This window comes from Lygodium microphyllum, chromosome 18 (genome assembly GCF_053477565.2).
Source record: "Lygodium microphyllum isolate KBCC chromosome 18, Lygodium_microphyllum_v1.1.10, whole genome shotgun sequence".
Classification (NCBI taxonomy): Eukaryota; Viridiplantae; Streptophyta; class Polypodiopsida; order Schizaeales; family Lygodiaceae; genus Lygodium; species Lygodium microphyllum.
The window spans coordinates 14,046,426-14,118,514 of NC_141152.1; the positions used below are offsets into that span (position 1 = coordinate 14,046,426).

The following is a 72,089-nucleotide window of genomic DNA, read 5'->3' on the forward strand; positions in this document are numbered from 1 at the left end:
TGAACCATCAACTTGTAAACTCGGTGATAACTAATTAGCAATTTTAGAGCTACTAAGAAAATAACATAACATATATGCAAAACTTTATAAACCATAACATGGTTGACAAAGTCATGAGATAGTTTAATAATGACAAATATGTCTAAATAGATCCATAAAGTGTTAAATAACAATGGTGCATAATGATGTATTATATGAAGAATCCTCTTGAGCTATCAATACTATTCTAGGTAGGTTTCACTTGTTTAAGAATTCAAATCGCATCTTTGAGGTATTTAGTCCTTTTATTACACCAACACACTTATGTGTAAAGCTATGTAATGACACACACAATAAATGTAACTATTCTAGTTTGTGCAAAATCAAATGAGGAAGAGGTTTTGTGATCTAGAATTGGCTTATGCATGATAAAAATAATTGCAATTAATAGGTTGAAGTATGGTTCATGATTTATCTATAACATGTTGGTTACTACCCAATATTTGCTTTTATGTTTACTACTAGTTGAGAAAAATGATCAATTGCATCTATACATTTGAGCAAAGCCACAACAAGAAATAACCACAATTGTGTGCTCCTCATACTATATGACTTCAAGAATTAGATGCTTCATGTGCAGAAGGCAAGGTATGCCTTACATGAAGAGAAACTTACATAATCAAATTCCACAATAGTTAAAAATATGTTCTCATTGGCTCAAATCATGAGTCATTTCACATGCCTTGCAAGTGCAACAATGTAGCTCGAGGCACAAGATTTGCATGAAGTACAAGTACACTCCAATGTAAGTGTTGGAAAACTCAAGTGTTAAAACGTTAGATGTAATCAATCTTTTTCAATTGTTCAACTTTATCAAGTATGATATATTATTTTTTAATCAAACTTTATATCATTTACTACATTTTGTCCTTGCATTGATGTTCTCAAAGAGCATGCCAATTTGCTATTTAAGTAAGGATGTTTCTAAATCATCTTCTAGATTGATACCATAAATATTATGTGGCTACACCTAGGGCATATGTGATTAACTCGAGCTTCATTATGAACAAATCCCATATGATTAAGGTATCACAAGATAATAAACATGACATTTCGACATGGTCATAAAACTTTAAAATTAATTTGTAGGTGATATTTTTGCCGAGTTGAGCAAGCTATTGATAACATCATTTTTCCAAAGTTTTCTCATGACTTTATTTAGGAAGATCACATTGTAGATTGAATGTTTAATGCAATATTGGGAAACTTGGATAATAAATTTGGCATAATGGAAGTTTCTCAGCTGGTAGAAATCATGGGTGCCATGGGAGGCTTCACCCAACATGTCATCTCCTTTATTGTGCCTCATCGTGTCTCTGTGGAGTTGTGCTAATTATCCTCATGCAAAGCAAAGAGCTTGATCTATTGCATCATCATGGAAACAATGACTTTATTTGCTTCAGCTCTTCTTGTAGGATTGCTCGGAAATGGAAGGACAAAACCCTTTCTTTCGTCCCCATGCCTTTGCTCTGTTTTGCCCCCTACTTCCTATGACGTCTAGACCGCTCCCTGGTGCAAGCATGTCAAATGGTATGACAAGCAATGGGACCCAATAGTCTAGCTCATGCTTTGGCAATGATATTGTGGAGAGCACCCATGCATCTTGTAGCAGAGTGTTGCCATTTGGCTCGACCTTCTAGACCCTGATGCATGAGGCACTATTAGGGCAACCTCCTTCTTCCCCTTCTTCTATGCATCCCATGGGTGGTGCAAGCCGCTCCATCGCCCAAAGAGCACTCTCACCCTTACCATGAAGCCCCATGCAGCCCATGGCATCACAAGCTCCCACTACTAGGGCTGTGGAAGCGACCCCTCTTGCTCCCATAGCTGGTGCAACGCAAGTGGCAACATCTAAGGTAGGTATAGCTCGAAGGAGAAAAAGCATAGAAATTTGGACACCAGCCCTTGTCTAGGTTCTGTTTGATCTATATGAGGACAAGTGATTTTCCCTAAACAGGGGTAACTTCAAGGCTAAACACTGGCCTTGCATGAGATCTCAATTCCAGGTGCATTTCCATAGCTTCTTCTTGTATTGTTGTTTTGCTTACATCATAATGGACCCTACTAAAGTATGTATGATGTTCGCATGGGAGGTGCGACACAGAATTCTTAGATAGTCAATGCAAATACAAGTGGGAAAATCTAAAGAAAACATTTATGAAAGAAAAGCAAAAAGAGACGCGGTCAAGAGCAGAGCCTTCCAAGTGGGAGTTCTTTAGCAGGATGGAAGAACTTCTTGGAGGCACGATGAAGGTGAGAAGTATGAATGATGGCTTCTCGGGCCAAGACTACATCCCTCCCGAAGTGGTTTCTCTTATTGTGGATGAGGACAATGCAAAGGAGATGAAGATGTTGCTATGCCTCCCCCTCTAGTTGAGGGCATTGATGAGGACCAGGATGCACCAATGGCAGACAACAACAACAATGAGCTAGTTTTAGGGCCAATTGTCACACACATGGTAAGGGGCCAGATGACAAAGAAGCAGAAGACAACACTAGCATTGGATGGTTTGGGAATGTCCATGGAGCGTTCTGTTGGTGCTTTGGCATTGGCTTTGGAGTGAGTTGAGTTTCAATGCATTGAATTGGAGGAGAAAAGGTTGGAGATGCAATTTAGGATGGCAGAACTCCTGGCTCATTGTCATCCATCCACATCAAGTGATCAACACAAGTAGATAGAGGATGCACCTTAGGGTGGAAATAAGCACACCTATTGTGCAACCTATTTGTGTTTCCCAGACTTAATTTTTGTCACTTCATTGTGCCTTACTAAAAGATGGTATTTGTAGATGTTGAATTGATTAAATGTTTGCTAACTATACGTGATTGCTAGTATCATTGTTCATTACCTTGAGCGTTTGTTGTATCGATCATGAATGAATGTAGAGATGGTTATAAGCAAAGCCACTTATGGAATTACGACAATCAAGTTACACCATGAGAAAAAAAATGAAATAGCTACACTTCTACTATTCCATAAAAAAAGAATGCAATAGCAAATGACAACTGCTTCAGAATGTAGGTTGGAACAACAAATGCGAGGATGTTAAATTTGTTGTATTGTAAGGCCATGCAAGGAGTCAAGATATTTGCATGCACTGGGTCCACTCTTGGTACATAGCTTGCCACAAGGCTTAACCCTGAGCATGCTCAGACCTTGTGACATTGCACACAAATCCACCATCATTCAAACGAGGATTGAAGTTATCCTCTCGATGCTCATCTCGCATGTCATTCATAAGACGATTGTGAAGAACGCAACAAGCAACAATGTACTTGGGGATACGATTCAGGTCCACATTAATGTCCTTAAGGATGCACCATCGATTTTTAAGCATTCCAAATACATGCTCAATTGGCACTCGTCCCTTTGACAAGTGGCAATTGAACTGTTTCCAATCTCTAGTGGTTGGAGGGTGCCCCTCCCTAAAGGGATTGATGAGGTATGCACATGCCCCATACGCAGAATCAGCCAAGAGGTAAGGGCGCACACAAACACCATGAAGTAGCATGGCTAGCTCTTGCAAGACTTCATTGTTTTTGAAACACTTGTAAATGGCTAATGCTTTCTAATGTGCTGCGTCGTTGGTACCACTAGGAGCCAATACACAAACATCCCATATGCGCTTTTGCACATCGCAAATGGCCTGCAAAAGAATAGAATGGAAATGATGTCTGCACCAATATTGTGCCGGTATGTCCTCTATGTTAGGCAACTTGGCAAGTTTGATGTGTGAGCCATCAATAGCACCACAAACATTGGGTAACAATGTGAGTGTCTGGAAGTTTGCAATGATTCTCCACAATTGTGCCCCAGACGGAATGGAGATGATGCTTGCCTGAATCTTTGTGGCAAGAATAGTGACCACAATGTGACAATATTTGCGCACTGTGGACTCACCCATGCCAAAGATATCAACAATATGATGTGTGGAGTCGTTGTGTGCAAGTCGAAGAAGTGCATAGCTGAGAGCTCGCTCTGGAAGGAGGCATAATCAAATCTGAGCTACTTGCAAAAGAGTTGGTCATGTGCATCCAATTCATGGATCCAAACAGATTGTTGAACCTCGAGCCAAAATGTGTGTTGTCTTGAGAAGACCCACCAGCTTCGAAAATATGCTGCTGATTGATGCACAACTCCTGTAACTACTAGGAACAACACAAACGAGCACCAATATATACAAAGTAAGAATGTGAAAGGTGCAGAGGTGTCCTTGAGTTCAATTGTGTTTAGGAATGTGAGCATTCGGTACATGTCGAGGGTTTGATCCATGTGTACGATTGCTTAGGATGGTCTGCTTAATGGCAAGAGGAATGCAGAGAGGGAATTGAGGTGGGCCTCTGGATGAAAAATGATTTGAGGCAAAATAAGAGTATACTGTGGAAAACTGGATGGGACTAGACTGGCACGCGTTGCTGTAGTCGAGCAGAACAAGGTCTAGTCTTCCGAGAGGAGGAGGAAAGCCCGTGTGGGGATGTGGGGATGGGACTAGATTGCCGGTCGTTGTTGTAGAGGAAGAGGTGTAACGCAACTGTGCCGCGCTACAACTCTTGGCCTGCAAAACCAGCTTTTTGTAATTGTTTTCTGCTTCCCTTAATCTGCGATACCACTAACTGTGGAGTCTAACCAACGAACTTGTGTGCAGGTGCATAAATCTAGTAAAACTGCACTTTTCATGGACCAACTGCGGTCGACCAACTGTGGTTGCGATATGAGCAGAGGTTGAGCGTTCCGTCATCTGGTGTGTAACCAACTTTGGGATCATTGCACTTTCTAGGCTAGCAAGTAGATTTTGGACAACTGGAAAGGTGGATACTCCATGCGCCTGCTGCTAACATTAGTCTTCGTCAATGACGTTGGCATGCAGATAAGGCTTTGGCCATCCCCGTCACAGCAGCTTAACTCGATCTTTACCCTCTGTGCGCGTGTCTCTCTCTCTCTCGCCCCCCGTCTCTGTCCGTGTGTCTGGACCTGTGATAATGGAGAGCTCCGGACTAGGTTTCTGCGAGCTCGGGCGTACCGGCCTTCGGATCAGCAGGCTTGGCTTCGGTGGCTCGCCCCTTGGCAACGTCTTCGGGACTGTGAAGGAGGAAGATGCCATCGCTTCTGTCCATGAAGCTGCGCACCTTGGCATCAACTTCTTTGATACCTCCCCGTAAGCACCCTTCCTCTTGTGCAGCAACATTGTCTGATAAACAATTGTGCTTCCCCTCCCCTTCCCCCCCCCCAACATATAAATCCAGCGCATATTTAAAAAAAAGAGTTAGTAAAAAAAAAAAGGTACGTGATAAACATTGAAATGAAACTGGAAAGAACGGTCCAAATGATCTATATAGTAGTTCCGTGCATTATTCTCCAGGAAATAGGATTTCTTCTTGTTGTTTTCCTTGTAACCTAGATGGCACTTTGCAGACTGCATATCGTGCCTCTAAAGTCATAAAAGCTCATCTTCCATCAAATTCAGGCTGTGAATTGCTTTGTAGATGATCTGTATGCAGTTTTTTTTTGGGGCCTATTTAGCTTACTTGCCTAAGATCAGTTCCTTATGTTTTGGCGTGCACATGGAATGTATACATGAGTATGTTGCTCAAATCTGGTGCGTAAAGTACTACAGACCTCCTTCCATCAAAGTCACCAGAGCTTTTGCGTTGTGTGAATTGAAGCTGGTTCTCATATTTTGTATCTGTCTTACCTGTATTCATTCAGTATCTTTTCTCGGTGATTAAGCTCTCTTGACTAATCAAGGTGAGAAGTGCATTTGTTAAAGTAGGTAGATGAGCACAATTCTCACAGTTAATCAAAACAGTTTCTTGCGTGCAGATATTATGGTGGTACATTGGCTGAGCAAGTGCTTGGGAAGGCATTTAAAACCCTATCATTGCCTCGTGACAAGTTTGTTGTGTCATCTAAATGTGGGCGCTATATTGAAGGTTTTGATTTCAGTGCAGATCGTGTGATCAGAAGCATTGATGAAAGTTTGAAACGTTTGAATCTCAACTACATTGACATCATGCACTGCCATGATATTGAATTTGCATCACTTGATCAGGTGTGGTTATCTAGGTTTTGTTTTGATGCTTAACAGTTTTGGGTACCAAAAAAATGCATGTTTGTTCATGAATAGATATTTGTATCTCACTAGTTTGTAGATGAGAAGAAGTCTACTTTAATGTTTCAGTGAGCAACATAATGAACCCTCAAGCATGTGCACATTTGTAACCTTTAAGTGAGAGGTGCAACCTGTATGACCTGCCTAACTGCTTGGAATCGCACTCTTGGATGTGCCATGGCTCACCTTTGATGGTTTTGCTCAATACTCTTGCTGATCTGCAGAATTTCTCCATTGGAGGCCACATAGTCTTGCAACTAAACTGGATGAGGTGGGGTAATGGTTGACCAGCCTGTTTATGCTGTTTGAGACTTTTATAAACTTACTTTGAATATCCAGATATATCACACCTTCTGACCTGCACAATTTCATTGCTGAAGACTACATATCCATGAGTCCTTTGGGAAATGGAGATGTAAAAGTAATAGAGACAAGATTGAGAGTTGAAGATGGGCAACACCTTCCCAAAAAGCATATATTTTTGCTTAATCCAAGTCCTTTAAGAAAGAGCTTAGTTACAATTAACTCGAGAGCAAGGAGTAGTTCTCACTCTCACTAGATCATGTAAAGATGTACATACACATATGCATTACTTACTATGTAATAAAAACAACTGATTTCTTTAGAATACGAGAGTAAAAAGAGAAAAAATAAGCCTTTCTCTGTTAATGAACATCAATACATGGATAGGGCTTTCTTCTTGTTTTTGAAATGAAAGAAGAGCTCGAGGAGAAGGTGCTATAATGAGTTTATAGGTTTGTTGTCTTGTAAAACAATAGCGAAAGAAGAGAGAATATAGAAGTATTCGATGATGGAGGAGCAGAGGATTATGATATAGATGAATGGGATCAGCTTTAGGTTATCTTCAGTTGCTATATAATAGTTTATAGCTAAGAAAACTAACCTAGAATGAGTTCTCTTTCTAGTTGAAAGAGGAGAGGTAAATTGAAGTAGCACAAGACAAGTGTTCTAGCCACATGTGATGAGGTATGACAAGTGGTAGGATTACAGTACAAAGCGTACTATTTTTAGAATGTCATTTTTATTTTTTAAAACTATCATTTTTAAATCAATTAGAGACTCCTAAAATTTAGGGACTCCAATATGGGTATGATATGAAAGGGTTTTACGAGTACATTATAAACACATTGTTGAAATCGTTTTATGAGTTTTCTATGCAAAGATATGTGTATTTTAAGCTTTTAGCTTATACATGCACATTGTACAAACATTTTATGATTATATAATCTTATTGAGTATAATTGTTTGTTCTAGCGGATCTAGTCCATAGTTCAAGGTATTAATCGTTTCTATGTATGAGCTTGACTTTGATATACTTGAGTTTTAGTCACATGCGTTCAATTGGGTCATATAGATGGAAGTGTGTACTATCTTTTCTTTAACCCATTGCTTGGTCCACCATATGTGATCATTCATTAGTGGTTAGCTCTAATACACTTTTTTTAATATCTAGTAAGTGCAAAGGAAACAAATTTAATAAATAACTAAATATACAAAATAATGAAAATGATACAATTTCTTTTTCTATTGTGTTATGACAGCCCTTCGTCTTCTATTAAGCTATTTTCAACCAAAAAGCTTTTTCATATGGTTAAAGAATGCTTGGGTAATCCTTCATAATTTTTCATCTATCCACTTAGTGGAGATATGCTAGGTTTTTAGGGTTTGCAAGAGAAAACACTAAGTATATGACCATGGCTTAAACACAAAGAACTCAAACACAAACACAAAAATGCAAAAACACAAATAGTGAAGCTTTAAAGAGAACTTTGAAGTGAAGAAATGAATGCTGTAAATGCAGGAAAGAGTGTAAAAGATGCTCAAGGGGAGAGCTGTGGAACAACCAGTGGCTCTTTTGAGAGTGGGCTGAGGGAGGGGTCGATGTGTGTCGTCCACCAAAGATGGATCCTAGTGTTGTAACCTCTAGTTGGAGTTGAGATGTTGCTGAAAGTGGAAGGCCAGGCTGGAAACCAACATGTAGTTGTCTGTTGGGTTGAAAAAAATTGTGTAGATTTTCAACCCCTCAACAAAGCTACAATAAAATGGGTTTTTGGAGTTGGACACACCCCATATAGCTTCATGGATGGCTTCACTAGCTACAAGTGAATCTTCAATCACCTTGCAAATAGGTCAAAGATTGGCTTCATCACTTTTGGGGATACATTCATGTATAAAAGGATGGCTTTGGGTTGGCTACTACACCCTCTTACCTTCCAAAGAAATATCTAGCTCATCTTCAAGAATTTCCTCAACACCTTCAAAGTATTTATGGATGACTCCTAAAGTTTCTCAAGAACAGCTGATACACCTAAAGAAGCTGCCCTTGAGGAACACTTACATCAGCTATGGTTGTTCTTCAAAAAGTACCTACAGATTGGACTCTGGCTCAATTCATTCAACGGTCAATTTCTGGTAGTCCAAGCCTCTCTTTTGGGTCAAATAGTTTTAGCAGAAGGACTGGCCCTGGATCCTGAAAAGGTTATTGCTATCCTCAAATTACCTGCCCTGGTTGGCGGGACTGTTGGTCTCCAGCCACGCCAAGGGAGAGATTTTCTTGGTCTTCCAGTGTACCTTTGCATGCAGAAGTGGGAATAAACTGGGTATTTTTCCTTGTATCTCTTAAGCCACTGGTAAAGAGTTTGGCAGGCCAATGGAGTACAATGTCATTGGCCCGACTCACAAAACATAACAAAAAAGAAGAAAGTAACTATGGCCTGTGGACGCTGTAGTGAGTCAATGTATCATTGTTACCGAAAGCATGCTGCTAAGTTTCACATGCCTGATACAACAGGATTCATGAGAACTGTTCTGTCGATGCTTAGTCCTTGGGATAAGTCTATATTCTGCTAAGTTGTCTGGCCCCAAGTTCTAGCCTGATGTTAGCTGGTGATACCGGGTTTGCTAGCATCTAGCATCTGTCTTAACTGATCTAGCTACATGCTTGTAGTGTCCAAGATTTGACTTTTCAAGCAGCCTTTCATTGTAGAAACTAGCCTGCAACAAGTCAAACCTGTCATCCAGTACAAACATGTGAACATTATGCAGAGAACTTTGATCAGTGATCTCTCATGATGATGCAATTGAAGTTGTGTAAAATGAGTATTAGCTGTGTTGTGAACAGAGGTGCTCCAGCAGACTATCAAACAAGCAAGCATAAATTTTCTTATATGAAGCTCTAGGGGCTTGCCATAAAATGCGTTTGGGTTGACGCACAAAACAGCAGTTGCAATGTCTCATTGACACAATTCCAGCCAAAAAAGCAATCAGTCATTAAGTTAAAATTCATCATAATCAACGCCCTACAGTATGCTGGTCTTACATTCCAGAATTTTCTTGTTTTTTCATTTGGCCAATTTTGGTTGAATACTTTTTTGCTCAGGTTCTCATCTCATGGGTGGTTACGATCCAGATAAAAGTTATTCTGCTCCACATATGACTTAGTTGATCATCTTGCACTTGAGTAGCATCTCACTTTTCTTGCAAAATTTGTTTGAAGGTTCAAACGTGCTTTTGTCAAAATATGCAGGTAATCATGGAAACAATTCCTGCCCTTGTTAAACTAAAGGAAACTGGGAAAATACGCTATATTGGCATCACCGGTCTTCCCCTTAAAATTTTCCGATATGTATTGGATAGAGTACCACCTGGAACAATAGATGTTGTTCTTTCGTACTGTCACTACAGTTTGAATGATTCCTCTTTGGAAGATTTGCTGCCATACTTGAAGTCCAAAGGAGTTGGGGTTGTGAATGCTTCTCCATTGTCCATGGGGCTGCTTACAGAAAGTGGGCCACCATCATGGCATCCGGCGCCCAAAGAGCTGCAGGTGAATACTTTAGCTTGTGAAACTGTGTTTTCAACAATTTGAAGATGCTCAATGTATTTTTAAATGCTTTTTCCCAGTTTTCATGTTGCTGGGCATGCTGTAGATGATTGCTGTTCGAGGACTGTATGAGAGGATATGATGTGATGTTTCCAAATAAACTGTATGTAACATGAGTTCTTCAACTGCTTTAAAATTTTTGGGTGACGAGTGGAGGTTGATGGTATGAGGTTCTCTGCTCCTTCCTCCCAGCTGCCTACATGGTCACTAGAGAAACACTTTGGCAGAGGGTGCAATGTGGTAGATTTGGCTTCGCCTGAGAGCAGATAGCTTGTTGCCTCATATTTTGGACTCAAGCCACGTAGAGATGAGCTATGAAAGCTACAGCTAGATTGTGCTCAGAGTTTGATGGCCATCTGTGTTAGAAAAGATTTAGATCTTAGTACCAGCAAGACAATAAATCATTAGTGATAAAGGACAATGCTCTCTTATAATGTCACAACAGTAATTTTTCTCCATGTGGACATCACACCTCTCAGATTCTAAGACCTTGCTAACACAGTAGGCTCTCAAAGTGTGTTTTGCTTTAGTTGTTGCTTTTGATACCAAGGTGTCTCAAGTCCAAGAGGTGTTTCTTTACTTTTACGAATGGCCAGATTGGCACCTGGCATTAGACCTGCAAGGGTTTTTGTTAGAAGAACCTTCAAAACAAACTGATGGCTTTCTGGCTGCATTAGCTGGTGCTGCTCCAATGTGCCATGGGGTGCAGGCACATTGTAGCAGAATTGTTTCAAGAGCAAAAGCAAATTTCTGCTTAGATAGTAATACCTTCCACAGTATCTCTGATGATAGAATACTCACTATGACTGAGATAGAGACACTGAGAAGAATGACAAGTGACTGGAAATGTCAAACTTTTCTTGAAATGTCCATTTTTTGCAGTAGCACTCAGTCCTTATCTTGTAGTTCAGGTCTGTGGAAGCAATATTTTTAATTAGCATCCTTCACTTGTAACATCGAATGAGTTGTTTTGTTGATAATTGTGACCTATCATTGTGACCTGAAGATTTCATGTATTTTACTTTAAGTAATCTGGTATCAAAGATTTGATCACAGAAGTACTTTTCTAGATCATACTTGCAGGATATGGTCCATACTCTATATAGTCTGACATGTTTTATTCTGATATGAGCTTTCGTTTGTTATTGCACTTTTGTGTAGTCTGCTTGTGCTTCCGCAGCTGCACATTGCAAGCTGAGAGGGAAAAATATTTCTGAACTAGCACTGCATTATGCTCTGGAAAATCGAGACATTGCAAGTACGCTTGTTGGAATGAATTCTATAGAGCAGGTAAGGCGCTCAAGTTTCATATGCTCAATAAATTTTACAAATTATTTCTGTATTGACAGTGCTGGCAGTTATTAATTTTTGAGGAAGCTTTTTGATACTAGAGGAGTTGTCATGTAGATTAGTTTTACAGTTGCTTTTGCCCGAACTGTTATGCTTTGAGGCATTGACCGGATTTTTGAAATGCTTGTCTCGAAGCGAATGAGATCTGCAGTGGTCAATTTAATGTTTTGGGTTTTGAATGGTTCAGAAAAATATTTATAAGCTACTTTTGAAAGCAGTCTAGCAGTATCAACTGATCAAAGCATGCAAGACTGTACAGTGTCCTCAGATCTATTTTTCTTTTATATTTGTCCCAATTTTATTAGACAACATGCATAAGTAAAAGCTGAACGTAGAAGACATGGATGGATTCCAAGACTGGCCTAGATCTTGAGAACAGTCTAGGGTATCAGTTTATCCAAGGAGTGGTCTTGAATATATGGCTTTAGTGTCGATGTGTGAGCCAAGCAACAATCATGGTGCTGAAGAGGAAGTTCTCATCTTGCATTGTGCATATGCATTCATATAAGCCATGCTCAATCTTCTTTTGTGTTTATCGTCTCTTCAGATATGGACATTTTGTGGACCTTTCTTGTCTCTAGGATTAGGATTTATAAACTATGCAAAAACTCTAATAATGACTGATGCATGATTTTGAATCTGTAACTAAGTTGGTTTGCTTGGGAATTGCAGTTGTGGAGTATCCAACCCATGCAAGTAGTTTTTAGGGAAAAATCAGTTTTGCAGGTTAGATTTGTGGCCAAGTCTCAAAGGCAGCTAGTGCCAACAATTATTCTAGTTCTAGTTCTTGAGGAGTATTGCTTCAGGAAGGTATGCACTCTGAATGGGAAGAATGTAGTCAACTGTGTCCTGGTCATGTTTCGTTGACAAAATAAAAAGTTTCCGGCAAGACCATGGATACCTAACTGGCCAAAGTTTTGGACATTAAAAATTGCTCTAGACGGTTACCTTGGTCCTTAGTCAAGTCAGTTCACAGTTTTAGTTTCAATAGAACTCTCTGTCTTGCATTCAACTCAACAAATGGATGCCAATATTTTGGATACCCATCCTGTTATATGCAGACAGCATTGTGCTGATCTCAGGCTCCCCTATCAGTATGGATGCTTCCTGCACAGACATTTGCCTTTTAGTAAATGTTGGAAAGACCATTATCATGGTGTTTAACATGACACATGCTTGGGTGATCAGATCAAAGCACTACTTCGCAGTTGGTCGAGAGTCCACTCGGATTGTTAGATAATATGTATACTTGGAGTGACCTTCAAAGAGCCACAATTCTCTATGCTGAAGGCTACGGAGGTCATGTTAGCACAGAATCTTGCAACACCAGGGGTACTTGAGAGATAGTGTGCATATTACACAAAGCTATGGCTTTTCAATAACAATACTTCTCTACGGAGTGGAGACTTGAGGGCCCAGCCTCACACACAAGGAGAGTGCCACTTGGAGGATAAGATGGACCTGGGAGAAATTTCTGATGGATGTTAGTTCATGAAGAGAACATTGACTATGATGATAGCATGCATGATATGGAGCAAGCTGTCAGTACTCCATGAGATTCTTAGAGCAGAGCTAGGTACCACATCTATGGTCCAAAAACCCTTGTCTAGGCAGTGACCTGGGAGGATGCACTGGGGTTTACAAAGAAAACATGAAATGTACTACCAACCACATGACTCAGAAATACTCAGAAATGAAAGATGAAAGAATGAATGGAAACTCAAAGAAGTAACTGAGTATATAGAGGTAGGTGATACAAGGGGAATGCTCAAGGAATGCAGAGCTTTCCAACAGCCACTGACTTTCAAGGGAGTGGGCTGAGGGATGTCGAAGGTGTGTGCCGTACTATGACAGATCCCAAGCACAGCAAACCACCGAATTCAATTTCTAGAGGTGATATGGAAGGCCCAGCAGTGATAGGAGTAAAATGCTGAAGCATCAGTTCTAAGGCAGGAGTGGACACTGAGGCTGAGGAAGGCAGTGTAGACTGCAAAAAATAGCAGTAATTTGACATTTGAGAGTAGCTGAGCTGAAACACAGCAGGAGGATGATGTAATTAGCAGCGTGTTACGGACAGCCTGCAAAATGCAGGAGTCTGGGCACCTTGGGAAGCAGCAGTGATGTTGCCAAGGTGGGAGATGCATAAAACACAGGCTAAATGATGATGCTGGCAGCAGGGCAGCTGATTTGGGACTGATAGCCAGCTGTAGGGTGATGAACAGCAGCAACAGGAGTTAGTCCAGGCCCCAGCATGCAGAGATGAAGGCGATGATGGCTGGCAGTGGGGAGCTGATGAGGGCTGAATGCAGGTAGGCTGATGGTGATGGCAAAGATGGTGGCAAGTTGTTGGAGAAAGTGATGGTAAATGATAGATTCAAGGATAAAGTGTGGTCAGCCTATGGATCTCTTTTGTAGAACTTTTGGGCTTGATATTCCTACCAATATTCTTGAATCTCATCTTTTTGATAATTTATTTATTATATCAAAGGCATAGTTGTTAGGTACGAAAAGTACGATACGGTACGGTACGATAAAATACGGTATTAAATGGTACCTTAAGATTTTATAAGGTATGGTACGATATTAGTACAAAAAATTAAAACTATAAATAATAGAATACATGTTTAAAGTGAAACTAGCAATGCCATTGCAAAATATGCTGAATACATGAGGTAAAAAGCCATCGCAATCACATGCGAGCAGTAAACATGCGGGCAACGCCGAATGGTACAGTGTACTGGATATATCATACAATCATCAATGAGTGAAACTGGATACAATCATCAGTGATAGTACTAAGTAGATACAAAAAGATGAGACTCGAGAGAGCTGAGGCCTAGAGGCTAGGATGACTCATGAGGCAGCATCATCATCATCATCATCATCATCATCATCATCATCATCATCATCTGAGTGCTCATCAAGAGAGTTTGAAGATGACTCTTCGTCATCGAATGATGAGGCACTCTCATACTCATCCTCACTGATAAGGTTACCATCATCATCAAATGATGGCTCCCTAGGCAATGATGGTCTAACTGTAGGCAAAGGAGGAATGTCATGATCAGGAACTGGACGAGAGCTACTAGAGCCCCGCCTCATATATGTCTGCAAACCACTTGAATCATCCCTTGTCGATCTCGGAGGGCGTTCATGGCCAAGGGCTGAAGAGTCTCCAGCGCATATCCAAAATTTTGCCACCAAAATAGACGCTTTACAAGTGACTCCCTTCTCCAACAAGTGGGAGAAGAAAATGCCACATGTCCTCTCTGATCTGCATAGCATCCAAGCTCCTCTAGGAATGTGTTGTGGTCATCTATGGGGACCACACGAGTCAGATATGCAAGCTGATCTGACCGGAGATCTCTGTCATCCATGATGGCCAGCGACTTGTAGGCCGGATGCACCAATGCTGCAAAACCATGGATGGGCCTATGCATCCATGCCCATCTCCTCTCTGCTATCTCTATGATGTATGCACGTTGAGAATCTGTGATCATCATGCAAGCCCGTACTTCCACCAATGCTGCTCTGAAGAAGTGAACGAGAAGGCCTATGGTGGACTCCTCGCAATCAGTCATGCGCAACACCCTATAAAAGGGAGTCACGGCAATCACAATGGCATGGACTTTTTGCCAAAACTGCTCGTCAAGGCACGGCCGTTGCATGGCTTGCGCCTCCTCTATCTCATGCTCATCCCACTCATTCCATAGAGTGGACACTCATCCTCCTCCTCCTCCTCTAGTGGATCCCTCAACACATTGCGGATGAATCCACTAGAGGAGGAGGTGGCGGTTGCAGCATCTACACCTCTCGCCAAGATGAGAGGGGGATCCACTAGAGGAGGTGGTGGCGGCCACAACATCTACACCTATGCCTACTCATGAGGAAGCCTCAAATGTAGGCCTATATTCGACCTATGCGGGTGAGGCCTCCACCATTGGTGGTACCGACTCCACATCTACTTCAGGCTCCGGCATTGGCAAAAGGCAAAGGGTAGAGGCTCATGCGGTACCAAGAGGCAATCCTCTCTCTCTCAAGCTCCCGATCATACATATGGATCCGTTGCCTTTCTTAGAGAAAGGCAACGACAAGCCGATGTTGAGATTGCACGTACGGTGATCGAGTGTAATCTTGCATTCAACATCCTAAAGCATGAGCAATGGAAGAAGATGGTGAGAACCATCTCCAATGTGGGCCCATGTGAAGGATGGAGCGACGTCTCATACAATGATATGAGGACGAAGAAGATTGATGAAGAGAAGGAGAGGATTGATAAAGCCCTTCATCCTATTCGGGCCGCATGGACAAAATACGGTTGCTTCATTATCACCGATGGATGGAGTGACCGTAAGAAACGGGGTATCATCAACATACTCGTTTCATGTCCACTTGGCACATGTTTTTTGTGGGCCGTAGACACGAGCAAGAGGGGAAGAAAAACGACCGGCCCATTCATCTACCGCCACATTCGACAAGCTATCATTGAGCTACACATTGTCTTTTTAAAGTTTCTTTCATTATTCATGAATCATAATTAGAATTTTCAAGTCGTGATTCATGATTCATCTCTCCCCAAAGCTTTTATAATTTGTGCCATGTATGATATGCTTGTAGGTGGGCCTGTTGAATGTGGTGCAAGTTGTGACCGACAATGCATCCAATTGTCGGCGTATGGGCCGTTTGCTTGAGGCCGAGTTTCCTTCGATCGTATGGACTCCATGTGCAAGTCATTGTTTGAACTTGCTCATGGAGGACATCGGGAAGCTAAAATGGGTGAAGAGGGTGGTACGCAAGGCTACATCTGTTGTCACCTTCTTCACGGTGAAGGTGAAGGTGCTTGCGATGTATCATAAGCATAGCAAACTTGAGTTGAAGATTGGAGCGGCTTTATGAGGTGCGGTCCACCCTACGCCAAACAGTGGTGTCCACTCTATGGAATGAGTGGGATGAGCATGAGATAGAGGAGGCGAAAGCCATGCAACGGCCGTGCCTTGATGAGCAGTTTTGGCAGAAAGTCCGTGCCATTGTGATTGCTGTGACTCCCTTTTATAGGGTGTTGCGCATGACTGATTGCGAGGGGTCCACCATGGGCTTTCTTGTTCACTTCTTCAGAGCGGCATTGGTGGAGGTACGGGCTTGCATGATGATCACAGATTCTCAGCGTGCATACATCATAGAGATAGCAGAGAGGAGATGGGCATGGATGCATAGGCCCATCCATGGTTTTGCAGCATTGGTGCATCTGGCCTACAAGTCGCTGGCCATCATGGATGACAGAGAGCTCTGGTCAGATCAGCTTGCATATCTGACTCGTGTGGTCCCCATAGATGACCACAACACAGTCCTAGAGGAGCTTGGATGCTATGCAGATCAGAGAGGACATGTGGCATTTTCTTCTCCCACTTGTTGGAGAAGGGAGTCACTTGTAAAGCGTCTATTTTGGTGGCAAAATTTTGGATATGCGCTGGAGTCTCTTCAGCCCTTGGCCATGAGAGTCCTTGCACAGGATTGCTCTTCGTGTGCATGTGAGAGAAACTGGAGTGCCTATTCTATCATTCACACGAAGATTCGCAATCGTCTTAGTGCACGACAGTTAGAGCGGCTAGTCTATTGCCGCACTAACTTGTGCATGATGAAGGCCATGATGAGTATGGGTAGTCCAAAGCAGGTAAACACCTAACCATAAAATGATAAGTCAAGTTTAATTTTTAAATTTGTTGGTTTCAACTTGTTACTTTATAGTATTATAGTCAACAATTTAGTATTTATAATCTATTATCTGATGTGCATTGTGTAGGTGAATGTTGATACTTTCAAGTTGACGGGCGACACTCTTGCGAGTGTACATCAGGAGGTCGATGAGGAGGAGCAGATCTTTGCAGAGCTCTATAGAGAGCTCATGTTGCTTGTCTCTGCTTGAGTCTTTGTCTTTCAGTCTTGGTTGTACACGTTGTGTCTTCTGAGTGCAAACCTTAGCATAGCTTCACATGGTATGAGAATTGGTGCTCTTCTAAAGTGTATCTTGCGGTGATTGTGAAGGCTAGTCTTTGTGCGAGATTCACATGCGACTCAATTTTGACTCCTAATATTGCAGGCATCTTCTTCTTCGGATCTGATGATGCCCTATTAGGCGTCTCCATCATTGGAGGCTTTGAGAAGGCATTATGGTCTCGAGAAGGAGATAGAGACAACCTTCAGCTTTACCATCTTCTTCTTCTTGTTTTGATCATCTTATAGATGAAGAGTTTGAGGAGTACTTGTGCATCACGTGTAGTTCGAATCACAGTCCTCCAACGAGTTCATACTACTTTGTTTGGACCAATTGGTGAGACTTGCCATTTCTTTGATCTTAGAGAGACCACAACATTGGCGTGTTTGGCAATCCATCTCCTTTATCTTAGCTAGGCCTTATATCAGCTTTGTATAATCCTTTTGAGTCGTATGAGCCAAAACCCTCTTGTTTCTCCTTTTGGTGTGCATGAGCCGAATGGTTTTTAGTATGCTAACTTTAATAGAGGAGACTCTCCAAGCAGATATCCTTTATTAGGTATGTCTATACCTTCTGTTTTATTTGAGCAAGTAAACCACACTTCTTAACTCCCTCCTCTCCCACCTCTAACTTCTCCACATTGTGATCTACTCATATATTCATTTCAACATCTTGGATTACATTCCACTTCCGCTTAAAGCACACTAGGATTTGGATCTTCCATCTCCGCTCCTAACACCTTATTCTCTCTTCCACCATCTACCTACCCTCCATTCATTCCACCTCTTGGGGGGAATGCTACCCTTTAATATTGACAATTGTACCTTTCACCTACCCCCACTTTACCATGTCCTTTCATTTTGGAACGGCTGTGATGGGCATCCCCCTCACTACCCCTGGACGCTCACAAACTCGCGACATGACCTTTCAGATGCAAGGATATCCATCCTCTATTTATGGGTTGTCATCCCATATCCCTTGGGTCACTCCTATGCAGGGATTTCCATCCGTTGCTCCCTGTGTCCCTATCTCTCCACCATGGGCTCCTCAGGCGGTCACCATGCCTATCTCTAACTCACCAATGTCCACATTTGGATCCGCTATACACACTTCTCGTATATACGGTGGGCACTTTGGGATTACTTCCCAAGTGTACTCCACCCCATCTCCCTATCCTCCCTATGCACCCTACCCCCATTATACACCTTCTCCATCTCCTAGCACTATTGCTCCTATTGCAATGGCCAAGAATGTCTTCCCACTCGTTTTAACAGGTTGAATTTCACAAATTGGTCGAACTTCATGCAACAAGTGCTCGAACCTCAGGGACTTTGGAACCTCGTCGTTGATACCGATCGGATCCTTGATTAGCTCACCTTGATCACATCGGTCAATGGAGAGCCCGCAATGCCACAACCAATATTGAGTTAACGCATGGATTGCTTCCTGAGTTCCACTCTCAATTATAGTATTTTCCAATCACATCTGAGCGTTAGAGTCATCTCATTAACTGCTATACGACTTGAGATCGCACTTGATGAATCAATCTTGATTTTGAGCTTCAGGAGTTTTTCATTAAGGAAGGGAATGCTTTGAAATTTAAGTTGGTTGAATATCAGCGATTACTGGCCGAGTTTGCTACTATTGGCTCCCCAAAGTTAGACGACAATCAGGTCACGTTCTTCTTAAACAAGTTGCCCAACAAATACTTTCATTTTATCCAACACATTATTTCACAACTTAGATTGCCGATCTTCTATGAGTTCGAGTGTCAGTTCTTGTGTTACGTGAGGCTGCATGATCAAGTCCATAAGAAGTTCTCCACACACATATATTCAGAGGGGCGAGAGTTGGTTGCCTCTTCTTTAAGAGGGAAAACCAACAGTGGCAAGTACTCGCAAGATGCAAAGGCAATCCAAAATTTTATCCAACACATTATCTCACAATCTAGATTGCTAACCTTCTATGAGTTCGAGTGTTAGTTTTTGCGTTATGTGAGGCTGCATGATCAAGTCCACAAGAAGTTCTCCACACACATATATTCAAAGGGACGAGGGTTGGTTGCCCCTTCTTCAAGAGGGAAAACCGACAGTGGCAAGTACTTGCAAGATGCAAAGGCAATCCAAAACAAGAGTGACATCACTTCCTTCGATGGAAACAAAGACATACGATCCCTTTGGTAGTAAATTCCTAAGAAAAATAGGTTTTGTACACAATGGAGCTATGCTTCTTATTGCTTCATCATCTGCTCTAGCGGCTACTGGATATATGGCATGCGAACAATCTCAACAATCTATCTCCTTCACCACTCTTGAAGGATTGCTTGATTAGTATGCTAGTGACTCACCTATTGCACTTTACACATTCATTCTTAGGATATCCACTACACCTTCTAGGACCACTTTTCCACCTTGTTGTATGCGATGGTGGCCACACACTTGGCCTTTCCCTTTTTAGACTTCCCCTGTATACTTATATACTCATTGTATTGCACTTAGCTTTGCTTTATTCGATTTTATTTTCACTTTTATTTCTTGGAGCATCTCACTACTCACATCTATACTTCCAGATTTTGATCCCTTTTGTAGGGTTTTATATTTCAGTGTAGGGCTAACATGCAGGCTTGTACTAGTCCTTTCTGAGTTGAAGATAGGAGATACGCGCCATTCCTTTCATGGTTCCATCTACTTAGAGTTTGGTTCTTCTACTAGCATGGAGGCTTCCCCTCCTGTTGCTTATATGTGGTTATTGTTTGAGCAGCTTTATGAGGTGCAGTCCGCGCTACGCCAAACAGTGATGTCCACTCTATGGAATAAGTGGGATGAGCATGAGACAGAGGAGGTGAAGGCCATGTAGCGGCGGTGCCTTGACGAGCAATTTTGGCAGAAAGTCCGTGCCATTGCGATTGCCGTGACTCCCTTTTTATAGGGTGTTGCGCATGACTGATTGCGAGGGGTCCACCATGGGGCTTCTTGTTCACTTCTTCAGAGCGGCATTGGTGGAAGTACGGGCTTGCATGATGATCACAGATTCTCAGCATGTATACATCATAGAGATAGCAGAGAGGAGATGGGCATGGATACATAGGCCCATCTATGGTTTTGCAACATTGGTGCATCCGGCCTACAAGTCGCTGGCGATCATGGATGACAGAGAGCTCCGGTTAGATCAGCTTGCATATCTGACTCGTGTGGTCCCCATAGATGACCACAACACAGTCCTAGAGGAGCTTGGATGCTATGCAGATCAGAGAGGACGTGGCATTTTCTTCTTCCACTTGTTGTAGAAGAGAGTCACTTGTAAAGCCTCTATTTTGGTGGCAAAATTTTGGATATGCGCTGGAGACTCTTCAGCCTTTGGCCATGAACGCCCTCCAAGATCGACGAGGGGTGGTTCAAGTGGTTTGCAGACATATATGAGGCGGGGCTCTAGTAGCTCTTGGCCAGTTCCTGATGATGACATTCCCTCCTTGCCGACAATTAGACGATCATTGCCTAGGGAGCCATCATTTGATGATGATGGTAACCTTATCAGTGAGGATGAGTATGAGAGTGCCTCATCATTCGATGATGAGGAGTCATCTTCAAACTCTCTTGATGAGTACTCAGATGATGATGATGATAGTGATGCCTCATGAGTCATCCTAGCCTCTAGGTCTCTCCTCTCTCGGCACTTGTTTTTTTTGACCTTTGACTTTAGCCTTCATAAAATACTAATAGCATTAATAATCTTGGAAGAAGTAGTGGTCTTGATGGTGGAGAAATGGATGTTGTTGATGAAGAACTTGTGTTGCTGAAGAATAATGTGCCTGATGATGAAGACCTAGCGTTGAAGGAAATGATGCTCTTGTTGATGCTGTAGATGATGTCCAGAAGATGTAGCTCAATGATGGAAAATAATGGCAGCATGAAGGATCAATGATGGCTGCATTGAAGAAGAAATCATGGAATGTTGGTGGGGATGTAGAGGCCACTGATGTTGATGGTTCTTCAATTCTTCAAATAATTGTCTACAAAAGTCCTGTAACCCAACTTGTGCTCTTTCTAAGGGGTGTGTTTACTTATGTGTATGGTGACTTGCATGTGTAGGTGGAATTGGGAGATGGGTCGAACTCTAGGTAAGCCTTAAGTGTTGTCCCACACTTGAGGATCCAAAATCGTGAATAGCTTATGGTGCAAATATTATGTGAGTGCATGTGCATGCATAGTCTAATACATAGTTAGAAGATTGCTCCATAGATGTTTATCTTGATGAAGGATGACAAAGGAATCTTGCACTGGCGAAGATGGGAGAAAGTGTCCTCGTTGTTGAGGGAAAATAAAGTTATTGGAGGGACACTGTTGGGGAGATGGACAAAAGGTGGAGTCCAATCCAATAGCTCTTGAAGCACATGGTTCTCTGTGGAATCAATACAAGGGGGAGTGGAGGAAATTGGTCCCTTATTACAGAAAGTTCTTCTTGCTTTGAATAGTAGCACTAGGATAAATGAAGTGGAATAGAGAAAGTGCAAATGACTTAGGTAGATAGGAGCACCTTGTCTCATTGGTGATATAGAGTTGGTGAAGAAGAACTATGACTAGGTGATGAAGACTTGTAGTATTGATGAAGCAAGTGTGACTTTCCCTCAAGAAGTAGATGACCATTATATATTGTAGTCAAGGGAAGTGATGGATGAAGAAATTGGGATGTTAGTATTGATGGCGCTCAAATATCTTTGTCTTTGTGAGAGTCTCTTAGATGATCTGGTTGTCACGATGTTGCCATATATTGGAATCTTTAAGGAAAGATTCTATGATCGATAACGTTGGCTTGAAACATGAAGTGCATTGCATTTGCTGTGTCACCTATTACTTGCTTGCATTTACTTGGTGAAATCTTGAGAATACCATGCAGTGGATGCAAAGTCAAAAGATATAAAGAATTGTTTTTTTTTTTGGGTGCATTTCACTAGTGTACCGTGAGTAAAAGTTGTGATTGCGTACCTTGATCTTGCTCTCATAGAAGATATAGCGTTATTTTAGAAGTCAAAGGGTCTTTGGTTCTTGTCAGTGCAACAAAGGATATATACAATGAGAAAAAAAAGTTAGTTATATGCAGGGGTCAGTATTTTGTAGTTTTTGGAATCCATCAGTCATAGAAATTTGGATTGTACTCCAACTTTTGTAGCTAGTCCACAAATGTAAGTAATCAGATTGTCAAGCAAGGATGGTCTTACAAAGCGAGTGGCAATGTGCAACCCCTCTTCAGTCAGAATCTTATTAAGCAATGAGTGGTATTTTAACTTTTGTGGCAAGTCTAGATACCAAGCCAAGATGATAGAACACAAGAAAGTAGTCTCATAGTAGGTTGGATCATATTGAAGCGTATTGACTTTACAATGTTGCTCAGCCGTTGTTATAAGATGATTGCCATTGTTGCAAGCAATCTCAAGCCGATGAGAAAACCATTTCTGCAAGAATGGACTTGAGAAATTGCAATTCTGCTTAAGTTCATCAAGTGCTGACTGGTTTTGGAGTTTGGTCATGGAAGCATCCTCATCGTATTTAGCTTTCTTTCAGAGTCCAGTGCAGATTTTCTTCTTTCATTTTCTTTTTTCATACGAGTCTTTGCATGAGAGTGAGCCCGTGCTTGAAAATGATTTTACAAAATTTATTTAGTCCTCTTTCTTAATTCATATTTTTTCTAGAGCATCTGACACTTTTATATTATTTTTGCCTTTTTTTTTTCTTGATGAGTTTTTGACTATCATGGTTGAGCATGGGCTGACTATATGCTGTCAAAAGACACGGGAACTAGAGCATGGCAGATGCTCTGGCGGATGGAAGATAAAGACCAAACTCATGATGACATAGACAAGTAGAGACAAACTGTTACATAAGTGAATTAGGTTCCAAGATGGCAGCTTGGACTCATAAACATAATCTTGTATAGGACTGACAAAGGTAAGACACTTAATTAAAAGTACAAAGCATCATGACATTGTATTCATTCCATATAAAAAGTGGTAGTCAAGTACAATGCTTTTCTCTTGCTTTCTCTCTTTGTGTTTGCGTTTCCTCTTTTATTGCACACTCACATGGTATCATTTCCAAGTGAGGAGTCGGAGGTTCTACGAAGAAACTTTCTTTAGCAGGGTATAGCTGATTTTTCCCTCCGTTTTAGACATCTCAACACGAAAATGAAATATTTCTAGTGTTATGAGGACATGTATTTTTGAAATCTCACTTAATATGTGGATTAATTTTTAATCACATGGTTAAGTAAATGTTGCACAAGTGAGATGTAATTGGGGTTAGAGTAAATTTACTAGCCTGGGATTGGAGGAAATCACGGATGTCAAAGGCAAAAGTTGCTATAAGTTATGCCACATAGGTACTTGGTGGTATTTGGTGCTAGTTGTTAGCCTAGGTCATTCATTTGGCTATAAGTGTCAATTGGTGATACTAGAGAAGTGGCATTTAGTGGTACCTAATGCCAATATGATGGTCAAAGATGACGCATAGACACTCGGGAATGAAAGTTGCCTAGCCAATTTAATTATTGGCCAATCAGATTATTTTTCAGGACACCGAAATAATTATTAGATCAATTTTCAGTATTTAAAGACTGAAAATTAATATTTAGTTATGGATAATGCTGAAAAAACCATTTAGGAAGGTTGCCACTTGTAAAAAATTATGGATAGTGTTGAGAAAACCATTTGGAAAGGTTGCGACTTGCCAAAATGCCCATGCAAGACTGAAAAACGTCTTTAGAGGTTGAAGAGAGACATTTTAATATATTCAGCCTGCAAGAGAGAGTGAGGAGATGCTATTGGTCTGATTTGCAGCCATTGGAGGACCTTCTCTAGCAGCCAAGGGCAGGAGAAGACCAATCAATAGCATGTGATAACATCTATAGGCTATTGAGACAGGGTAGCAGTAGTAAATGACTAATTTTCTTTAATTCTTTGCATCTATAAGCTGTTGAGATAGGGCAGCAGCTGTAAATGACAGATTCTCTTCGGTTCTTTGTAAATAAATTGTAAATTTTCTCTCTCCTTAGCATTCTCTCTACCTGCTAGCCTTTCTACAGCCTTGCTTCGAAGATTACAGAATTGAGATCACCAAAGATTGAGAAATTTTAGATTTCTCTATTGTAAATCCTAATTTGCATAGAAATTAAGGTTTAGCAGTAGCCTTGGGAAGTGTGCCAGTAATTGAAAGCTCCAAGACTTGGATTCAACAGGGCTGAAGCTGTTTTTAGTCAAATTCAAGTGGAGGGACCAACAAATCAATGAATTTGGGGCATTTTTCATCTCCATCAAAGCAAGTAAAGGCCAAGTGACTGTTGACTCAAGGGGTAAATCAGATCGAAGACTTGCTGGTCATTTTGGGTAGCAAGGGGAGTTGGAATACCAAAAGGGATTGGGAAAATCCCATTGTGTATTAACTTCTTTTTCAATTAAGTTAAGTAAATACTGAAAGGGGCACCAGTTTTGGGGCCAATAGGGTGTCCATTGTCCAAGATTGTAAGTTAATTTGCATTTCTTAGTTTTGTAATAAATGTTACTAGTGTAACTAAGTTGTAATTAGGAAATTACCACCCATCCAACGGAAAGAAGGTTGGTTACATCTAGTGTGTTTGTAGGTTTTCAAAGATGGATTACTACTAGTTTGATGCTTTTGACAATTTTGAAAAGAAGCATCTCCCTTCTTCTCTTGATAGACAATCACCCTAGTTCGATTGTTGCAAAGAGCGGTGTGAAGTTCGACATTTAGAGCCTTGTTCTCACTTAGTTAGATTGAGAAGATGGGAACCCCATTCTCCCTCCGCTTCTCTCCATATTCTTGCAAGGCATACTCTCGTATAGTGTTGGAGGTAAAGCCGTCTATATCTACGTTTCCATGTGTTTACTTCACACACCGTGACCCTTACACTTTTACATTGCAGGTGGCAAGTGCCTATCACTGTCACTTTATTCTTTATTCTTTCAGTGACTATTGAATAAGGGAATGTCGGTGACACATTGTGACTGTTGGAGTTTCCATATACGGTGTGTCTCTCTTGCTTTCTTGCTCCATTTGCCACAGCTCTTGTTTCTGCTTGTGTGCTTCCACTTGGGCTCTACCTTTCAACTGGTATCAGAGTGATAATGACCGCCGTGGTAGAGACTCATAGAGGTCTTAATCTTGCGGCCAGTCTCATAGTAAGTCTTATGGTCATAAGGTCTCTCTTACATATTATTATGGAAAGCAAGGTCGTATTAGGCCATAGTGCTATAAGATGCGCGATGATAAACTTGGAGCTTGAGTCTGATGATGATTACATCTTGATAGCTTCTTCACTTGATGCTTGTTAGTTGGTTGATGCGCCATTTCCTTTCTCTTAGTGTTGGTTGCTTGATTCGGGGCTTCTTTTCATGTGATGCCGCATAAGGATTGGTTTCATTCCTATTGCAACATGACAAGTTTTGTAAGACTAGGAAATGACTTGGCATTGGTGATGTTAGACTATAGTTTACTTCGGGAAACACTTTTGTTTTTCATGATGTACGCCATGTTTCGGCTTTGATTAAAAGCCTGCTCTCTATTGGAGGGTTACATGATGCAGGATATCGCGTATCTTTTGGTGATTTCGCATGGAAGATTACCCATGGGAATCTTGTCTTTGCTCAAGGTGCCAAGGTTGGTAGCCTCTATTCCTTGCTTGTATTTGGATCTATTGACCATATTTTGGCTGTGATTGATATAGCACTTGTATCTTTATGGCATTGTTGCCTTGGGTATATGTCCTTAAAAGAAGTGAAAATGCTTTCTTATTATTGCCATATACTTGATAAATAGATCCCTATGCATTGCTATTGGTTGTTAGGTTACAGAGGAGTTATGGTCTGGAAAACCTCCATAATGTTCTTATTTGCATGTGTCATGAGGACGTGAAAATTTCATGCTTTGCTTAAGTTTAATTGATATTTGATTAAAGGATTAATCAAATGTGCAATTAAAAGATGCACATGTGAGGTGCAAGCTACTTTTTTACAGTTGAAGGCCCAAGGACCTTGTGAAAAAGATGGGTGTCAAAGGCAAAAGTTGTAATAAGTTACACTTGTTAGATTCTAGGTGAATTTTGGTGTCAGTTTGTCCCTAGGAGCATTGATTGGCCATTAAGTGTCAGTGGTGACACTAGGGACTAGGCATTAATTAATGGATTAATGCTTGTCTAAGGGTAAATTAATGCATGGGACCACTTTGGGTTGCAAATGGCCTAGCCAATTAATTTTTGGATGGGCAAGGTCAATTTTTTGGGCATGGATTAAGGGTTGAATTAATTTTCAGAATTAATTAATTCTGAAAATTAATTAAATGGCTGGAAATTGCTGAAAATGGATTAAGAAAGCTGCCACTTGGCAAAACTTTCCCATGCAAGTGGGGGAAAGGCTAAATAGGGCTGAAGGGAGAGGGAAATCCCGTTTTTTCATTTTGGAGCTGTTGGGAAGAGGTGTTGGACTGTTGCTGCCAGCTTTTGGGGCCATTTCCCAGCCATTGGAGACCATTTTGGTGATGGAGATTGCATGTTCTTGACCTTGGGAAGCTGGGAATTGCTGCGGATGCACTTTCTCTTGAAGATCACAATCTCTGATGCTCCTATTGTTGTTGGTGCATCCGTTTGGGGCTGGTACAGCAGGGCAGCAGCTGATTTTAATTAGTTCTTCGCAACAAATCTCAGAATTTTCTCTCTCTACAGCATTCTTTCATCTCCTTCAGCCTATGCTCAGCTATTCTCAACAATTCTCAGCCATTCGGAGGAGATCTCAGCCATTTTTGGCGGGCTGATCTGTAATTTTTGCAGTAAACCCTAATTTACAGCAGCAGAAATTAGGGTTTAGCAGCCACCTTGGGATCCGTGCCAGAGATTGAAGGCTCAAGGGATTGAAATCAGTAGCTGATAATTGAAGATTATCAAGGGATTTTAGGAGCCAGCCCATCGTGAATTGATTTGGGGCAGCATTTGGCCAGCCAAGGGTCAAATTGGAGAAGAAGTCTTGGGTGAATGAAGGGGCAAATGACCCAAAAGGCTTACTGGTCATTTATGACAGCAAGAGTAATTGGTTAGCAGGAGGAGATTGAAGAATCTCGAGTTGTACTCCTTCCAATTGAATGAAAGCTAAATAAATACTGCAAGGGGCACCAGTTTTGGGGCTAACGGGGAGTCTATTGTCCAAGAATGTTATGGTAAAGTGTGTATTTCATTTTATGTGCATTTATTTATTGCTGTAATTAACTCTTAAATCAGGTTATCACCACCCATTCCAAGAAGTAAGGTTGGTTTCATGGTTCCATTGTCGAGATACATCAAATCTCTTGATCTGGTGGGCTCGAGGCACCTGATTGCAAGCCAAAGGTTTGTGCTAGTGTTGATCTTTGTGCTCAGCTGAGAAATTACAGCAAGATGTCTTCATACAGTGCGATGCAATCAAGCAGTAATGATGCCTCTCATGATGCACATTCACATGTGAAAGAAGGAAATGCAATGCCTGATCTTGGACAAGGCACGAATCATGGACAACATGCTGAAAATGTGGTTGAAGGCCAAGATGTTGGACCCTCAATGCAGAAAGATGATGGTGATCAGCAAGGGGAAATGGAATTCGATGTTGCATTCAAGAATCGAATGTGGGAAGCAGCCAATATCTTTGCTGAATTGGCAAAAGATCCTTAGTTTACTCGGTTTTTGAACACTCCTACGAAGGACAACAAGGGCAAGAAGAGAAAATCCTCTTCTAGAACTTCGGGACAGCAAGATGCACCGAAGAACAAGCCAAAGCCTTCTCAAGATGCTCCTAAAGATGCTCATGGTGAAAAGCAGTTGGTGCCAGTTGGGCAAGAAATGCAAATGCAAGTTCATGATGTGAATGCTGATCCTATGGTTTTTGGACAGCAAGGTTTGCATGAGAATTTGGGGCAGCCAGCGTACTTTGGTGGTAGCACAATTTTTCATGCTATGGTGGGTGAGCGACCGAATGTGGGAATGTATGGCACACCTCCCCATAACTTTCAGCAACCAATGCATGGCTTGCATAACCCAATGTACTCGGGTATGGCTCATGGAATGCATAATCCGATGTATGGCGGCATCGGTATGATGCCTGGTGTGCAAAATCACACATATGGGCAAGCATCGGTACCTCGTCGTGCTTTTGGGGCTCAAGGAATAAGTGCTGGTCATGCAAATGCTCTGTTTAATGCTGGCTATCATGGAAAGTGCCTCTACACTAGCGGATACACTATGCCTTTCATGTGAGCTTATTGAGGTCTTTTTATAGTGATGTGTCTAAGGATGTATCTGCTGAAATTCAGTTCAATGTAGAGGAGCTGAATGAGATATCGGTATCCGAGCAGATTTTGGCACATAAAGGGAAAAGGTCAAAGGCAAAGCTTCCATAAGCTATCGGGTGAAGTTTCACAACTGTTCACCAATGGATGCTAAATGGATGGAAGAGGATGACTTGGCAGACCATCCTCAGTTGTTGCAGCTTTATCTTGATGCCTTTCAGTTAGAGCCGACTTTGGATCGGGTGGGCTCTTTCAGGTTCAGCAGGGCAAGGGTCCAGAGTACCACCTGATACTGAAGGGGGAGGTAGCACTTCCACTCCTCCTGGAATGGACTGCTCTCGTGTATAGTGGATCTCGGATGTATTCAGCATGCATCCAAGGTACTGTGCTGACAGTATATCTGCCATGAGGTCACTATTCAGTGTACTAGTCACTGTGGTATGTATGCAGATGGGTATGGTTTTCATTGCAGCTCTGAAACTGTACATTTGCATCAGGTTATGATCATGAGAGACTGATTACTGAGTGCTGGTTTTCAGTGTATGATCATTAGTTTCAGTGGTATTCAGCTGGTTCTATGGATAGCAGCATGTGTACTGAATGCCATTGACAATTCAGCCATGGTTTCGGCTCGGTTTATGATTTACTATGGTTGTGTAGTGAGCACTGTTGAGAAACAAGAGTTTGGGATGCATCCGATGAGTTTCTGGAAACAGTTCTGGACTATTGTTGAGCTTTATGCTATGTTTATGCTGGCTGGAAATTTTCAGCAAATGGTGGGCATAAGAGATAGTTAGCCAACAGTGGCCAATGTTGTGTTGGCTATGATGCCTTGTGAAAATTCCAGTGCAATATTGTTTGCTTTGACACATTACAGTGCAATCGAGGAAGATTGCAAGGATTTCAAGGGGGTGGTTTGTCACGAGGACGTGAAAATTTCATGATTTGCTTAAGTTTAATTGACATTTGATTAAAGGATTAATCAAATGTGCAATTAAAAGATGCACATGTGAGGTGCAAGCTACTTTTTTATAGTTGAAGGCCCAAGGACCCTGTGAAAAAGATGGGTGTCAAAGGCAAAAGTTGTAACAAGTTATACTTGTTAGATTCTAGGAGAATTTTGGTGTCAGTTTGTCCCTAGAAGTATTGATTGGCCATTAAGTGTCAGTGTGGTGACACTAGGGACTAGGCATTAATTAATGGATTAATGCTTGTCCAAGGGTAAATTAATGCATGGGACCACTTTGGGTTGCAAATGGCCTAGCCAATTAATTTTTGGATGGGCAAGGTCAATTTTCTGGGCATGGATTAAGGGTTGAATTAATTTTCAGAATTAATTAATTCTGAAAATTAATTAAATGGCTGGAAATTGCTGAAAATGGATTAAGAAAGCTGCCACTTGGCAAAACTTTCCCATGTAAGTGGGGGAAAGGCTAAATAGGGCTGAAGGGAGAGGGAAATCTCGTTTTTTCATTTTGGAGCTGTTGGGAAGAGGTGTTGGACTGCTGCTGCTGCCAGCTTTTGGGGCCATTTACTAGCCATTGGAGACCATTTTGGTGATGGAGATTGCATATTCTTGACCTTGGGAAGCTGACAATTGCTGCTGATGCACTTTCTCCTGAAGATCACAATCTCTGATACTCCTATTGTTGTTGGTGCATTCGTTTGGGGCTGGTATAGCAGGGCAGCAGCTGATTTTGATTAGTTCTTACGACAAATCTCAGAATTTTCTCTCTCTACAGCATTCTCTCATCTCCTTCAGCCTATGCTCAACCATTCTCAGCAATTCTCAGCCATTCGGAGGAGATCTCAGCCATTTTTGGTGGGCTGATCTGTAATTTCTGCAGTAAACCCTAATTTACAGCAGAAATTAGGGTTTAGCAGCCACCTTGGGATCTGTGCCAGAGATTGAAGGCTCAAGGGACTGAAATCAGTAGCTGATAATTGAAAATTATCAAGGGATTTTAGGAGCCAGCCCATCCTGAATTGATTTGGGGCAGCATTTGGCCAGCCAAGGGTCAAATTGGAGAAGAAGTCCTGGGCGAATCAAGGGGCAAATGACCCAAAAGGCTTTCTGGTCATTTATGACAGTAAGAGTAATTGGTTAGCAAGAGGAGATTGAAGAATCTCGAGTTGTACTCCTTCCAATTGAATGAAAGCTAAATAAATACCGCAAGGGGCACCAGTTTTGGGGCCAATAGGGAGTCTATTGTCCAAGAATGTTATGGTAAAGTGTGTATTTGATTTTCTGTGCATTTATTTATTGCTGTAATTAACTCTTAAATCAGGTTATCACCACCCATTCCAAGAAGGAAGTCTGGTTTCGGCATGTCTTTGTATATGAGGCTTTTTGCCATGTTTTCAAGGACAAAGACAATAAGCTGGATTCTAAATCAATGAAATGCATCTTTTTTGGTTACGAGGATGTAGGTGAGATGGGTTATTGTCTATGGGATCTATAGGCTAGGAAGGTCATCTATAGCCATGATGTTGTTCTCTATGAGGAGAAGATACATAAGTAGCCTGAGAAGATAGTTGAGGTATACAAAGTGATATTTTAGAAGGAGCCGCTTGTTACTGCATAGCGAGTTAGACTGCTTGCAATTGATGTTCTAGTGGTCCATGATCATGATGCTGGACAGGATGTACATGCGCAATAGCGTGTTTTGTAATGTTTTACCAGAGATGGATGTCAGCTTGATTGGTTCGTACCCTTCATAAACTATGCTATAGTGATAGATGTTGGTGAGTCACTTACCTAGAATGAGGCCATGCATTGAGGTGATAGTCACTCTTGGGAGAGAGCCATGCAATCAAAGTATGACTAATTGCAAAAAATCCATATGTGGGATTTGGTTCCCTTACCTAGTAAAAAGCGTACTTTGCCATGCAAATGGATCTTTAAGTTGAAGAGTATCCTTGGACACCTTAAGCCAATATATAAGGCCAAATTGGTTGCAAAGGGTTTTAAGAGCATGGTGTTGATTTGATGAGGTCTTCTCTCTTGTGGTCAAGATGACTAACCTATGCTTAGTATTGGCTTTGGTTACGCAGTTAGATTTGGACTTTTATCAGATAGATGTGAAGATGGCTCTCACATGGGCACCTTCATGATGAGATTTATATGTAGCAACTTAAGGGCTTTGAGAAAAAAGGCAAGGATTACCTAGTGTGTAAGTTGAGAAAGAGCATAGCCTTAAGCAAGCACCTAGGAAATTGTACTACAAGTTTAGTGCTTTCATGTATTCATAGGGATATACACGTAGTGATATGGATCTGTGCCTCTACACTAAGAAGGCTTGTGATGACAACCTTATTATTTTGGTATTTTATGTTTTTGATATGTTGATTGCTGAGAGAGCTCATGATGAGTTGGATACCTTGAAAAGTCTGCCCAAACAGAGCTTTGAGATAAAGGACATGGGACAAACCTCACATATTTTTTGTATTGGCATCATGCATGATCCCTCTAAGGGGCTCCTTTACTTGTCACAGAAGGACTATATACAAAAGGACCTTAAGTATTTCCATATGTAGGATGTTAAGCCTATTGGCTATCCTTTACCTTTCTACATAAAGGTTAGTCAAGCAGATTGTCCCTTATCAGATGAGCAGAAGGTTGAGATGGCCAAGATCCCTTCTGTATTACTAGTGGGTAGTTTGATGTATGCCATGATAGCCACTCGTTGAGACATAGCATTTGAAGTGGAAGTTGTGGCACGCTATATGGCTGCACTTGGCCAGCGACATTGGGACTCCATAAAGGATATCATGATGTACTTGAAAGGCATTGCAGATGTGAGCATTTGCTATGGTGATGAGGATACTATACTCGTGGGTTACATTGACTCTGACTATGCAGGACATGCAGATAGTAGGAAGTCCATTTCTAGGTATATCTTCACTTTTATTGGAGATATTGTTTCTTGGATGTCTAGGATGTAGAAATGCACGGCCTTATCTACTACTGAGACAGAGTATGTTGCAGCTACTTAGGCTTGCAAGGAGGCCCTATGGTTAGGCCGTCTCTGGTGATAAACCTTGATATTACTATTACTCCTATATTGCATTTAGATTCTACAAGTGCTATTCAGTTGGCCAGGAATCCGGTCTTCCATGCGAAGACAAAGCATATTGAGATGCGCTATCACTTCATTAAGGAGGTGGTAGAGGACGAGTATGTTGAGCTCGCCAAGATCTTGACTGATGAGAATCTTGTAGATTTGCTCATAAAAAGTCTCTCAGCGAAGTGTTTTGTCTTCTTTAAGAAGATGATGGCCGTAGGATAGATGGCATCTAGTTCTCATCCTGTTGTACTTTATGTACATTTGTACTTTGTCACTTTTTCTTGTTCTCTTCTCACTAGAGGCACATTCAACTTTAAGTGGGAGGTTGTTGGGGATAAAGCTGCCTATGCCTATGCTGCCCTGTATTTATTTAACACACCGTGATCGCACATCTGTACATTGCAGGTAGCAGACGCCCATCATTGCCACTTTATTCTTTATTTTTTCAGTGGCTATTGAATAAGGGAAGACTAGTCACATATTGTGACTGTTGGAGTTTCCATATATGGTGTCTCTCTCTCTCTTACTCTCTTGCTTCATTCTCCATAGCTCTTGCTTTACTTTGGCTTCCTCTTGTATGCTTCCACTGGGGCTTTACCTTTCACATAGCTATAATGACACCTATTGTTCAAGTACCCATACTTCCTTCTTCACCTAAAGAAGATCAACTTGATGGGTTGAACTACTCCCTTTGGTTATATAAGTGGAGTATATTCTCAACACCTTTGATATTTAGGATTTTGTTACCATTGCTATTCCCTGTCTAGTGGGGGATTCCCACATCGGTTCTTTGATGAACCAAGCTGCTTTATGGGATTGACTTAATTTTAGAATGTGGTCTTGCCTTTTCATGAGCTTACAAGATTTTATCCTTGTTCATGTGTACAGACTTCAGACCACAACAAAAGTGTGGACAAAGTCAGCCTCTCTACCATTAGAAGACAAAGCTTTGCCCATTGCATCAACCTAGAGAAGAAACTTCAGATGCTCTCAGGAGTCAGTGGATGATTCCCCTTCTATGCAGGAGTACATTAAGCTTTGCCCATTGCATCACCCTAGAGAAGAAACTTCGGATGCTCTCAATTGATGGTTCCCCTTTTATGTAGGAGCATATTAACCACAATGGAAGACATGCAAGATGAACTTGCATCCCCTAGGTTGGACAATATCTTTAGAGGATGTGGCGATAATCCTTCTTACTCATCTATTGTCTCCCAAGTATGATGTTTTCTACAATAGTCTATTAACCTTCAAAGTACAAGAGACTATTCTTTGGGAGGAGTTAGCACCGCTTCTTTTGAAGCATGAAGAGCAGCTTAAGGAGATTGGAGTTAGTGGATCTACGAAATCTTTTACTGTAGGTTCGAGAGGGGACAACAAGAAGGACAATAATAATAATAAGAAGAAGGTTTAGCATTTGGAGTCTTCCTTGGGCTTTGACATAGATTTAGAGAAGCCAAACGTCCATATTGTGGGAAGGGCACTCATCTTGAAAAAAAGTGTTGAAAGAAATACCCTCACCTTCATTCAAGAGCTAAGGATGGCTCTAAAAGATATAAGCCCTCCTCTACCTCTTCACTAGATGTTACCCATGAGTTCGTATTTCTTCATATCCATGAGATGGAGCCTTCTTTAGCAAATTTTGACACTTCTACATTGCAGTGGGTGAGTTTTTTGGTTATTTAGCTATATATAGCTTGCCCCTCCTTTATTTTGTAGGTAAAATGTGGTTGATTATATTACTTAAAAAAACTGATTACAACGGAGTGGGGGTATATCCCCATGTGGGATTACCTGCTTGCATAATGAAAAACAGGTCCTGGCCGCCCCAAGTGTGCATGAAATGACCTCGAAGCTCTTGAAGAGCCTTGGATTCGCCTTGCACTTGATCCCATTGGCCATGGAGGGAGTGGATGATGGAGGTCCAGAGCTCTCTTAAGGTCGCTTGTATTGAAAGTCTCTCTCTGCCGAAAGCCTCCTGACATCGTGCTTTCCAGATATGTCACCCAGTAAGACTCCTTATGATCTCCCATACCTCAGAGTGGTCTATTGTGGGCTCCAGTACCTGGCGAATGTGGGTAGAGCCTCCAAACCGACCACTGTGCATGACCTTGCCTCGATAATGAATATCACGTCCTGCATCCCGGTCTTTATAGAAGGTGATGGCCCTCGCTGATTGCCTGCCAATAGAAAGCTCCCCATGAGATACATCCAAGGCTGGGTGCTATACGATGAAGGATGCGGCATGCTCCTCTCCACACGAGCTATGCCATCTCACACGACCAAAGGCAGTGCTTTGGGGTTTCCAAAGGCTGCTGTGTGCAACGCTTACAATCTTCCTCCTGCATCTTTGCAAGCCAACTTCCCATCACTAAGCCTCCATGTGCCACTAGCCATAAGAAATATGATACCCTCCTCGGTCTCTAGCTATCCCATAGGCGGCGCCAGAAGATCCATTGGAAAGGCTTCGTGATGCTATGCTCCGCCCAGTGCGCCTGCTACGTGACGGCGCCCACTCCATATCCTCCTGCATCAGTACGTGTCTGCCAATCCTTGCAGTGTACTCCAGGAACCTCGGTGGCTTCTTGGCGACCGCAGTGGCCAGCCATAGCCACTCTTCTGGATCCCACTCTAGCTCATCAAGTGGCCTTCCCTCCCAGATCCAAAGGTGCCACTCCTTGAGCTCCGTCTAGAAGACAAAAGGATCCAGCCGCCATATCTTCCCGTGCAGGCCAATCACCTGGATTCTCCTCCATGAAAGGACAGCTATCCTCTCATCCTGTTGCCCTCTGTCAAGAGCCAGACGCCCCCCCTTCCTGTACGGTGAAGAAAGTCCCATGTGGAGCGCCGCCCACTCTACTTGCCACCTATAGGGGAATGCCTGTTGGTAAAAACCTAGTGGCCCATACCTCCTTGGTCTCTGTTGGCTCTCGTATCGGGGGAGCAAGCCACTCTCGAGGTATTGCTGCGTCTATCTCTCTTCTCCTCAACTCTACTCCTCTCTGGCAGCCTGATACTCGCTGCACTACCTCCTCGTCCACCATCTTGTACACCTCCTGCTATGTCCTGATGGTACGAGCCGGGCCGGCCTCCCAACCAGCCCACAAGATGTTGGGGCGCTCGCTAATCTGTGCTCCCTTCCCGATCTTTGACCTGGGGGTTCCAGACCACCGGTTGACGGTCTATCTCTTCCTGGCAGCTGGGAAGGATCCGGATTAGGGCCTTACGGAAGCCTTGCTACACGCAGAGCAAGCTGCGTAGGAAAGGTGATTGGGGGGGGGGGTGATTTGGGCTGATGTGAAGATCCATTTTAGGGATGGCTTCCACTCACCGCCAAGCCTCGGTCTACAATCCTAAAGACCCTCCTGTAATAGGATCTTCCAGGTTTGCCCTCCTGGTGTGAGGCCGCGGACAACTAGCTTGTCCAAGAGGGCCATACTCTGATACTCTGGGTCTATGATCCCAAGCCCTCCCTCTGACCGATGCCGTATGATGGTCGCCCATGCCACCTTAGCCCTGGAATCCCTGGAACCGTCTGACCCGGACCAAAGGAAATTCCACACTAGGCGGTGAAGCTGCACTACACAGGATGAGGAGAAGCACCAACACGAGGCGATGTACTAGGCCGTTGCTAGGAGGACCTAGTCAACCACTAGGACTCCGCCTGCTAGTGAGAGGCGAGCCGTGCTCTAGTAGGTCAGCTTCCTTTGAATAGAATTGAGGATTGGAAAAAATTGCTGGGCGGGAATGATGTCCAGTTCCACTTGGAATCCTAGGTAATGGACGGTCTGCCCTTTGCTCACCCAGGTGGACGCCTCACTCCGTGCAAGAGTTCGGGTATTTGAGGAAACCAACCGACTTTTGCTTGTTGATTTTTGCTCCCGTTGCAAAACATAACACCTCAAGAGCCAGCCTCACTCTCTCCAGCATTAACTCATCGTCCTCTATGTAAAGTGCTATATCATTTGTATACTTTGAGTCTAGCAACTCAGTCTCCTCTCACACTGGAAGTCGGAGGCCATGTAATCCGCTCACACGTGACCTGAGAAAGTGAGACATTGCCTCTGCAAAGAGTAGGAACAGGTAGGAGGCCAGGGGGCAGCCATGCCAGACCGATCTCTGTAGCCGAAACTCCTCCCCTTACCTTCCGCCTATGAGAACCCTGCTGTTGGCTGATCTGTTAAGTGCGGAGACCCGACGGATCCAAGCGTGGGGGAAACCCAACCTCACCATGGTGCCCTCTAGGAAATCCCAATTCATCCTGTCATAAGCTTTGTTGAAGTCCAAGAGTAGAATGGCCAGTCTCTGCCCACTGTGCTGAGCCCACTCTGTTGCCTCAAAGAAGGTGAATACATTGTCTAGGATGGTCCTATCCTGGACAAAGCTTGTCTGTGTGTCATGAATGATGTCTGGAAGTACGGGGCACAGTTGCCTATCAATCATCTTTGCCGGTGCCTTATAGGCCACTGACAATAAGGTGATTGGTCTCCACTAGGAAAGCTCCAACCAGTCTCCCCCTTTTGGGAGAAGACTGATAAGGCCTGCCGAAAGACTCGCTGGCATCTGTCCTGAGGTGAAAATCTCCTGGAAGGCCATCAGTAAGGGGTCCTTCATCACCTCCTAGTACGTGGTGAAGAAGGCCTTAGAGAGGCCATCCTCTCCTGGGCATTTCTGCCCGTCCTGTGTGTGGAAAGCCTCCTCTAGTTCCTTCTCTGTGAAGGGGCTAGGAGGGAGCGTCCCATCTCCTCTATGACGAGGGACAGGACGTGATCCAGAGCTGCTGTCTGCAACGCTGTCCTCTAGCTGAGGCTGTCTCCTGCTGGAAGAGGCATCTATAATAGTTGGTGGCAATCTCCATCACCTCGTTCTAGAGTGAATCCTCCCATATTGATCCCGAAGGTTGCGTATCTGCTCTCCTGAGTGGTGTGCTTGAAAGAACTCCCTGCGCATCGTGTCCCCCTTCCACGTCTAGAAGGCTACTGAGGTGCAAAATGAGAACTCTGAGCACCTGTCATCTAGGCCGGCGATGGCTGCTCGTGTGCGCACCTCTTGTGCGTGGAGGATGGGATCCCCTAGTGTCTCCTGTAGCAATCTCTGCGTAGCTGCTAGGTCCCACCGGAGTGCTCTCTCCTTCTCCCAGCACTGCTGCCTGGCATGTAGGGTTGCCTCTTGGCAGATACTGCTCGACGCGGCTAGGACTTTTGCAACCTCCTCTGCGATTTGGTCCCTCTTGCTCCACTTCCTTGTCCAAATCTGCTCAATCTGCCTCTTCACCTCCTCTCTCTTGTAGATCGAGTTAGGGATCCGACAGGATTGTGTATCTAGGGAAGATGCTAGGGGATCAAGTGTCAGGAGGACCGGGCAGTGATCGGACAGAGTGGTTCTAGGAAACTGTTCTATCTAACCTCCGCGAGAGCATCCCCACACTCCCACATAGAACCTATCCAACCGCTCTAGCAAGGCTCTGCCTAGCTGCCTGTATCCCCATGAGAAGTCCAACGACCTTTCCCTCTTGTGGAACGCTGGGTCTCTCCAAGCATCGCGAGCTCCTACTGCCAGTAGGAAGACCTCCCATGCCTCCTGCTCCTCCCTAGCCATGCCGTGGTAGTTTCTGCCTTTACCTTGCTGGTCCTCTAAGGCCTCTAGGTTGTTGAGGTCTCCTCCAACAATCCAAGAGTCCACCTCTGGGAGTCTTGTTGTAATCTCCACCCAGAACCTGGTGCGTGCCTTGACCTCAGTGGGAGCATAGATATTGAGGACTTCGATGCACGAGTCCTCAATATCCAACTTGACCCATAGAACCCTCCCTACCACAATCACCCCATAATCCCGTACACAAGTGGTAAGGCTCCGGGCCAATAGAGGTGCATATGCCTCCAATCTTGCCGTGGGCACTGATGGTGTATTCCTAGTAGGTGTATGACTTGCCTGGGAGAACCTTCCCTACCCGATGGGCCTGGGCAGAGGTGAACTTGTGCTCTTGTAGAAGCAGGATGTCTATCCGTCCCGCAACGGCCGGCCGCAACTCCTGCTGAACAATCAACTTTCTGGAACCATGTGCCCCACTGTAGTGGAGACTATTCACATTCCAGGATGCTAGGTGCAGGCTCATGGGGAAACTTGTGATTGACCAAACAGGCATCTATTCGGTGTGGAAGCTACTAATGAGGAAGAAGAACTATGGGGCATACAAGTATGCTTTACCGCAGGCATGGACGACGAACTCCAGTCCCCCATGGTGGCCCTCGAGCAGACCATGGGGGTGATAGATGCTCCAGGTGGTACTACCAATGCATCTATCAACCAAGCTGAGAGTCCTGACTCTGTACACTAGTAAAAACGGGCCGCCTGTGCTAGGGGCCTCTTGATCACGTCCATCGGAGCTCTCCACTGTGGAGGGGCACGAAAGATAATGCTCAAGTGTGGGACCTCGACACCAATCCACTAGTTAATGTCCATTGTGCAACCTAGCTACTGTTGTGCAAACAAAGCTAGTCCTTCTTTTCCCATCCACTAGGAGATGTGGTCTGCCACGTGACTCTTCACCTCCTCCTCTATCTGTGTCATCGTCCAATCCCTTGAGTGAGAGGATTGAAGGAAAAAGGCATGGTTTGGTCTATCCGGTGGTGCTAGTAGATAGACCTTGCCCCTCCTTGACTTACGCACTACGAAGATCCCCACCTCTAGAGGTAGTGGGAACTCTTCGTGCTCCACAACCCGCAGGTAAGACCACGGGCCATTGCGAAAGAACTCCTGTGGTAACTGTTGCGCCTATCTCGGGAAGGTGTGACGGGCGGTAAGGGAAAATCAGCTGGTGGTTGTGGGGGGAGGGGGGGCAAGACTGTTGGTGTGAGAAGGATGTGGGTGTGTGTGGCTTATCACCTCCTGTGGGAGGGGGGGTTGGTCTGGGTGGGATCACCTGTACCGGGTGCGAATTATGGGGGGTGCTTGACAAGGGAGGTGGTGGGGGGGAAGAGGATCAAGGGATGGTGGGGTGGTTAGAGGCGCGTGGTGAGTGTGGGGGAGGGCTAGTGGCCTTGGAAGGGGGGGGGGGGTTGTGGGCCAGGGTCAGTAGGGAATCCATGGGAGGTCGGGGGGGGTGGGTGTGGGGGCTGTGGGATCTCAGGTGAGGTAGTCTGTGCGGCACGGGTGGTGGATGTGGGGGACTACGGTCCTGGTGTGTGGGGCAGGTAGGGGGGTTTGTGGAGTGCTCTGCTAGGTGTGGGGGGGGGGGGGGTCGCTTGCCCTCCTGATCCTTGTTGACGAGGCTGTGTCTGAGGAGTTGGCTGCAGCCCCCTGTGCTATCTCCCTCTCTGTTGTCTCTAGACCCGTGTGAAGCCGTCAGCATCCACCTGCGGGCTTGTCGATGGAGTCGCCTTGGCTCCGAAACGCGTGCAAACTGTTGCATGATGCCCAAAGTCATGGCAACGTAGACATTGCCCTAGTTGCCCAATCACGATGGCCTACTGCCTAAAGGAGTGACCTCCTGCCTCAATCTTTAGGAACTCGGGTGTACTCTTTGTGTCTTTCACTACCACTCGTACCTTTGGGACTCTTGCAGCTGTCACTGCATCCGCGAAAGAGGCAGGAAGAAGTGTGCCGAAGAGCCGTCCAAAGTCCTCCACTAACTGGCGGTACTCTATTGGCAGTCCGGGGAAAAGTAAGGTGATTGGATGTCTGAGAAATCTATTGTGGAGCGCAAATGTCTCCGTTGTGAAACTGCTATACCAGGGAACCATGTGAATGACCCCCTTTGTGGAGGCTTAGGGCGAGCTCTCCACTAACTCACAAGCTGCGTCCATAGAGGTGAGTCAAACCATGAAGATCCCTTTGCCCATGAGGACTGCCTCCACGGTCTGCATTGTACCAATGAGCAATGTGGAGTGGAGCCAATCCCGCAGTTGGGCCCTTGATGGGGAGTGTCCAATGACCTGACCAAAGATCACTGTTTCTTTTAACTCTAGCTTTGTGGCACGGACAGCTAAGAGCTGTTCCTCAAAGAGGATGATGCGCAAGGTGTTTGATTGGAGGGCACTCGTAGAATGCGTTGGCGTCTGACAAGGGGTTTCCATTGTGTGTCCTTGTTGGGAACCTACCTATCACACTGTTGTGCTACTGGGGCGGGGGGGGGGGGAGTTGCTGCAGGGGGAGGGAGCAACTGGAGGTTGGGGGGGAGGGAGTCGATGGCGAGGAGGGGGGGAACCGGGCGAGGGGTTGGTAAGGGAAAAGGCGGAGCGTAGGCGGGGGGGGGGGGGGGGGGCGTAGAGCAGGCAGCCGCATGGTAGGTGGTGGGCGCAAGGCGGGTAGGCGGCAGCAGGGCGGAGAGGTGAAGACTGTTGAGCGGGGGAGGACTGTCGAGCAGGAGGGGGGAAGACTGATGGGAGGGCGCAGGGGGGAGGACTGGCGCAGGCGGTAGTTCAGTTGGAGACGGGGGGGCAGCGACACGACGTGATGGCGGGGAGTCCTCTGTAAGTATGATTTGGGGACTTCAATGCTTGCACATCACAAAGACAGCTTGCCCCCCTTAGTTGGTTAGTCATTCATCTTTGCAGGTTTCAACACACACTGGCGTTTGGGACTCTCCCTCTTCTGGTGCTGCCTTCTGTCATCAGCCTGATTTGGTGCCCTCACTGTTTTCTTGGGCTGCATGCAGGGATTGGTAAGTCAGTGTATTCAGCTTCCTATCAGAGTTTAGTGCAGATTTTCTCCTTCCATTCTCTTCTTTCATTGCAGTCTTTCTCTTCCCTTCTCTCTTTGTGTTTGTGGATCCTCTTCCATTGGGCAATCCTACACATTTCAGTCTGCAGCCTACTCCACCAGTTTTGCAGCTGTCACTACTTTAGAGTTTGCGTTTTCAGTTTCAGGTTGTTGTCTAGCATTGTCTACTTCATCTGCAGCAGTTATCTACCATTAGCCACCTCTTGGAGATCTGGACTTTTCCTGCCACACAACACCAGATTTCAGTAATCTTTATCTACAAATGGCCCTTAGCGGCTGCGTTTCATCACCTTCAGTTCGAAGCTTTTGCATTTAGTTCATTCTTGGTGGTTTTGTTGCACTTGGGGTCCAAGGATGCAAGATAACACTTGGACACTCTCCCTTAGTCTACTCCCTAAGAGTCATTGGTTGTTGGATATCTCTGCTCCTTGAGCACTCAACACCCACACATTTGTATCATCTTCTTCATTCATTTCATTTTAACAATCATTAAGTTCATTCCTTCTGTGTTCTTGTTTGAGTTTATTGTGTTTTAGTCCTAGTTGTACATTCTACGTGTTTTCTTTGTGCAAATCCTAGCACATCTTCACATGGTATTAGAGCTAATACTCTTCTAAGAGTATCTTGTGGCTATTGTGAAAAGATTGGTTTGCACAAGCAACACGAATCTAATATATAATGGCTTAGACTCCTTTACCTTGGGATCCTCTAGTGTCTGGTATTCTAGCCAAGGTATTTCGATCATTTCACACTAGTTACTACTCCTAGTTTTATATTTTCATGTTAGGTGGACTACTACCTTGGTGGTTGAGCGGTTGGATCCTTGACTAGCATTGGAGCCCTCTCTTGAGATCAACTATGAGCACATCACGGCTACCTTGGTGGCTGGTTCTTCCTCTAGTTCTACCAATTGGGGAGTGTCTTGTCTACCCTTTGCATCCAAATACTCTAGGCTTTTATCATTTATTAGATTCTTGATACCACAAGTCGGCGTCAACTTCTCCTCTATCTTCGATATCGACATCCATGGTTTCAAATGTGGTTGCTTTTCCACATGGTACATGTAGGTTTTGGCTTTGTCTTCTTGTCTTTGGCTTCGATATCCCATCCTTGTTATATTTTCTTTTGCATTGCATATAGAATTGCATTTCATCTCATTATTTGGTCATTGTAAAAGGGTGCTTGTTCATGTGAACAATTCCCTCATGAGGGCACTATTTGAGTGGCACCTTGTTGTATGAGCAAGTCTCTTAAGCATTGCCACTTTGCATTTGCATTGTGTCTATATGTTGAACCTTGGATGTGTCAAAAACTTACAAGAATAAGCATCTCTCTAAGGTAAAAACTCATACATTGTGTATTTATCATCCTTTACATTTCTCCTTTATTTCTTCTTAACTCTATGCCAACACCCCTTGATTATGATTGTGTATCATTTGGTCTTACTTTTATGTATGAGCTATGGAGGCAATTCAAAATAAAAAGGAAAAAACAAAGTTAGTTGGGTGACTTAAAAGAAGGTATTCACCACCTCTATGATCTTGATAGGTCCTTGGGTAGTTCGAAGTGATACCCTTGGCATGATGCCTTGGTCTCTTTGGGGCGAGCCCTTTTAGATCTAAAGGGTTGGAGCTTGTCTCTCACTCCACATGGCAACCTTTTTGGGTTTGGGAGGGAGTGTTGAGCAACCTTCAACACTTTTCAATAGTCTTCTCTAGGGAAGAAAATCACATCATGTTGAGAAATGGTAGGGTTGCAGGAGAAGCATAAAGTGTATGTAAAACACTGTGAAAAGAAAACACAAAAACAAAGAATGAAGAATGATGAACAATGAATCGTGTTGATATAATAGAACCGAGCTGAGAGATGATTGTATTGTTTTGGTTGATTAGTTGGCAGCACCGTGAAGGATTTGCACTATGAAGGGAGTGAAATGCAATCCTTTGGGTAGAGATGTTGGAATAGACACTAAAAGATGAAAGATGGTAGTAGAGAGAGCAAAATGTAGTACTCATGTGCTATTAGAAAAGATCATCTTCTTAAGCTAAAAAGATGCATTACACACATTAAATCTTCATTAGCTATATATAACAGTTGCAAAAATCACTAATTACCAAAGTTTCTGTCCCATAAGCCAAACCCCTACTTTTGGGAGGATCCACATCTACAACTAGGAGGTTGCCCAGCCAATTTTTTCATCCCTTCTTTTGTAGGTTCAGCCACCAACTCACTGCTGCCACACTATCATCAGTCCAAGGCGCCCTGTTTTTGGTTTTTGTCTACTCCAACTGCTTCCCTATAGTCAAGCGACCTCTCCTTCAGCAGGTGCCTTCACTACTGTTGCTCCAGGCTGCTGCGTTTACTGCTGCAGCAAGCTGCCTGCTGTCCAACACCCTAGACAGTAGTTTCCAGCCTGTGTTTTATTACTACATAGGGTCCCCAACATCTAACTACCCTTTGGCAAGTGTCACCCAATTGCATACTATTGTGTGTGATTGGCTGTGCACTTGGTACATTGCTGCATTAAACCGTTCTAGCCCTCCAGACTGCTATGTTTTGGTTTTCAACGGTTGCCCTTTCATTTTCAGCATCATCTCAACTCTCACTTGTGGTTACAGTCCTTGGGATCTGTCTTTGGTGGAATCCGCTCATCGACTACTCCCTTAGTCCACTCCCACAAGAGTCATCAGCTGTTGGACAGCCTTGAATTTGAGTATCTTGTACAATCTTTCGTTCATTAATCGTTTTTCTTTGTTTGCATGTTTGTGTATTGCGTATTGTGTTTTTGCATTGTTGTATGAGTTAGTGTTTCGGTCATGTTCATGCATCTAAAGCCTAGCATATTTTCACATGGTGTCAAAACTAGTGCTAAGTAGATACACGGGTGACATGTAAGCACATCACAATGTCTGAGACTTCTTCCTCTTGGGATCATAGTGGGTTTTTCCGGCGTCTTTATCTATGGAGGTTTGAGGAGACATTATGGCCTTAGCAAGGAGGATGATGCATCAACCTCTTCTTTACCTTTTTGGCCAAATATATGGGGCTTATGACAGAAAGGGAGTTCAATGAATTCATGTATATCAGATATTTCCACCACAATGGAGACACTTTGGGAGCATTGTGCGACGAGTGGGGCTATGCCTCTAGTTGTTGCATTGATTGCTAGTGTTTCTTTTGATACATAGCCACCTTAGTGGCACACCCTTATAAGTCTCTTGAAGGATTGGGTGAGTTGTTTGCTAACCCCACCCCATTCAATTTCTCACCACAGGCACTTCTAGCCACCATTTCAAGGTCTCCTCATATATCCTTTCCTAGTACCACTTCCCCACCTTACCATGAGTTTCATTGGTAGAGACCTATTGATGGACATGCACTTAGACTAGCATCCTTAGGGTACTCTAGGCTAGGCTAGATTTTCCTCAGTGTTCTTAGTTGCTTAGGCTATTTAGTCGGGCTTGTAGGCTAATTTGCCCTTAGGCTACTTAAGCTTTAGCATTCTCTTCATTTGTTTTTCACTGCATTTACACATTTTCTTACTTTTGTTTTTATTCATTTTAGCTTTATTTTTGTTTGAGACTGAAGGATTTCAGTACGAACCTCTCCTCCCAAGGTGAATCTTGCAATATCTCTTGATGCTACCACGGCAACTACTTCTCCCTAGCTCCTCCAGATGGGGTGCTTCATGGTTTTCAACACCACACGAAGACCGAGATTTGGTTCCTCTTTCTTCTTTGGCATCAACATCTATGGTTGAGAGGGATTCCTACCCTTCACTTAGTTAGTACCTATAGGTTTCGGCATTTGTCTTCAACATCAACTTCCCTTCCCTATGTATTTACCCTTTGTATTGCATGATCATCATCTAAATTATCATGCGAAGATCTAACTATAGAATGTGATGAGGCATGTGCACCTAGCCCCTTTAGATAAACTAATACACCGTAGACTCCTAGAGCTTTGCAAGTAGTGAAGGTAAGAGGGAGAAGAAGAAAAATGCTTGGCAATGATTGGAGAAGAGACATAGTTGGGGATAGTACGATGATATCTCATGTGATGTCAAAGTATACCAAACTTTTGATAGTCTTGTTGTGTAGAACTCATCCCTATGACTCAAAGTAGTTGCAATGCTTTGGTAGCATGGGATCAAAGGTTGAGGGGTGATAGGAACTGAAAAAAAGACTCAAGGCTCAGAAGATCTATACTGAATTGTAAAAGTAAAAAAATTAATCACACTTTCAAAAAGAAGGTTAGTAGCTTCTACTCATCACGGGTCAATGATGCAATCACATGATGGATTGTGAAAATGTTAATGGCACTAAAAGTAGCATTCATGTATGCATCTCATTGTGCAGAGCACCCTTGAATGAATCTTGAGTTGTTTCATTGATGGTTCCTTTCATACTTTGCCATCGATACCTTGGATAGGTGGTTGGAATAGTCTTCTATTTTGTGATGTTGGATTTTGCCATCACTTATTTTTTCCCATAGACATAGTTACTTCATTAAAGGAAAAAATTCAAGGTGGTTTAATATATTGCCTTTGCAAGTCTTGGTAGGGCAGTCGATGAGCACCCTTTATTTGGTGCCCTTGCCTCTCCGGAGTGACTCTTTGGACTCTTGAGATAAAATAACTAGAGCCTTTTTGTAATCTTGGTAGGTCCTTGGGTAGTCGATGTACACCCATTGACCATGCCTTGGTTGCTTTGGGGTGGGGTGTCTTTGGAGGTAAAAACATGGGATGAGCTATGCTTGCAGTCCCTTCTAGTTTAAGTTTTGGGCTTAAGAGGGGGTGCTAAGCTAAAAGTCAAACATGTTTCTATTCATGTAAGATAGGTTTGTTCTTTTTTGTTGCAAGTATGCTGTTCTTTCCATGAGGCTAGTGGGCTATAGTTGAATTAGAGCTTGAAAACAAATCAAGGTGCTTTTTTGGGAATCTCTTAGTTCGAATATCTGATCTAGAACAAATGTTACATTGTATCATTACTCTTGACCGTGATGCTTATGGAAGAATCTTTCCATTGCTGATGTTGATTTTTCATAACCAAGGAGTTCATGATAGTTTTCATAAGATTGAAATTATTCCTTCTACTTCATGATTTAATTGGCAATGCTTGTCATCACTAGTATTAGTTCATCATTAATGGATTTTCTGCAGTGCTACTAGTGGAGTCCATTGCTAGTTGGTAGGTCATGTTGACTCTACCTCTTTAGTGGGGTTTTTCAAACATAGTATTTCAACAGCCTCCACCACAGTAGTCTTCAGCTTAGTTCAAAACGTTTCGAGTTTTTAGATGTTTAAACATTCAAATTGTAGACTCCATGAGAAACAAACCTATTGTAATATTGTTGCAGTCGACAATGGTCTCCGTTGTATTAGATGGCAAGTTAGTATGCAATGCTTCTATTGGTTTCCTAGTTAGAACCTCAATATTAAGATAGAGGTCCACTTTTCAATCTCAGTAACCATGGTTATTATAGTTGCAAATTACAATATAAGTTCCATAGTAGCAAAGAAATGCGGTTCTTTGATTTAGAAATTTTCAAAACATTTTTAGAAGTAATAAATGTTTTTTAGAGTAAAAAATGTGAGTTAAAAAATAAACAATGAAGCATTACTTTACTAAAATGTTGATTGATGTGGAGTGTCAGTGAGGAAGATGAGCACGACCATGGAGCAGCCCACAATGATAGTGATGATGATGACAACGACATTGAGTTTGAGTAGTGACTTGTGAGGACTCAAGATTTTGAATGAGAGACTTATTTTTTTGGCATTTTGTTTAGTTTTTAGAGTCGATCACTTTAGTATCTATTCTTGTTTGGAGAGTTGATTAAATGACTTGTCTCATTTATGGATTGTGTATAATATATCATGGTTCATTTGGATTTTTATTAAAACTAGTCTTTCTCCTAGATAGAGTGGTAAATAACCTGATTAAGTACTTATTACAACAAACATAAAATTCACATAAACTGAAAATGTATACTTTATCACTTTAATCTTGGACATTGGAGACCCTATTGGTTTGGTATCCCTTGCAATATTTGTTTATCTTATATTGCAAATGGAAGGAGTAAAACTAAGATATTCTGATATTCTCCACTAATCCAAGTACCTCTTGTTGTCGAAATTGACCAAGTCTTCAAACCGATTTGCCCCTTGGTTTGCTTGGGGATTGGCCTTCACCTTGCTCCTTGAAAGACAAATCTAGTTCCAAATCTGATATTGGTTGGCTGGCCTTTTAAATCTTCTGAAATTTCTCGATTTCAGCTGTTGAAATTCAAGTCCTAGGCCCTCAATTCTGAGCATGCATCTCGAGGTGGTTGTCAAACCCTAATTTCTGTTGTAAATTAGGGTTTACAACAATGATTGATTGAAATCTCTTTCTCTGATGGCTCAAACTAGTGGAAAATGTTGAGATAACTTGAGAGATAACTAGGGGATGAGAGAGAATGTTGTAGAGAGAGAAATTTCAGAAATTTCAGAGTTTCATCATGAGAAACATTGAAAAACTATTGCTCAAACAGCCATGGAATCTATTATCTACAGTCTAGGATTACCAGAAAGATTGATGCCCCTCTTGTATACTATCGCTTGCAGGAGAAGGACCTTGGCTTGTTGTTACCTGCTCTTGGAGGGCTCCAAATTGTGGTCACTTGCTGTAGGAATGATCCTTGGTGATTGCGAATCACATCAGTAACTTCTCCTTGCTCTCTAACAGCCTCCTTCTCTCTCACAATAGTTGGAATAGACTCTATCAGCTCCTATAAACGTTTTTTTCACTTGCATGGGTAAGTTTTGCCAAGTGGCAGTCTTTTAATCCCATTTTCTAGTATTATCTAGCTTATTAAATTAATTTTCAAAATATTAATTTTAAAAATCAATTTAATAATTATTCTATTGCTCATAAGATTAATTCCACTAGGCAATAATTAGATTGGCTAGGTCAATTTGTCTTCCAAGTATCCTTGAGTAGTTTTTGACTCTTAGACTAGTATCAATTAATTAATTAATGCCTAGTTTCTAATGTCGCCACTGAGATTAGTGGCCAATAAATTGATATAGGCCCAAATTTGACACTGGGTATCACCTAGCACTTGTCAGACATAACTTATTACAACTTTTGCCTTTGGCACCCAATGCATCATTAGGGTCCTTGGCTTGTTACCATGAAATAGCTACCATGTGTATCACATGTGCTAAACAACCTCGCACATTTGATTAATATCTTAATTAAATATTATTAGCAAGATTAAAGCATCTCAAAACTGCACGTCGCCATGACATTGACATTTTGTCATTTTATTTTGCAATGAGAATCATGACATTGTACCTTGATCCATTCCACGTTTCACGTGGGCTATTTAACACGTGTATGAATTGTGATGTTTGAGTGTGAATCATAGTATAGCTTGTGTAAAGATTAAACTTTGATATACATCAATAATCGATGTGTAACTACTAATGTGTTATGCTCAAATGACTCCCTTTTGCCCAATTGACCATTTTTTGTTTAAGAGAGTTCCATAGAGGTTTAAAACCTCTTCCCAAGTTTAGAACAAAAAAATCCCTTTATGAAAAAATTGTGTTTTGTGTTTTATTCGCTCTGGAAAGAAACTTATGGAACTCCCTTGGCGTTTGTGCAACTCCAGGGTATAGGCCTTTGGGGATGTGGACATATTCTCTTTCTTAGTCTTTCAATCAAGATATTGGGCAATTACCTACCAAAAGTTTCAGTGATTGCTTCCAGCTTACTGAAGTAGTCCTTAGATGACACCTCAAAATCCCAAATCCCTGAAGTGCTGTCTAAAAGTATACACATAGTCTGGAGAAGATATGTCATGAATAATCAGCTGACAAAAAGAGGTTTTTGGAGCCTGTAGACATGTCCAGAGAAAAACTTAGCCTGGAAGACAAAAAATTGTTGGCCCCGGAAGATATCTTTCACTGATGTCTCCAAGGAAGGATCAACTTTACCAGATGAAATTTAGCTTCACCAAACCTTCTAAATTATTGGGAACCCAGCCTCACCTGATGGTGAACAACAGTACAAATTCTTCTTTGAGGAAAGGCCATTAGACGAACCTGTCACTGATAATCCTAACTCTAAATTCCCTGGTAACTTCGTTCAACAAAAATAATGGTAGATCTGGTTTATGATGGATCATGCAGCCGCATGTACTCTTTAAATAATATTTAGGAGCCCTGTTTTCAGCTTCCAGCTTCTGAGTTCCACTGTTTTAGGTTTAGGTGATTTTTTGCTTTAATCTGTGAGTTTCAGGTTCATACAAAATGTTTGGCACTAAAATAAACATTCTTCATGCACAACAGCTTCTCCACTGATCAAATATTGACTCCAATTACTTGAAGGTCTCATCCTCAAGTCCAATCACTGAGCATAGATCGTCCAGGCAATTCAGGACCAACTTGTAATCACAGAGTCTGGTTGTCCACAAATTGTGAACTGCATTATACCAAACACCATAGTTTTTTCATATGGCAATTGGAGTATGATTCAAGGCTTGTGGCTGAATTGTACACAGGGTTCTCTGTGTATGTAGTACGGACTGATCCGTACGGTATGTATTCATACAATTTAGTATGAAAAAATAGGCACTTTTTGGCTACTCTGTTTTAAGCGTACAACTTTCTTTTTTTCTTTCTCCTTTCTTTTTTTTTCTCTCTCTCTCCCCCTCTCTCTCTATCCTCTCCCTCTCTCTCAACCTTCTCTCTCTCAAGCCCACACACCCACACTTCTCTTATTTGTACGATCATTCATGTATGATGTATCCACTCCCATCTATATACTTATAAGTTGTAGGTAGCAGTAGCACATGCTGTGTATGCAACATCTGGTTTTGGCATGTTACCCTCAAGTATTCATCTTATATACTCTAATAGCATTGCTATTTAGACTTGAAATATCTCTGCTGCTGCTTTCAATTACATCTGTGAACCTCACCTCCTTTCTAACAATCAGCCAATGCCTGGTTTGAGATTTTAGATTTGTTTGTACTTGTAGCAGTGCTTGGCACATTGTTGTTTGTGTACATTCAGACACATCCACCAGCATAAATAGACCACATACTACAAGGGTTACATCCAAGACATATCCACCAGCATAAATAGACCACATGCTACATGTTAAGACTTCCTGCATCTATCTCTTATTAGCAAAGGAACTCAACCTGCTGCATACAGGTTAATTGTAACTTCATTGTACCTTTCATTTAGTATATATGCTAGCGACTTATTCTGATTACTGAATAGTAGGATACTTTTCATGGAAATATTGCTAATGTGTGGAGTTGAATGCAATGCAAAGCAGGTTAGACAGAATGTGCGAGTGGCTGTAGAAGTGGAGAAAGGGCAGCATTTAGATAAGGACGTTTTTGAGGAGGTGGAGAACATTCTCAAACCTGTCAAGAATCTGACATGGCCAAGTGGTAGGGAAGAAAACAACTAAAAGTAAGATATTATCGAGTCTAGGTTGTCCCCATTCGCAATGATATGCCAAATATGTAGATGAAAGTTCTGGAGGTTCCTTCACATTGGAGATAACATATTTGCTAAGTTTCACAGAAGACCATCAAAATGACAACTGATTTGGCAAACCGAGCCACACGAAGACTGAAAAGTGGTCACAGGGCATTGTACAATTCGATGATGTTTATTCTGCTCAGAGATCAAAAGTGGCTATACCCTCTGCAAGCATCCCTCACACTAAGAGGGATAGATTTAAGATACATAGAAGAGAGGGTTGCAATCCTAATTTGTATCTTATATTTTAAAAACTCGGAAAAATGTTTAGTGGATCGGAATGTAATGGTTACTGGAATCTCTGATTATGAGCTATTGGATTTTAGGAACTGTTTCTCAAGCTGAAGATTTCCTATGCAGTAGTACATGGCACACTCCGATAGACATGAAGATGTTATGCTACTTTTTTCTAGTCTTACACATATTTTAGCAAGATGATTTGCTGATGTGTCAAGATGTCATCGCTTCTTGAGTTTGAATGAAGCTGCCATAATGCTGGCCTAGTCATATGACTTTGTCATTGGCTTTTGAGGATTTTCGGTATTTGTGGCATGCCAAAGGCTAGGCCATTCCTTCATTCCTGTGGTTTCTCATTTCTTTGTAACTGTAAGGTATTTTTAAAATGAAAATAGTTTTAAAAAATCTGATTGGTTGCAAGCATTTGTCATATGGATGAGGATGAGTTTCTCCACTCGTTATCTTTCAAAATTTAACTTATTTGCATCTGTGATTTTTGGAAAATTGTTTTAGCTCCTTAGACAATGCCACAAATGAAATAAGAGGTTCTAAAATGTTGTGCCTCTCTCTCTCTCACATCACTGCTTTATTGTCTCCATCTCTCTATTTAAATGGCTGTGTGTGTGTGTGTGTGCCCTTAGTTTTTCCACTTTCATCGAAACAATGTTGTGAATGACCAAAATGCTCTTTCTTGTATTGCTTGATACAAATGTTTTAGAAGCAAACAGTAGGACATTTATATTTCAACTCTACATTTACAGCAACATGGTTTTATTAGCCTTCCTCTTCTATTCCTGTTACTTCAAAATTATTATATTCAGGGCCCTAAAGCCATTGTGGCATTTCTATACATATATATGTTTACTTTTATCCGTGTGAGCATGTTTGGTACTCTTGGCTGATGTGGTCAATTGTGCTCTCCTAGTTTCAAGTTTCAAATAGACAAAATAACACTTCACTTGCATGCATAAAGACATGTTAATTACCACGCTAATTTACTTTAATGCACCTTGTTGCATAGTTGGATGCCAAAGGAAATCCAACAAAATGGCCATGTTTAGAGTTTTCTTAGTGCATCTCATTGGATGGCTACATTTACAACACTATGGGACAAATTTGTACTTATCACACTAGTTGAGCTTGACATCATAGAGAGGCTTTCTTACGAGATTAGCTTAGTAGATCCACCACCATAGAGCACCATGATGACAAATTTCTTTAGAGCATCCACCATAGTTGTAGATGCTCTCTAAGCATATGGAACCCTTGCTACTAGCCCACTTTATGAGGTTTGAGGTAGAGTTGTGGCATTGGGTGAGGTCACACATACAGTAAAGGGGCTAACAAAGTAACATTTGACCATCTCCAATTAGATCTTTTTCAATCAAGTGACTTAATATAATATCTTTTAAATTTGCACAAGTGTACTATTGTTGTCCAAAGAGTAAAATTGTTGGGGCATATCATCTTGCAAAAAGGTATGTCGATTGATGCTAATAAGATCTGTGCAATTTAGAAAGCAATAGCACTTAAAAACCTAAAGGTAGTTATGAGGTTTTTGGGTCAGATAAAATGACATAAACGATATTTGAGGTATTTGGTGGATGGAGTGCATCTTTGGGCCATTTAACAAAGAAGAATGTGGAGTTTGTGTTTATGCAAGCCATCCAGTGTGATAAAAGATTGTACGAGAGGAAGTAAGAAAAGCGGAAAGAATTAAGGCATCGCCAATGGAACTCAACCCCAATTAGAGACTATGAGAGCTTCTCGCTCGATCGCCAAGACCCACGGATCGCTTATTGTTTCAAGCATTTCAAGCCAAATGCAATGGCTACCTCACATAGCCATACGCGCTTTCACACTTATGAGTGTACCTCCATGCTCGATCAACTATGCATGTTTACATTTACAAATTGTATAGGAGGGAGCCTAGCGCTCTTTTAAAAAGATTTAGAGTGTACTTTTATATTTAAAATGCACATTTTCTCTTTTGCACTTGTCCTGAACTTTTAAGGTGGTTCTTGCGGTTGGCCTTTTTTCCTTCTGTTTCTTCGATTGTGCCACATTTTTCTACTTTGCCATGCATCTTTTTAATTTTCTTTTTGCTTGCTTTGTACTAGGGTTAACATTACCCTACTCCTAAAGTGATACATAATACGCTATACTCATTTTTTAGGGGTATTTTGATATCTTTATCAAACAGGCCTAGTTAAATGGAGGATCTTAAAAGAGCAATAATGGACAAGCCAATAAAATGACACTCAAGATATACTGTTTTATTTTGCAAAATCCAAGATATAGAAATATCTAAAAATGGACCAATTGTTTGACTCATGTTAAATATATATTTAATTTATAAGAATGTGTCATTGGTTCAAGTGGCTACAAATGATGCAACTATCATGTCCCAATTTTCACTATTGAGTTGGGGTAGCTACAAATAATGGACCGATCATACGAATTTGGGTTGGCGTGCGCTTTGCCTTTTGGGAGCATCACTTTATTGGGCCCTTTACCCTAAGGCCACACACTTATGGCCCTCTTTCTATTGACAAATTAGAGTGATTGTTGCCTACCTTAGGAGACACTTGTATAGACATTTTAACCTCTATTTTCTGTAACATCATAAGAAAGAGATTCTGAGATATTGAGATGTGAAGGCACCTTATAGCAATAATGTTTTGGATGTTCTCTCTCTTGAATTTTATCATTAGAGACCCTCTTTAGCTTTCACAAGACATTTTGGCCTTTTATAAATGTTAAGGTGTATACACACATGATACATCTTTATGTATATGTATGCATATAAATAAATCTCATGCTTTTCCAATGGTTGGAGCTTCTGATCTCTATAGAGATCTCAACAGTGTATTTGGTTGCTCCTATACTGCTGCAACTTCCGATTTGTAGATAAAGGGTAGCATTGTTTTGAATCCCCATCTTGCCCATGTTGAAAATAGTTGAACTTTGTGGCCAAGCCAAGCAACATGACACATACATCTAATTATGTGTACACTCTGTAAGAGAGAGAGAGAGAGAGAGAGAGAGAGAGAGAGAGAGAGAGAGAGAGAGAGAGAGAGAGAGAGAGAGAGAGAGAGAGAGAGAGAGCGCTCTGTCTCTACATTCATGTGCATACATGCACACACATACACATGCATGCATGTACATGCACACATGCATGTACAATTGGTTTTGTTGGGGATAAAAATTATCATTAGAAGAAAATAAACTCTCTTTTGGGCCCTTTAAAATACTATAGTTTACAAGGTGGGCCTTTTGGATTGTCCAATAGGAAGGCATAATGTTGACATTAATGGAGAGTAAATCTTCACACTTCAAATCTTAGGTATTTTATTTTGAAAATGAGTAGTGGGGGATTTAAAAAGAGGGGAATGAATAATTGATAATTTTTTAATATCTCTGTCCTTATACTTCCCTTGTCTTTTTTGGCCATTTAAAAAAAATTCCCTACCACAAAATCAATTTGGCCCAAAAATTAAGCGTCAAACTCCTTTCCTCTCTCATTCATTCATATGAATCTTTGTAGCCATTAAAATTGTGTAGTGATAGTACTCTTGGTTTGTTTATTTTGCTTACCTATACAATTTCTTCTCTATGCATTGTAGGTTTTGGACAAAACATTGGTTCCTATCTCTGTTTGTGTTTTCTTTTTTCTATTGTTTCTTCATTAGGGTTTTGATGTTAGTTCTAACTCTTTCTGATGTCTGCTTGTAAAGATCATTTTGGACAAGAGACATATGTGCTCCTCTCTCTCTCTCTCTCTCTCTCTCTCTCTCTTTATGGTTTTTCTTTTCTACTATTTAGAGTTTATAGCTTGATGTTGATTCTAACTCTTAATGTTGTCTTCTTGCAGGGATCATTTGGAACAAGAGATATATGTGCTTTTGTGTGTGTGTAGTGGTTTCTATTTCCTACTATTTAGGCTTTTGAGCTTGATATTGATTCTAACTCTTATTGTTGGCTTCTTGCAGATATCATTTTGGATAAGAGGCATAGGTGCTAATCTCTCTCTTTTTCTCTCAGTTTTTTTTTTTGGTTGTTGTAGGGTTTAGAGCTTGATGTTGTTTCTAAGTCTTTTTTTAATCTTCATTAGAGATCATTTTGGGTGAGATTGCATAGGTGCTCATGCACATGCGCATCCCCCCCCCCTTTGTGTTTTCTCTTTTCTACTATTTTTTCAATAGAGCTTTATGTAGATTCTAACTCTTGCTATTGTTTTCTTGTAGATATCAATTTGGGCAAGATTACATAGATGCTTCCTTTTCTACTTTCTGCTATTTTTACTATGGGATTTTATGTGAATTCTAACTTTAAAATCAACTATTGTTGAAGCAATTAACACAACTAGAGCAAAGATTACATGTTTCATTCTACGAATGTTGCATATGGGTATTTATCCTCTTTTGTGTTGCCATGATTTACATTACCGATTAGTTATTTTTAGTTAAGTGAAATTAATGTTGTCTTGTATATATCATTTTGAACAATGGTTTTTGATGATTATGACTTCGCAATTTAGCATTCTTGCAGCAATCAATACAAGATAGAGCATATATTCCATCTTGTCTTCTATAAATCATATTATAGGTAATTTTATCCTCTTTTGTGTTGCTTAAATTTAGGTGACTAATTAATTATTTTCTACTATGAAGGATTTGAACAGTTCAATAATAGATTTCTCATATCTATCATTTTTAATAGGTAATGAAGAGAGAACAACACAGATATTCTATATTATAGGTAATTTTTTCCTCTTTTGTGTTGCCAACATTTGTATGAATGGTTCGTAATTTTGGTTTTCATTGAAGTGTTATGTTTCTATAACATGTAGATATTGTGCAAGGTTTAGGTGAAGCATGCAACTCTTGATCCACTTTATTGTAGTGAGTAATTCCTTTATGCTAGATAGACAACATAGGTCTACTAGAAGTTGAGGTTCAGAAATCCTCTAAAGTATTAATTCTATGTGTCCATTCAGATCTCCATGCCATTTGACTACCATTCATACAACTCTTGTATCATATTATTCATAGCTCACAATATGTTGAGTCATAGAACCTCTTTGGTGTTAATTAAAATTGTCTATTTGGATATGTATACTACCATTCTTATAAAAACTACAATGTAATATCCTCATATTCATGCAATATATTGAGTTAGATTAGAATTTATTCAGATTATAATGAAATTTCTTTCCATTCTCTTTCAATGTAAAAAGTGTTATCAATGTAAAACTTTGAAATTGGATCTATGCTTTGTGTCAATGTATATATCTATATATGTTTTGATATCAACATTTGTGTCTGATTACAAAAATGAAAATATCTCTTGATGCTAAGTTAAAATGCTTATTATTTAGGTTTTAACATACTACTTCTTTATGTCTATTACCTAGGCTATAACACCTAAGAGAAGAATGAACATTCTTTTGATAGAAGTATGTAATAGGAAAGATGAGGAAGGGAGTTGGATCACTGATATGTAGCATTGATAATCTTAGGTGCACACTCTTAGATAAAGGAATGTTAATTTTCACCTTGAAATAGAGGCATTGATGTAACATGTATTCATGCATGAATAAATTCATATCACACCTATTGTAATCGTTTAACAAAATATTGCAAACAACAAGTCTTTGTAGCATATTGATAATAAGCAAATTCATGATATCTGCATGAATGATTGTCTTCTGTTTATAGAAGTGTACCATTCCAATTGCTGTGAGTGGCAAAATTTGAGAGTTGTAGAAATTCTTTCAAGTGTTGCCACATCAAAATCAATTGATTATTTTTCGAGTGACACACGCTTGAGTAGCTCACAGAGGAACATGTTTATTCAAAAGATTTCAAGTACATAGTGTCCAAGGTAGGTTGAGAGTCAAAAATATGGAACCCTTGAGTGCATGGATATACTGGGTCTCAACAACATAAAATGGCCATTTTGCAGTAGCATCATTTTGCATGTGTAGTACAAAAATTTCAGCAGACATATTAAACTCTATGAAGCCAAGCACTAGCTCAAAGAATGTACATCTAAGTTGGTTCGTACAAATTGCAATTTTTACACATATGTTAAATGAAAGTGAGGGTTTGAGATATATTAAAAGCATGTGCATTGTAAAAAGTGTGTCTAAGGATTATATAACAAAAATTCTAAGTAAAACTTAGTTATAAAAAATCACTCATAATACTAACATTGTAGAGTATCGAGTTGCAACAAGAGACATGGTCTCAAGGAAAATTTTACTCTCTTAGCTATCTACATTCTAATTTTGGGGTTGCTTAGCTAACTTTTCTCTCTAATTGTGATTCTTTGTTGCGTGATAGACTCTATACCTAGTGTTCTACCATCGCAAATGGAGATACTCAAGGGTGAATAGTTATGCCTTGATTAAGACACATGTAGCAATACAATTGTGGATGTTACTGCCATTTGTAAGGGACACAAGCCCCAAGTATTGCAAATGGAGGATGATTGACCCTTAGGTATAATGCATTAGGAAATCACAATGTTAATAGAGAATCCACATGCAAACTTCTACTTTAAATTAGATGGTAGAAAGATTTAAAGACAAGTTGAGGGTATCATTACTAGTGAAAAGTATCTAGATCTATATATTTTAGAAATTGTGAAGTCTCCCTAAATACCTCAATGCCACAAGTTATAATATCCAACACTTGTGATTTTTAGATTTTTTTGGCTAATAAAACACTTCTTTGCAATATCTTACACTTACAATATTTTATTTTTAAATTATTTTTCAACTTATCATATGTTTGCATAATTATATTTGAAACTATTTGAACATAAATACATAAATTGTAAATTCTGAGATAAGACATGTATGCCTAAATCTACACTGTGGAGGAGAGAAAGGTCTCCCATAATTCTAATTCACAATAAGGGCATATATGCCTAGACATCCACTTAGGGGGAGGGGAAGGGGAGGGAGGGAGAAGATGCCTCTCATCCAATATCAATTGTTGATAGACTATGTGTGTATTGTTGATAGACTGTGTGTGTATTGTTGCACATAGTTGATAGACTGTGTATGCATTGTTGCACTTCATAGTGATTTTTTTGAACATGTATACACATCCTTTTCACACACACACACACACACACACACACACACACACACACACACACACACACACACACACACACACACACACACACACACACACACACACACACACACACACACACACACACACACACACACACACACACACACACACACACACACACACACACACACACACACACACACACACACACACACATGTACATCTATGTATGAGAGAGAGAGAGAGAGAGAGAGAGAGAGAGAGAGAGAGAGAGAGAGAGAGAGAGAGAGAGAGAGAGAGAGAGAGAGAGAGAGAGAGAGAGAGAGAGAGAGAGAGAGAGAGAGAGAGAGAGAGAGATTCCTCCAGATATTACCTTATATAGTGGGCAAGTGCCATGTTGGCACATTTAAACATGCATGTCAAATTTACAAAGAGGTTAGTTAGAAACATAAGTAGATATCCTATGTGAATAGTCCTTTAATGGTTTAAAAGTTAGGGTTTTTAAGATAGAGCTACTTTAGTTTTTGTTTCATTGTTTCATTTCACACTCTTTGTTCATCTCTTTGAATCCAACACATCCCTCCTACTAGTTGTAATAGATGCTCATGTACACTTTCATAGTGGATCCATATACTCGCTTTACCAACTAGGGTGAGATAGAATGCATACACATATGCCTACATTCTGAGGGTAAGAAAGAGAAAAATAGAGAGGACTCCCTTTGGATACATGTATATGTACTAGGGGAAGGGGGAGAGAGAGAAAAAGAGGGGACTTCCTTTAGATATTAGTTGATAAAGCGGCCTAGTGCACATTGGCACATTTATACACGCATTTCAAATTTACAAAGAGTTTAGTTAGAAACACAAGTAAATATCCTATGTGAATAGTCCTTTCATGGTTTAAAAGTCAGGGTTTTCAAGATATAACTACTTTGGTTTTCACATGCACTTTAATGAGTGGATTCATGGCACTTGCTTTGCCAACTAAGTGATGAGATTTTTTGGTTTTCTTAAAGGTCTTCAACTTTCAACGTTGGATCTCCCTACTAGGTCCTGGAATACTTTGGAAAGAAAGTGCCCCTAGAGATGCATTATTTCACTACATGTCAAGGTCAAGTTTCATCACATTATTTCGATAACTTCACGTTAGTTTCAATAATCATGTTACTGATTTGACCATGTGGTTCATGATACACTATATAGATGAGTTTCATTAAGGCAAGGATAATCTTAGTGTGCTGATCGATGGAAGGATTCAACTCTTAATAGGTACATCGACAACCTTGTTGTTTCCAATGTGGTGGTTTTCCACAAGAAGTGCTCACTAGGAGGGGAGATAATAGTTACAAAGATTTGAGCATTGACCAAGTTTGCACCCTTCAAAATAATACATGTAACTTCCAACCTAGGGAATGTAGAACCACTTTTTCCTAGTAGACGAAGAGCTGAAGGGGAAGCATGTTATTTTTGTAGCAAAGAAGGAACCTTTTTTTACATCCAAAGGCTCCTCAAGGAAAGAATGAGAATCTTTATTTACATGTTGTTGTATCTTCCCTTTCCATGTCATAGTTATGAGTTTTTGCATGTATTTTTCTTGATGAATATTAAAATTTTTCTTTGTCCCAATAAATCTAAATTTATAAAGTAAATGTGTGGTTCATGCAAATGTGCTGATGATGTGTGGTACATTAACATTTGATAACATGTTGTGTATTCATTTGCAGTAATGTATGGTGCATTTGTATATGATGGTGTAATATGATTTGATTAGTATACATGTGGTTGTACACATGTGATCATGCATATGTAAACACATGCTATTTATGCATGTACTCATGCATATGCAATAACATAACTCATAGCTATACAATACATGTGTAGTACATCATGTGTCAAATATGTACCTATTACTATTTGCAATGCATGTGTATGTTAATGTAGTCCAAATTTCTTAAACACAAGTTTAATGGTTGTGAATTTCAAGAAACACAAGAAATAAGTTAACTGGAATGATTGAAATTGAGTACACATTGCATGAGACAAAAACATATATATTCCATTGTCAGAGAATATGTAGAAGGTTTTGGCTTTTCTAATTTGTTAGAATGTATGGCATATATCTCAAGACCTTGCTTCATATGTATTAAAATTCTATGAGGGAGTTCCCTTGCCCTGATAAAGTTGAATAGTGAAGTTCATGTGTTATTAGTATAACATTGACTCGCTTCAAGTGGATGGTAGCTGATTATGTGTCATTGAATAGGTTGAAGAGGAAGCCCTCTATGGCTATTGGGCCTTCATGGCTATAGTAGTCCACTTATATGGAAACAAGCCATCAATTATTCACACCCAATACCTTCCAAGGCCGATCAACCACATGTCTTGCAAAATTTCCCAAATCATATTTTGGAAGGATAGGAGCTTATAGCCATGGTGGACCTGCCCAATCTTGTGCAGGCAATGGTGTCTATCTCTATCTCTCTCTTTTTTTTTTTGTGGTGGTGGTATTTGTGATGTTAGGGAAGTACTTGTTGTCATAGAGGAGGCTCCACTTGTACTCCAGGCAGGACATGTGCTTAGTCTTCATTGAGGAAAGAACAAGTGGCTTGCTTGGTGCATAGCATACAAACTCAATGAGGGTGGAATGGAGGAGATAGAAGTTGGGGATGTGAGAATTAAAAAATTATGAAAATAAGAAGAACATTGAACTTCTAATCCATTAAAGCCTTAAACCAGATAAATTCAACTTTATATGCATAGTTCATCATGTGATTGTAAAAAATACAAGGCACTAGTTTGAAGTTTGGTGTCTACACAAAAAAAATTTGGTGTGCTCTTGGGGCTAGCTAACAAGTGTCCTATTAAGTTTCATTGTATCATTTTGGTATGCTTAGGAATTTATAAAATTATGATATTATAAATTATGGATGGATTGAAAATAGAGAAATAAACTTTGCAATTACTAATTCTTAGAAACTTCATATCCTATACACTCCACAAAGGCATCAATAGTAAAGTGTGTAATAAGATATATCAACTTTCCTTGTCTTTTATGTTGAGATTGACAATCATAACAAATAGTGTAATGGAGTAGCAAAAAAAAAGTAACGACTCACATTAAGATACATAATGAAGTTTGAAAGCAAAAATTTTATACTTTTAAGCTGGCACAACAGGTTTTAGTTAGACAAAATTACATTTTCTATACACATAGAGGATACTTGTTCAAAAAATTTACAATATAGTATTTATTTTGTTGGAACAAGTGTATCCTTCAATTCTTGAAGATTCCTTACAAGTTGAAAGTTCTTCAGGATTACAATAACATATTTTGTATGTAATATACAATGCTGAGTATCACTAATTAACTCTAGCAAAAGAGCCTCTAAAACCCATTGCACAATCTAAAGATATTCTTTTATAAAGGACTTGAGTCTATCTTGAGCCTATAGTAGAAACCACCTCTTTCTTTCTATTTGGTAGAGGTCTCATACAATCTCATAAACAAGTCTTGGAAGCTAGCCTTTGGAATGATGAGATTAATAAAGCATAGGTATTTCATAATTTTAGTGCCACTATACTTGATTTCCACATGCATTTCTTGTGGGGATATTAAGGAGTACCCCTGTAATGGCACCTTAAGGAAGTTGGGTTAGGTTGAGGAGAGGGTGGTATATTGGAAGGCTAAGAAGTGCTATTATCAAAGATTGCATCTAAGCTAATAGATACTTCATTGAGATGAATACAATATGGGGATTTGAGAGAAGGCTCATGAGTCAATTATCTCTGCAAACCTAATCTACCAATATTCTCATTTGCTTTCCTTTGCAACACTTGAGCTTCATTTGCCACTATGATACTATATTACCAGGATAGCAATTGGATCATTGGATTGCTACCATTCACTTCTCCACCATGATTGATTTTTCTTTGATATGCATCATATGCTATCCAATGTAAAATTTCCATCCCTTTTGTGGACTTAACTCCGGTGCTTCCCTTTTCTACAAAGTATGGCACATGTGCATGAGGATATTCTATAAAGGCACAAATCATAAATAAGTAAAAATATTCAAAGTAACTTCTACAACTCATATGCTTCTTAAAAGTTGAATTAGTATATGTATACTATGTAATGTATGATAGAACTTTACCCCACGTATGCACTATATTTTCATAGAAACTATGTAAAGCATAAGTCTTTATTATCTTCATCATTGAACACTATCTTTCAAAGTAAGGGAGTCAATTTATTGAGACTAATCCAAACCTTGGTTTTTGCCAACTTTTTTTTCCTCCATAACTTCAATCAAGAACCATACAAAGCAATCTTTTACACCCATTATAGTCTTGTAGTCTATGAATTGTGACATTTCCATCATCATCTATAGGTGTTGAAAGAAACTTCCTGGTTTTGGCTCCTTTGAAGAAATTTTTCTTTGGTGAGTTACTAGATTCTCCTTATCTATTCTCATCCTTTTTAATTGTTACTACTTGATGCTTATGAAAGCCTAATCTTTGACAACACTTGCTCCACATTCTTAAATGTTGCAATGGCTTCTTTCTCTAGTTGCATTCTATATGCAAAGAAATTATATTCATACATAATTTTCTCATAATCCTAATAAAAGTATGCAATGAACAAATATGAACATGATCCAATGGAATGTTGAAGATAGGTTTCCATGTGGGATCTTCATTATCATGTGTTAGTGTACTTACTACTCTTTGCCATTTCCTTTTCCTATCATTTTCTTCCACCCTCTTTGCCAAGTACTATAGGCATAGAAGTCTTGTATTTGCACCATTAGAGATTCCACACATGTATTTTAAAGTCTTCAAGTCTCCCACGAGGTGCCATTCAATCATACATTTACCAAATACTTCAACTAAGAGCATCTCACTATGTTCTTGATTATGAATGATGTTTGGAATACTTGTGCACACTAAGAAGAGATAAAGTACCTCAAATGTTTCCTTGGAAAATTAAATGCAACAAGTCACTATATATAGCGCTTTGATTGAATACTAAAGTTTCATGACTTGTCTTTGTCAAATTATAAGGCTCTGCTAATCGGAGTGACACTAACTCTTTTAAGCTTCATTCCTTTGATGGTCTCTCTTTCATCCAATGTGATGACAAACTACAATTTGCCACCACATTCTTCTGTTATCATGTTTAAGTAGTACATCACCATTTTCGGCTGTATGCTCCATAGATCCAAGTAGTAATTATTGAGGTCCATGAACCTAATCTTGTAGGTATTTTTTGCCTCCACCTTCAATGTTTCCATAACTATAACATGCATGAGATTTCCTATCATACATTTGTGTTGGGTAGCTTTCAATCCTCTATTAACTTTGAAGATCTAAGGAGCGATATAATTCTGCTTCTATTTGGCACATGACCAAACACAACCTTAATACCCTTAAAAAATTTCAATTAAGTGCCTATGCTAATGCTAGCATGTCACAAATAGATCATGCATCTACAATAGAAAATTCATGGGAGACATTTGGACTCAATCCCTTAAACTTTGGGTTGCTTAGTGTCTTTTAATGTTGCCTTCAACAATTGGTGAATGGATGATCCAAGCTCACCCTCTCTTAGAGATTTTAATTTTGAGCAATCTTACAAGTCTTTATATGTTCCTTTCATTGGTTGCTATTCACAATTAGCTCATTAATTGGCTTTCTCTTTCATTTGCACTCCTGTATTAACCATTGATCTTCTTTAGGTCATCTAATTTGCGCCTTTGTCTCCTTATACATGATACCAATATCATGAATAATGTCTTGCATTGTGAAATTTGATTATTTTTAAAGATGTGGAGCAATGATATCATGTCAATTTTTATAGTTTATTGATAGGTTATAAACACCTTCAAAGCTTGATCAGTAAGCTACCTTATATAATCAAGTAATATGTTATCACTCTCACACATATATTTCCAAAAGTTTGTGATTCCACTGAAAATAGGAGTTTTATTGGTCAGAGGATGAATTGGATAGACTCCCCCATTGACCATAAGTCTATATGCTTCAATCCCACATGCATGTGCCTTTGTAGAACTTCAAAAGTACCATTGATATGATGTATCCTTTGAATAAAGAAGCATATTCAAGCTCTATCTCAATGTGCAGTTCTTTCTTACTTGAAGTCATTTTACTTATTAAGTGTGAAATCAAGTTGAAGACATATGAATTGATTATACAATTTAGTTCAGTGTATGTTGAGTGTGTCAAGGTAGCCAAGATAGATACATAGAGATGTTAATGGAAATAGGGTGGTTGAGTCTATGGAGATAGATGGCAAGGGCATAGATATACATACATAGATGTTAATGGAAATAGGATAGTGGAGTTTATGCAGGTAGACTAGATAGGCATAGATAAAAAGAAAGATACAAACACATAGAGATGTTTATGGGAGTCTATGGAGATAGATTGAAGAGGCATAGATAGACACACATAGATTTTAATGGAAATAGGGTAGTCCAATCTATGGAGGTAGATTGGAGAGGCATAGATAGGTGTGTACACACAAAGAGATACATAGATGTTAATGGAAATGGAATGGTTGAGTGTGAGCAGACAAAGTGCACAAACTTAGATAGGTTGCATAGACTTGATATTGAGCATAAGAAATCAAAGGAAATGGGTAGTTCAGTGTGTGAAGGTAGGTTGGATAGACAAAGAGAAGAGATTATACAAGAGAGCTACATGAGTAGTAGAATGGAGGAGAATATCTCAAAAGAGGGCATGCCCAAGAGCTCTTAAATTTTAGAGAACTCAATTTTATTTCCAAAGGAATTTCCTGATAATGAATAGGTCTCTTGACCAAAATCTAGAATAGAAAAAATCCCTAATAAATCATAAAAGGAACTCCCAAAATCTTACTTTTCTTGTTTTCTATTAAACAATGAATTACACCACATCTACTAATAATATTACATTGAAAACCAAGCACCACACTCTCGTAACTAACTTCTATATGAATATAAAATTTATTTTTAAAAAAGGGCTCTTGAATGAGAAGAGAGAATGAATCTAAACAAATTCTTTGTAGATAATATTAAAATGAGATTCCAAAAGTGGAGAGAGAAGAGAATTATTTTAGTCTTCTTTTCTCCACTTTTCCTTGTTTTGAGGAGAGAGGGCCAAAATGAGATGCCAAATGTGGAGAGAGAAGAGAATTATTTTACTCTTATTCTCTCCATTTTTCCTTGGTTTAAGGAGGAGAGAGGGGGCTAAAAGGCCCAAAATGAAGTTTATTTTTTCCTAATGGGATTTCTAGGATACTATAATCATTTTCTCTCTCAACATGAAAGGGAGGTGCATAATGTGAGGCCAATGCTTCATCAATATTGTTACTTTTGGGAGGAAATATATAGATAGCAATCCAACTTGTCAATTGAGGTAGATGCATAGTTGCAATTACCAACTCTTAGGAGGGTTCTACCTATTCCTTTTCTCGATAGCCTAATAAGAAGAGATGCATTGACCACTGGGAGATGGTTAGATCAAGTTGATAGTGAAGTCTTCACCTACTCTTACAAAAATAGTAAGAAATGGAGAGCCATTGCACACATTGAAGCCAAAGTAAGCAATCCAAAGAGTAGTTAGCATGATAATGCAACATCCTTGACACTGACAACATTCATGGTTCGCACTTTTTGCAGGGCTTCAAGCAAGGATTGAATAGATGCAATATGTTGTCCCTACCCAAGGAAATCTTGGACCTTCATATTATCTAATGAAGCATGGGAGGTTTAACTTCTCAATAATCCAAAATCTCAATGCTAAGGACTTAGAGAGGACTTACTTTTTCAAATACCAAGAGTTAGTGCCTTCATTTAGTGCTATTATCAAAGCCTTCATCAACTATTGAGACCTCTCCTTCATGACTACATATAATTACCTATAGCTTCTTACAATCCTATGTTGCCAAAGACAATCTCTGTATGAAAAAATATTGTATCCACTATTTTTTAATGTCAAGTGCTAAGATTGACAATAACTCCATGGCTTGATGTAGTCTTTGTGTAGCAGTTTTTTTTGCCTACTACTATCTAGAGTTGCTAGAAGATAGGAGCAAGAGTACAAAAGATGAAGATAAGAACATTTCCACCTAATATGTATTGCTGTGTCGTTATTTAGCACTAGAAAAAACTAATCCTAAGGACTTAAAAAATGAGAATAAATAGTTTAGCGCAAAGAATTACGAATCAATTATTATTTGTCATTCAAGCACCAAAAAGTGAGGTAAGGTAAGAAATTTGCATAACCACTTAAAGCCCTTAGAGCACATTTGCTTCAAGATGTCACCATTGGAAATTTTGCATCAAATTACATAGCCTAGTGCTCTTCCACATAGTATTTGATCACATCTACATGTTGAAATAAGAAGCCTAGTAGAAACACGTACATGTGTGTGTGTGTGTGGGGGGGGGGGGGGGGGGGCATACACCTAGATGCCACTATCTCAAAGGATCAAAATGTGTGTGTGTGTGTGTGTGTGTGGCATACACCTAGATGCCACTATCTCAAAGGATCAAAAAGTAAGTTTTTTACTATCATAAGAGGTCAAAGAATTTCTTGTGCATGATAAATAGGCATAATTGGTAATTGAACTTAATGGAGGGGGGTAGAAAATAAAGCTTTCTACTCTGTGTTGGTTTCTACAATGAAGTTGCTTGTCCCATGTGAAGTGTTCTCTTCCTGCGAAATTTGAATAGAAAATCTGAGTAGATTTGTGTACCAAATTTAAAGGGGATAACAAAGGTTTACCTTCAAGTAGTAGTTGTTGAGCCTGACGCATAAGAATAAGAGTGTACTTAGCTCATGTAATCTCATACAATCTATGGACTCCATGGTAGCCCAATGTCTCTCCTCTTATGTCAGATCCTTGTGGACCAAGCTGTGAAGCCCATTCTTGTTTAGGTCTTTGCATGGAAGGCTCTATAGATTGTAGTATAGATGTGTTCAAAGTCATCTTCCCTCTGTGAACTTATTTTTGATGATGAGATCTCTAATCAAAATCCTAGGCTTCTTTTCTAAGTACATAACTTTGATACCATATAAATAAATACTCATCTATAGATAACAAACACAATTTTATGAAAAGCACAACCTGATAAAGAACACAATTAGGGTTACGGTAACTCAAAGACAATGAATATTGAAGAAGTTAATGAGTGAATATATACAATGCTCAATGTAGTAAACGTACTATGCAAAGATGAAATACTAACCCCCAAAACTTTGATGTCTTTAGGACCAAGGTAGAGAGTATGAGAAAAAGAGTTTCTCATACTTTGATAGATCCCAACGTGTAGCAAACAGTCTCCATGAATGTCAAACAACAACAAATGTAGCTTAGGTGTGGCTAGATCAATACAAATGGGCAAGCCAAGGGTGAAATAACAAAACACTGCTAGTTCTAATGATGTGGCAGGTTGACGATGATACAAAAAACAACAAAACACTTTGACATGACATGTAGCAACATAGATGATGGCTAAAAACAATAAATGCAAGTTGCAAATGGTCATAAACAAAATACATTGATCTAAGAGTTGCTATAGTAAGTGATAGGCTAAAACAATGTGGGAAATAGTCGCTAGTTGATCAATAGCATGATTGCCAACTAATGGAGATGGTTGGACAACATGCACCGTATGATTTGATAGCAATGGACAACAACTTGAATTGTGATATCCTCTATGAATGTAGTGTGAAGAGCAGAGATAAGGCACCTGCAAAAACTATAAAAATGAAATTGGTTGAGTGGTGGTTAGCCTATTTATTTATAGATGGATGAGTCCTCCTAAATCAAGATTTGGTTTGTGGGACATAGACACTCTTTAGGATCATGTTTCCTTTTTATAAAAGTCTGGTAAATTTGAGTTTTGGAGTTGTTATTAAGAGTTCATTAAGTTTCGAATGCATTTTTAGCTCAACACCCACTCAATATACTTTATTTGCTTGTAAGAAATAAAGGTTGGGAAGAAGCATGACCAAAAAACTTAGTAGCCTTATCCAAGGACTATGATGAGTAGTATACTACTAACCATGCAAGAAGGAGAGGGAGTGCTGCTAGAGGATTAAATCAAAAGTATGCTAGCATTGTTAAAGGGTGTGTTAAAGACCCTAATCATAATAGAATCACACTAATGATCCAAGATGATGAAGACCTCACTATTGTATGACTACATGCTTTGGCCTCTATAGAAACCAATCAAAGATGTGGAAAGCACTCAAAGCTTTACATTGCCAATTGTACTAGCAAGAGACTTTAATAAGGTGGAGAATACAATAGATAGGCTGGATGGGAAAGGCATAACAATATAGGGTCAGGAAAAAGAGGCTTGGCCTAGTTTAAAGGGCTTTTATGGGCTAGTTGGCCCCAATCTGCATGTGGACTTAACATATTTCAATAATAAAAATTCCTCCACCTATGGAATGCTCGGTTGGACTAGTGCTATATTTCCTTAGGCATTCTCTATAAGTACTTAGATTGTAGCTAGAAAGCTATGAATACTATTGTCCTCTCAAACCACAAACCCATGCCAACCACCCTCTCTTAGGACTAGAATTCCACTGTCAAAGCAAGCTAGTTCCGTGCGAACCCCCCTTTTTGGTAATTTGACTACATAGTTGAAGGCATCAAACAAATATGGAACAAGCATTTCCTCACCACTATAGCAAAGTGACCAAATCTTGGACCTTGGCAAAAAGAGAATCAAAAAGCTTTCTAAGTAACTTACCAAAGTTGGGCAAGAAAGAAGAGACAAACCCTACCATGAAGTGTCTTAGAGGCACGAATTGACTACGGAGAAAAGTTCCTCCAAAAATAGAAACAAGAATCATCTTTAGAGACTAATGCTCTACAAAAGAGGATAGACCATCAAAAGAGACATTTCAAACCCTTGAATAGGAAAAAGAAAGGAAAAGGTACTGATGCTTAGGAAGAGAAGGTTGGGACAATACATCACTAGAGGACAAATTAGCAACTACTTATGATTTTTTTTGGCATCTTCAGTAAGATGGAATAGCTAGTGAGATCCAAACCATAGCCAAAGCTAAGATTTCACTATGAGGAAAAAGGTAGCACCTCCTAAGGTTGCCCACCTACTTGACATGGACTTGATTTAAATTGAAATAGTACACACCATAGACTCATTTGGCCAAAGGCAAGTCCCCACAACTAGATGGGCTATAGTCTCCATAGATTCTTTGGCCAAAGGACTTGATTTAAATTGCAATAGCAAACACCATAGCCAAAGGTAAGTCCCCATGACTAGATGGGCTACCTAACAAATGTTTTCAACATTACAAGGAGATTCTCCAACCACCATTAGTTAGAATTGGAAATAAATAATATGCTATGGGGCACTCTCCACAATCATAAATGAGGGAGTGGTGAGTCTAATTATGAAAATAATGAAAAAGACAACTTGGAAATTGAAGACCAATCACATGCCTTATATTTGCTTATAAAACCTTCTCCAAAACATTGGCAATGAGACTTAGACTCCACATGGACAAGTTTATTAGAAGGGAGTTGAAATGATTTGTGAAGGGTAGATATATTCTTGATGCTATAATCAGAATAGAGTACACACAAAAAGCTAATCAAGATTCTAAATTCTTGAAATTAGATTTTGATAAATTGTATGACAAACTTGAGTGGGATATCCGCTTGATGCGAGCAGAGTGATTATGTATCAAATTTGTTTGAAAATGCATTCATGCAAATATCAAATAAATGGAGGGATAACATACCCTTTCCCACTTAGAAGGCCAATAAGATAGGGTTTCCCTTTATCTCCTCTTTTTTTTTCCATTGTTGTAGACAATTTAGGGCAATTAATTAGGAACAAAACTAAAATATGCAACATTAAGGGCATTAAACTTACTAACAAATGAGACATGGTCTTGAATGTTTTTGTTGATGATACTAATGCTACCCTAAATAATGATGAGACCTCAATAGAAACCTTTTGGGAAATTCTAGAGATCTTTTGTTTAGCCTTACAATCTCAAGTCAACAATAAGAAAATAGGGAATAAAAAATTAATCCAAGATCCTCCTAGCTGGATAATTGAAGCTAGCCATCAACCACTTGAAAAAGGATAGACTAGGCTCTTAGATATCCTTGGGGTGACACTCCACCAAAGATGGTAATGGGTAATGGAAAGGTTGGAAAAAAAACTAGAAAGATGAAATGCACTACAATAAATCTTTGCCTCAAGAAAGCATCACCATGCTTATCAACTTGACACCCTGAAACAAACCTTTCTTGGCATCATCAATGATGGTTGGGGGTGCTTTAGAAACTTATCTTGTGCCCATTTCCATTAAACCACTCTTGCACACATTCCTCCATATCCTCTCAATCCCCTCTCTTTGACGAGTCCTACCACTTGTGTGATGTGGAACCATGGCCCTAAAAAGGTGTGTTCTAGCCATCAGACATACCTAGCAACCATGAATATGGCATTTCTTGCTCCAGCCCAAGCACTTGCAGATAACACAACTCCCACAACACCCAATCCCTAGTGGAGAGTACAACTCCTTCACCCCCATTACCTCTTCCCCCATCAATACACCAAGTGCATTGCAATCAATCTCTAGACTCTTAAACTACTCAAACCATAAGTTCTTTACAAATTGCATATTCGCAATTGCACTTATTTTTTCATGTTATTCTCATATCACTTTCTTGAAGTCGGGTGCTACTTGCTAGTGTTCACAAATCATGGAGTTATTACGTACCTTATGTTGGGTCTAATTATAATAATTAGATACCAATATTCAATTGGATAGATTAGAAAAGATTAGTAATCTTTTTGATTACACAAAACAATTGTGCTAAGGTGAAGTTATAGGTAACTACAATGTTTTCAAAGGATTGTTTGCATTAGCTTAGCCATTGTTTGCTATGGTTGTGATTTCCTACATACAACTTGAAATGTATTTTTCATATAGGTGGCATGGGCTTTTTCAAGGGTGGGTATCCCCAAGCATCACTCAAGGTTCCCTCTCCAGGAATCAATTTTCGACATGGATGCTAGGGACTGGCCTTTGTTGAGAGGTCTCTCCATAGGAATATCCACTTCGTTGAGGGTTGTGGTGTGACCAGCCATGCTTTGGTTAGTAACTACCATGATGCTGATGAAGGAAAATTATCTTACAAGCCCAATGGATTTTGGAAGACCCCCATACTAGTTAGAAGGTAGTTTGGTAGCTATAAATATGGGACAATAGGGTTATACTTCCCTATTTAGATTGGGCAAGGTTTTGCAATCATGGATCGAATTTTTTGTACCTCTTAGTTTAGGATAAAAATTGTTTGTTTAAATAATATTATTTTGTGTTGTTTTTATATCAATTTTTATGTTACATAAAGGAACAGGCATTAACAAGAATAACTAAGGAAGTTGATTTTATATGCCTCACTTAGATATGCTTAAGTTAATTAGAAAACTAAAGAATATATTTAATAGAGGGAAGTGGAAGGGAGTTCTCCTAATATCTTTAACTAGAATATCCTACAGCAGGGTGGACCCAATAAGTTAGGTGGTTTCCCAAACTTAAATAAGATAGATCTTAATATGATGACTTCCTAGCATTCAATTTGGCATAGCACTGTTTTAAGGGGCTAGAGCTAAGATTTTACCTTATGGGTAGAGGGGTTGAGCTACACTTCCCC

General features: G+C 40.5%; 1 protein-coding gene and 1 pseudogene across 7 annotated transcripts; both read left to right on the forward strand.

Moving 5' to 3' along the window:
• The first annotated feature begins 4,408 nt into the window (after positions 1-4,408).
• On the forward strand, positions 4,409-51,475 carry LOC148020604 (NAD(P)-linked oxidoreductase superfamily protein). Of its 7 annotated transcripts, none has more exons than XM_087698388.1 (7): positions 4,413-4,560; positions 4,686-4,781; positions 4,908-5,195; positions 5,861-6,089; positions 9,697-9,996; positions 11,215-11,343; positions 50,831-51,475. In XM_087698388.1, exons 3-7 carry the CDS (start codon positions 5,020-5,022, stop codon positions 50,966-50,968), a joined length of 972 nt encoding a protein of 323 aa, XP_087554514.1. In that variant the 5' UTR covers positions 4,413-4,560; positions 4,686-4,781; positions 4,908-5,019; the 3' UTR covers positions 50,969-51,475. The 7 variants fall into 7 exon arrangements, 6 of the variants coding, with proteins under 6 accessions (XP_087554515.1, XP_087554514.1, XP_087554513.1 ...); XM_087698387.1 differs by having other exon boundaries at positions 4,913-5,195; XR_015694569.1 differs by adding an exon at positions 49,834-50,081 and having other exon boundaries at positions 4,426-4,613; positions 4,686-5,195; positions 50,831-50,951.
• LOC148020605 (uncharacterized) lies at positions 15,181-20,862 on the forward strand (annotated as a pseudogene).
• Positions 51,476-72,089: the final 20,614 nt, after the last annotated feature.

What these genes read in the sequence shown, in the direction of transcription:
- LOC148020604 (XM_087698388.1), top strand. Translation starts at nt 5,020, where the DNA reads ATGGAGAGCTCCGGACTAGGTTTCTGCGAGCTCGGGCGTACCGGCCTT. An exon ending in AATTTGCATCACTTGATCAG is followed by an intron (nt 6,090 to 9,696) that starts GTGTGGTTATCT and finishes CAAAATATGCAG; the next exon opens with GTAATCATGGAAACAATTCC. An exon ending in GAATGAATTCTATAGAGCAG is followed by an intron (nt 11,344 to 50,830) that starts GTAAGGCGCTCA and finishes AATGCAAAGCAG; the next exon opens with GTTAGACAGAATGTGCGAGT.